At 43.9% G+C, this 59328-nt stretch overlaps 1 protein-coding gene across 1 annotated transcript; it reads left to right on the top strand.

The window, feature by feature from the left end:
* Nucleotides 1–27637: 27637 nt before the first annotated feature.
* MAP3K8 (mitogen-activated protein kinase kinase kinase 8) lies at nt 27638–53722 on the top strand. Its single transcript, XM_040248033.1, is given in 9 exon segments — nt 27638–27941; nt 32242–32603; nt 40736–40903; nt 43312–43573; nt 45066–45172; nt 50016–50168; nt 50902–51042; nt 51044–51149; nt 52594–53722. Coding segments are annotated over 8 exon segments (1407 nt in total). The 5' UTR covers nt 27638–27941; nt 32242–32264; the 3' UTR covers nt 52725–53722.
* The last annotated feature ends 5606 nt before the right edge of the window (nt 53723–59328 follow it).

The following is a 59328-nucleotide window of genomic DNA, read 5'->3' as shown; positions in this document are numbered from 1 at the left end:
CAAAGTTACATTCACGTCAATGAGTATTTTCTTGTTAATGACTGCTCTTTTGGAAAGTCCAGCACATGTACATTTTGGTCAATAAGTTGGTGATTCTGGTTAGCTGAGGTCAGTTCATTCAGGTTTCTCTATGTCTATCAATAATTTACCCTACATTGCTAAGGAATAGGTAGATGGGGGAGGGAAGGAATGGAAGGTTGGGACTGACAGATGTGAACTATTATATATAGAATGGATAAGCAACAAGGTCCCATTGTATGGCACAGGGAACCATATTCAATTCCTGTGGTTATTATAGTGGAAAAGAATATGAAAAAAAGAATATATATGTAAAACAATCATTTTGCTGAAATTGAAAACCAGCAGAAATTAACACAACATTATATATGTCAATTTAAAAAAGTTACTCCCATAGATTCTCCCAAACATGGATAAAAAGAGCCAAATTTTGAGGTATTACGAATATTTGTTACAGATGGCAGCCTTAATTTATTGACTTACAGAGTTTAGCTTCTATTGTGGATTGAATCGTGCCCATCCCATCTAAAGTTATCCTAACCCCCAGGAACTCAGAATGTGACCTTATTTAGTGATAGGGTTATTATAGGTGTAATCAGTTAAGATAAGGTCATAGTGAAGCAGGGGCAGGGAGTATAACTGGTGTCCTTATAAGAAGGCAGCCAGGTGAAGCCAGACACACAGAAAGCATGATGAGTGATGACAAGGTGGAGACTGGAGAGATGTAGCCAAAAGATGGCCGGCAAGCCACAGAATTCTCCTACAGGCTTCAGAAAGAACACAACCTTGCTAACACCTTGACTTTGGATTTCTATCCTTCAGAATGGTGAGACAATAAATTTCTATTATTTTAAACCACCTAAATGGTACTATCTGATGAGGAGGGAAATTAGGGGCTGAGGGGCATAGAAATCAGACACTTTTAGCATTTAGCTTTTTTAAAATTAATTCATGAGTTTGGTTGCCTCGGGTCTTAGTTGTGCCACGTGGGATCTCCGTTGCATCATGAGATTCTTCTGTTAACAGGGTACCGACTCTTAGTTGCTTTGAGACATGTTGGATCCTAGTTCCCTGACCAGGGATTGAACCTCCATCCCCTGCATTGCAAAGTGGATTCTTAACCACTGGACTCCCAAGGAAGTCCCAGCATTTAGTATTTTTTTTTAAACAAACAGGTATTATTTTTATCATTAAAAAGAAAAAGAAATCCTTTGCAGATGGAAAGCCAATAGAAAAAGAGTAAAGAAATTCTTAAATCGTGTCTACAGTTCATATGCCACACAATGCTTTTTACATGTTAAGCTTGTCTTTGATAAAATGTGAAAGTGTGTGATTTAAGCCTCCAGAGGGCATATATTCAGTGGTGCTCATGTAATTATTAACTCCACACTCTCACTCTAACAAGTATTCCAATTCAGAGGATAAATTATCTGGCTACCTTACTAATGGCCTTTCAGTTCGTGGTTTCCTGTTCAAGTCATCAAGAAGGATTTTCATGTTCAAAGCTGAGTATGTCGACTGAGAGCAGCTCAGCAAGCAGAAGTGCAAAAGAAAGCTTTACTAGCAGAGAAAAGCAAACTTACAACCACCGGGATCTTGAAAGGCATGAGCTATCACAGTCTTACAATTTCTGAGAAATTATGTTTTTTATCTATAAAATCATGAAAATGTTGCATTCTCTACAATAGAAAAATATTTTTCTCACTTCTGCTGCTGCTGCTAAGTTGTATGCTAAATTACAGTCAGCCTTCTATGTCCATGGGTTCCACATCTGCAGATTCAGCCAACCTCAGAAGGAAAACATTTGAAAAATAAGATTCCTGAAAATTCTAAAAAACCAAACTTGAATTTTCCCCACGAAGGCAACTATATAACATTTGCTTTGTATTAAGTATTATAAGAAATCTACACATGATTTAAAGCACAGTTGACTTGAACAACACGGGTTTAAACTGCATGAATCTACCTACATGTAAATTTTTTTCAATAACTATATTGGAACATTTTCTGGAGATTTGTGACAATTTCAAAAAACTTACAGATGAAATTCATAGCCTGGCCTGGAAATATATATAACCAAAAAGGTTATGCTATGAATGCATAAAATATATTCAGATATTAGTGTATGAGAATTTGCCTGTCAATGAAGGAGAAGCTAAAGATGCATGTTTGATCTCTGGGCCAGGAAGATTCCATGAAGAAGGAATGGCAACCCACTCTAGTATTCTGGCCTGTAAAATCTCATGGATAGGAGAGCCTGGCGGGGTACAGTCCATGGGGTTGCAAAGAGTAGGACACAACTGAGTAACTGAGCACGCATTCACAGTGTATCCTTACATAGGCATAAGATGAGTGATATTTACTATAAAATTAATAATGGGTTACTTTCCTTGTTGTTTTACAGCTTTGCTTTCAAAGAATTTCATTACTGTATAGTATTCCTCTTGTAATTGGAGAAGCTGTGTATCAGCTATCATCATAGGTACGTGGTTTTTTTTTTAAAATGCAGCAATACTTCCAATACAGTATTATGAATATGACTAACACTCTATGCCATAAAATTTTATAATGATTCATTCATTTTGTACATGAATTGTGGAGCAATCTTACCCATGACACAAGGCAACCATAAAGTTATCAATGCATGATTTGTTATAACTATAAATAAACTAATTTCCTTTTCACATTATCTTTTCATTTTTGATGGCTAATGTTAGTAATATGTATGACATCTACCATGTTTTATACCATCTAAGACAATATTGACATAGGTACTGACAAAATGACTCATAAACAGATGATGTATGGATAAATATAATACAGTACCTGTTTTTCCTTATGACTTCCTTAATAAAATTTTCTTTCCTCTAGCTTGTTTTATTGTAAGAATATACTGTATAAGGGTGGAAGAGGATGAGATGGTTAAATAGCATCGCCAACTCAATGGACATGAACTTGAGCAACCTCCAGGAGACAATGGAGGACAGGGAAGCCTGGCATGCTACAATCCACAAGATCGCAAAAAGTCAGACACGACTTAGTGACTGAACAACAACATACAGTATAATATATAAAACATACAAAATATGTGTTAATTGACTATCTATGCTATTGGTAAAGCTTCTGGTCAACAGTATGCTTTAGTAGTCAAGTTTTGGAGGAGTTCAGTTATCTGTGGATTTCCCACTGCATGGGAGTCAGCACCCCAAACCCCTACTTATGGGAGGATTTGTGTATGTTATATGCAAATACTATGCCATTTTATATAACAGACTTGAGCATCCGTGGATTTTGGAGTTTGCAGGGATCCTGGAACCAAGGCCACAAGGATACTGAGAGAGGTTGTAGTTTACTTTCCCTCTCAAATCATCTTTGAGGAAAATCAGCAATCCACAATTCTCATCCCCAATTGCCAGAGATTCCTGCCCTCCCATCTGTGAGGCCCAGGGGTGATACTGGAGACTGAAGCTCCTTTATCAAATGCTTCAGTATTCCATCAAAGGTGCAACTGCAAGCTTCACTGCCTTCTTGGCATCACAGCATGGAATCAGGAGAGATGGGAGGGGTGTTCAAGAGGGAGGGGACATGTGTGTACCTAATGCTGATTAATGTTGGTGCTTGTCAAAAAGCCATCACGATATTGTAATTTTAATCCTCCAATTTAAAAAATTCTTTTAATTCATATTCTCTTTTAGTTAATCCTTTTGAATAGATTGTAGAGACCAGACAATTAACGTCGACATGATGTTCTGTGAAACACAATCGATGAAATATGAAAATCGATCACCTGACAAGCCAGCTGTTAAGTATATTCAGTGTGCTCATTATATAAACTCCAGGCTGCAACAGAGGGCCTTTGGGGTAGTTACAGCCCAACTAAACCACTCACTAAAATCCAGTATCAGAATTTGTCAGGGTTTATAAGGGACACACATAATTGCCAAAGTGCTGTCTCATGGTTATATTGTGCAAGGAGATCCACCGTTCCTTTGCAGTTTCTGTAGAAATGATGACTAACTCCACAGTTCACGTGTACCTATGAGGTCATCATCTGTCAACATTTAAATTAATCGCCCAGGCTTTCCTTTTCAGGTCGGGAGCGCCCATTACCCCTTCCCTGAGTCTTGTCTGTCTCAGGTCGTTCAAGAATCCCAGCAACATGCTTCTGCCAGGGGTCAGTCTGGTCACGGGACACCACGAGAAATAAACACAGGAATCGCATCGTTTCTGGCAACGCAGGCCTTCTTTCCGCGGCTGCTGTTTCTAATACGGCCACACGGGGTCACTGTTGGGCCCTGGTGATTTCACAGTGCTTCGAGGACGGGTCCACGACGGGCCCCCGAAGTAGGATGTCTGCTGAGGGACGGTGAGTGGTTTAGTCGCCAAGTCGTGTTCGCGTCCGACTCTTGCGACCTCATGGACAGTAGCACGTCAGGCTCCTCTGTCCATGGGATTTTCCAGGCAAGAATATTGGCGTGAGTTGCCATTTCCGTCTCCAGGGGACCTTCCGGACCCAGGAATCGAACCTCGGTCTCCGACAAGTAAGCGGATTTCTGCTTTGCAAACGGATTCGTTACCGACTGACCTACGAGGGAAGCCCAGACTGAATGTCCCAGAAAAATAGCTTACCTTCACTGTGAGCTCACTATGGACCAGTAGTGTACGCTGTCTACTTGTATCACTTTATTTAAACCTCGCAACATGCCTGTGTTAAAAAAACAAAATGCCACCGAGTAAAACTGAAGATCTAATTGGTTTTATTCAGTGATTCGGAAGCAGGGCAGCACCTCACCTCGCATCTAAAAGGCACTCCAAGGGGTGGTACCAAATGGACGATTTCTATGAGAGAAGGATGGGGCAAGGGAACTATTAGTAAAAAGAAAGGAAAAGATTATTTGAGGCCCAGACACTTTTGGAGTGGGAGGGGAAAGGGAGTTTATCACACAGCTGGCCGCCTCCCCCTTTCAAGGTGGGGAGGGGAGTGGAAAGGGCTCATGTGACCCATGATGTCTTTGGTGCTGAGCAGAAAATTCCAGGCTGGTTGATTAAGATTACATTTCTAGGGGAGGTTAAAACTGCAAATAAGAGCGCCATTAAGTCTAGGCCTGATATCCTTCTGGGATGTGCTGCCCTTGTGGGCCTGTGGTTTTTCTCTGTAACACCTGTGAATTTTATCATTATTCTCATTTGATCTATGCAAAAACCGAGACGCAGGAAGGTTAAGGAGAATGACTAAGAATCCTTTGGCGAACCTAATCCAGATTTGACTGACTTTCTTAAGTCCAACTTTAAATACCATTCTTGCTTTTTGACCTTAGTAATTTCACTTTTAGCAGTCTATCCTAATTAGAGGTGGACATAAAGTTTTACATACAAAAATATTTGATGCCATATATAATGGTAAACTTCTTATACTTCTCCATCAGAGGACAGACAGACTGAAAACCACCATCACAGAAAACTAACCAATCTAATCATATGGACCGCAGCCTTGTCTAACTCAGTGAAACTATGAGCCATGCCGTGTAGGGCCACCCAAGATGGATGGGTCATGGTGGAGAGTTCTGACAAAATGTGGTCTACTGGAGCAGGGAATGACAAACCACTTCAGTATTCCTGGGTTGAGAATCCCATGAACAGTATGAAAAAGCAAAAAGATAGGACATTTGAACAATGAACTCCCCAGGTCAGTAGGTGCCCAATATGCTACTGGAGATCAGGGGAGAAATAACTCCAGAAAGAATGAAGAGATGGAGCCAAAGCAAAAACAACATCCAGTTGTAGATGTGACTGGTGATGGAAGTAAAGTCCGATGCTGTAAAGAGCAATACTGCATAGGAATCTGGAATGTTAGGTCCACGAATCAAGGCAAATTGGAAGTGGTCAAACAGGAGATGGCAAGAATGAGCATCAGCATTTTAGGAATCAGTGAACTAAATGGACTGGAATGGGTGAATTTAACTCAGATGACCATTATATCTACTACTGTGGGCAGGAATCCCTTAGAAGAAATGGGGTAGCCATCATGGTCAACAAAAGAGTCTGAAATGCAGTACTTGGATGTAGTCTCAAAAACGACAGAATGATCTCTGTTCGTTTCCAAGGCAAACCATTCAATATCATGGTAATCCAAGTCTAGGCCCCAACCAGTAACGCTGAAGAAGCTGAAGTTGAATGGTTCTATGAAGACCTGCAAGACCTTCTAGAATTAACACCTGAAAAGATGTCCATTATAGGGGACTAGAATGCAAAAGTAGGAAGTCAAGAAACACCTGGAGTAACAGGCAAATTTGGCCTTAGAGTACAAAATGAAGCAGGGCAAAGGCTAATAGAGTTCTGCCAAGAAAATGCACTGGTCATAGCAAACATCTTCTTCCAAAAACACAAGAGAGGACTCTACACATGGACATCACCAGATGGTCAACACCCAAAACAGATTGATTATATTCTTTGCAGCCAAAGATGGAGAAGCTCTATACAGTCAGCAAAAACAAGACCAGGAGCTGACTGTGGCTCAGATCATGAACTCCTTATTGCCAAATTCAGACTTAAATTGAAGAAAGTAGGGAAAACCACTAGACCATTCAGGTATGACTTAAATCGAAGTGAGATTTAGATTTAAATCAGTGGAAGTGAGAAATAGATTTAAGGGGTTAGATCTGATGGACAGAGTGCCTGATGAACTATGGACAGAGGTTCATGACATTGTACAGGAGACAGTGATCAAGACCATCCCCAAGAAAAAGAAATACAAAAATGCAAAATGGTTGTCTGAGGACGCCTTGCAAATAGCTGTGAAAAGAAGAGAAGTGAAAAGCAAAGGAGAAAAGGAAAGATATACCCATTTGAATGCAGAGTTCCAAAGAATAGCAAGGAGAGATAAGAAAGCCTTTCTCAGTGGTCAGTGCAAAGAAACAGAGGAAAACAATAGAATGGGAAAGACCAGCGATCTCTTCAAGAAAATTAGAGATACCAAAGGAACATTTCAGGCAAAGATGGGCTCAATAAAGGACAGAAATGGTATGGACCTAACAGAAGCGAAGATATTGAGAAGAGGTGGCAAGAATACACAGAAGAACTGTACAAAAAAGATCTTCATGACCCAGATAATCATTATGGTGTGATCACTCACCTACAGCCAGACATCCTGGAATGTGAAGTCAAGTGGGCCTTGGGAAACATCCCTAAGAACAAAGCTAGTGGAGGTGGTGGAATTCCAGTTGAGCTGTTTCAAATCCTGAAAGATGACGCTGTGAAAGTGCTGCACTCAATATGCCAGCAAATTTGGAAAATTCAGCAGTGGCCACAGGACTAGAAAAGGTCAATTTCCAATCCCAAAGAAAGCCAATGCCAAAGAATGCTCAAACTACCACACAATTGCACTCATCTCACATGCTAGCAAAGTAATGCTCAAAATTCTCCAAGCCAGGCTTCAACAGTACATGAACTGTGAACTTCCAGATGTTCAAGCTGGTTTTAGAAAAGGCAGAGGAACCAGAGATCAAATTGCCAACATTTGCTGGATCATCGAAAAAGCAAGAGAGTTCCAGAAAAATATCTATTTCTGCTTTCTTGACTATGCCAAAGCCTTTTACTGTGTGGATCACAATAAACTGTGGAAAATTCTGAAAGAGATGGGAATACCGGACCACCTGACCTGCCTCCTGAGAAATCTCTATGCAGGTCAGGAAGCAACAGTCAGAACTGGACATGGAACAACAGACTGGTTCCAAATAGGAAAAGGAGGACGTCAAGGCTGTATATTGTCACCCTGCTTATTTAACTTATATGCAGAGTACATCATGAGAAATGCTGGGCTGGAGGAAGCACAAGCTGGAATCAATATTGCAGGGAGAAATATCAGTAACCTCAGATATGCAGATGACACCACCCTTATGGCAGAAAGTGAGGAAGAACTAAAGAGCCTCTTGATGAAATTGAAAGAGGAAAGTAAAAAAGTTGGCTTAAAGCTCAACAGTCAGAAAACAAAGATTATGGCACCTGGTCCCATCAGTTCAGTTAGTTCAGTTCAGTTGCTCAGTCGTGTCTGACTCTCTGCGACCCCATGAATCACAGCATGCCAGGCCTCCCTGTCCATCACCAACTCCCAGAGTTCACTCAGACTCATGTCCATCGAGTCAGTGATGCCATCCAGGCATCTCATCCTTGGTCGTCCCCTTCTCCTCCTGCCCCCAACCCCTCCCAGCATCAGAGTGTTTTCCAATGAGTCAACTCTTCGCATGAAGTGGCCAAAGGACTGGAGTTTCAGCTTTAGCATCATTCCCTCCAAAGAAATCCCAGGGCTGATCTCCTTCAGAATGGACGGGTTGGATCTCCTTGCAGTCCAAGGGACTCTCAAGAGTCTTCTCCAACACCACAGTTCAAAAGCATCAATTCTTCTGGTCCCATCACTTCATGGCAAATAGATGGAGAAACATTGGAAAGAGTGGCAGACTTTATTTTTGGGGGCTCCAAAATCACTATAGATGGTGACTGCAGCCATGAAATAAAAAGACGCTTACTCCTTGGAAGAAAAGTTATGACCAACCTAGACAGCATATGAAAAAGCAGAGACATTACTTTGCCAACAAAGGTCTGTCTAGTCAAGGCTATGGTTTTTCCAGCAGTCATGTATGGATGTGAGAGTTGGACTAAAAAAAAAGCTGAGCTCCAAAGAATTGATGCTTTTGAGCTGTGGTGTTGGAGAAGACTCTTGAGAGTGACTTGGACTGCAAGGAGATCCAACCAGTCCATCCTAAAGGAGATTGGTCATGGGTGTTCATTGGCAGGACTGATATTGAAGCTGAAACTCCAATACTTTGGCCACCTGATGCGAACAGCTGACTCATTTGAAAAGAGCCTTATGCTGGGAAAGATTGAAGGCAGGAGGAGAAGGGGATGACAGAAGATGAGATGGTTGCATGGCATCACCGACTCAAAGGATGTGAGTTTGAGTAAGCTCTGGGAGTTGGTGATGCGCATGAAGTCCTGGTGTGTTGCAGTCCATGGGGTCACAAAGAGTCGGACACGACTAAGCAACTGAGCTGAACTGAACTGACAACGGTAGAAGGGCTTCCCTCATATCTCAGTTGGTAAAGAATCTGCCTGCAATGCAGGAGACCTCAGTTCGATTCCTGGATTGGGAAGATCCCCTGGAGAAGAGGAAGGCTACCCACTCCAGTATTCCGGCCTGGAGAATTCCATGAATGGTTAGTCCATGGAGTCACGAAGAGTTAGACACAACTGAGCGACTTTCACTTCCCTTCTCTTCACTTCATAATGATAGAAATATTGGAGATGAGCTAAAGGGCCACCAAGGAGGAACTAGTAAATTTATAATCTACCCACAGGTAAGAGTACTAATAGATTGTATCTATTAAGTGATTAATTATGAGTGAGTCACTGTTCTAAGCATTTTGTTTCTTAACTCAGTTAACCCTCACAAATGCTTAGGATATCCATATTATTATCATATTTCATCCAACAACAATAAAAGACATCATCATTATAGAACATTCCATTATTTTATACACCCTTAAGAAAAATACGCCAGTTAATTTAGGACACAATGCTTTAAAAAAGAAAATCATCATCAGACATACTAAATTATGGGGAAAATGTCCATTAGAATCGATAAAATAAGCTGTTATCATCCTTATTTAATGTGTGAGGAAGCTGAAGCATAGAGAGATTGAATAGTCCATTGTTATTCAGTCCCTAAGTCATGTCCAACTCTTTGCAACCCCATTGACTGCAGCATACCAGGCTTTCCTGTCCTTCACTGTCTCCCAGAGTTTGCTCTAATTCATGCCCACTGAGTTGGTGATGCTACCTAACCATCTCATCCTCTGCCACCCCCTTCTCCTTTTGCCTTCAATCTTTCCCAGCATCACGGTCTCAAAGTTAAAAACAAACAACAACAACAACAACAAGAAAACCAGGCTATGAGTGAAGGTGGAATAGTAATTAGGATAGCCAACATTCCCAGCTCAGTTGATATCTTTCTTTCTCAAGAAAAAAAATGTGGTATATAAACAGTATTTTTAAAAAACAACAAAAGACCCTTAAAAGAATACAAGTCAGGTGCCTCTGAACACAGAGGGCATTTGTACAGACCTCCAACCACAGGAAACATTTCTATTAGGACCACAAAAATCTCTATTTGGTGAGCTAAGCAGAGCTCTGAGATATAAAGTTACCTTAACTGAAAGCTTTTCCTATAGTCTTCATTTTCCCAGAGAGGCACTAGCAGCAATGGCAGATTTTCTCTTTCTCCTATAATTTTTTTTTTCTAAGAAGTTGCTCCTATTTGGGGAACATGAAGTTGTAACATTAGATTCAAATTCCTGTACAAACACTTATAATTGTGAGCATTGGCTTTGGGAACGTGTCAGCAATGTTCTTGCAGTTTTCACTTTGTATATTTCATCCTAAGTATGCTTTCTCTTTCAGGGAGGCCAGGATTTCTAAAGTTGGTTTGGGGGCTTCCCAGGTAGAGCAGACGTAAAGAATCTGCCTGCCGGTGCAGGAGACACAGGAGTCGCAAGTCTGATACCTGGGTTGGCAAGATTCCCAGTGGCAATGAACTCCAGTATTCTTGCCTAAAAAATTCCATGGACAGAGGAGTCTGGTGAGCTACAGTCCATGGGGTTGCAAACAGTTGGAAACAACTTGGCAATTGCATTTGGTGAGCTTACTAAAGTAGAGAGTTCCAGGTTATATCCCCAGACTTATTTAATCAATCTATCTGGGGTGGGATTCAGGAGTCTGCATTTTTTTTTTTTTTACAAGCTGTTAGTGTTTTGTTGTGGTTGTTCAATCACTCAGGTGTGTTCAACTCTTTGCGACCCCATGGATTGCAGCACACTAGAGTTCCCTGTCCTTCACCATCTCCTGGAGCTTGCTCAAACTCATGTCTATGGAGTTGGTGATGCCATCCAACCTCTGTCGTCCCCTTCTTCTCCTGCCCTCAATCTTTCCCAGCATCAGGGTCTTTTCCAGCAAGTCGCTCTTCACATCAGGTGGTCAAAGTAATGGAGTTTCAGCTTCAACATCAGTCTTTCCAGTGATTCTTTAGAGTTGATTTCCTTTAGGATTGACTGGTTGCTGTTAGTGTTAGGTATGCTCAAGCCTGAGAATCACTGCTGATCTAATCATTAAGTTGACCTGAGACAGACTGAATAGAGAAAAACAAACTGAATTTTTGTATGGAAGGGAGTTCATAAAAATAGGAGATTCAAAGAAGTGAATAAGCAGGCACCTTTTATACCTCTTAGACAAATAAACAGTAAATTCGTCAAGAATTGATAGCAGGAAGAAGTGTAGGCTTGGGGCAGTAAATTACTGAGGAAGCAACAAAGTTTGTTTACACAACCTTCTCAGCCTTGAATTCCCTATCTCTGATGATAAGGATGTCTTTCTACCCTCCTAGTACATGGAGGATCACTTCACTTGGAAGACTTATTTCCTGCTTTCAGGGGATGAAGGAGGGTCAGTGTCTCTTGCACCAGCTACTGCTCAAGGGGCTTTAATTCAGAATAATCTATATAGTAATGTGGTATATTTTGAGGTGGCATATTTTGTTCCCTTTTTTAAAAATGCATTTATGTATTTTATTTTTGGCAATGCTGAGTCTTCGTTGCTGCTTGGGGGCTTTCTCTAGTTGCAGCAAGTGAGGGCTACTCTTTGTCACCATACATGGGCTTCTCATTGAGGTGGCATCTCTTGTTGTGGAGCACGGGCTCTAGGCATGTGGGCTCAGTAGTTTTAGGCCACAGGACTTAGTTGTCCTGTTTCATGTGGAATCTTCCCAGACCAGGAATCGAACTTGTGTCCCTTGCATTGGCAGGAGGATTCTTAACCACTGGCCTACCAGGGAAGTCCTTTCCCCCTCTTAATAATAATAATAATGGCTATATTTGCTTACATTATTTTTTTTCACTTAGATTACAAAGAGTTCTACTGATTCACTTATAAGTGAGTTTGAATTGTCATTCTGTCTTTAATGATGAGGTCCATGACCTTGTGTTAGTCGATCAGACATGTCCAATTCTTTGGGACTCCATGGACTGTAGCCTGCTAGGCTCCTCTGTCCATGGGATTCTCCAGGCAAGAATATTGTAGTGGGTTGCCATTTCCTTCTCCAGGGAATTTTCCTGAGCCAGGGATGGAACTCAGGTCTCCTGCATTGCAGGTAGATTTTTTTTTTCCACCTGCACCACCAGGGAAGTCCCTTAGCTGCCAAAAAGTCCATGAACCCAGACACACAGTCACCAGTGCAGAAATATTCATTTTTATTCTTACCACATTAAATGCTAGCTCATATCTTATTTTATATATATATAAGAAAGGAGAAAGAAAGAGTCTTCAAAGAGAGAAGTGAGATTGCGGTAACACGTTTCTTTCCTCTGCAGGCTGGTGTGCCCTCTGGGAGCCATGTGTCACTGGCTGCCTTGTGCACCTCTCTGGAAATGTTGCAGCCAGCAAGCCACAGTGAGGATGCCTTTTTCTGGGCAGAACTGCCTGCCAGGGACTTCAAAGCAGAGGAAAGGAGCCCCGAGTTGGAGGGGATCAGTATCTGGGATCAGTGAGAGCCCATCCTTGGGCTGGAGCCCACATCTTCTCTCTGGGTCAGACCATTTCTGCTTGGTCTGTGGGAACCCAGCTGAGTTAGGAAAAGAGCAGCCTGCTTGAGAAGCCTCAGAGCTAAAGGCTCAAACACATTATTAGGCTTCTTCCTATCTCGGTGTTCTCCCCAAACCCCCCAAAAAGAGCATTCCAAGGAGATTTCTGAGACCTAAAAATACACCTTTCACTGGACCTTTCTGAGGAGACAGTTAAGATCTCCCTAACACCTCTGCAAACTGTGTAAAGCAGTCAGTGATTTCTTAGCTGGGTATTTCCTTTGAATACCCTGGGTATGTCCTGGCTCTTATCAATTTCAGATATTTTTCCAAGAACCCCAGGGAGATTTACAGAGGGATAATCCAGTTCACTGGTAAAAATGAAACCACTAGCACACAGCTGGTGATGCAGTCAATAAAGCAAGTTTAGAAAACAGGCACCAAAGAAAACCGGAAGGTTTGGTATCTTAAAGAGAAAAACCACAGTGATACAGCTTCAACCTGCTGCATTGGTTACGAGGTTTCTCCACGCACTTACCCAGGGTTTCTGTTACTAATCAGAGCCCTAATGAGTTGCAAGAAAAACCCAACCACCAGCAAGCTTGACTCTGTTTCCCCTGCGTTGAAGACATTAACTTGTATCACTCCATGTATGCTATTTTTCCCCTTATAATCTTGCCCAATTTTCTCCATTTAAACATTGGAATAAAAACCACCACTTACGATGCATGCTGGTTTCATAAACAAGGACACTAAAGTTCAGAGGATTAAGTACATTTTCCTGATCACACAGCTAGGGAAAGGCAAAAGAAAGAATAAATGAACGAATGAAAAAAGAAAAAAAAATCTGGATGTAATGTAACTAACACCAAAACCCTTGTTCTTTCTTTCACCCCAGACTTTGCATCAGAGGGGGGAAAAAAAAAGATATGAGTTACTGTGTGATTGGTTATATTTGATTACAGTGTATTTCTAAGAACAATATAGAGCAACATTTCTTTATATTAAGCTTCTCTAAAAGTAATTAAAAAGCAGAGACATTACTTTGCCAACAAAGGTCCGTCTAGTCAAAGCTATGGTTTATGCAGTAGTTATGTATGGATGTGAGAGTTGGACTATAAAGAAAGCTGAGCACCAAAGAATTGACACTTTTGAACTGCAGTGTTGGAGAAGACTCTTGAGAGTCCCTTGGACTACAAGGAGATCCAACCAGTCCATCCTAAAGGAAATCAGGCCTGAATATTCATTGGAAGGACTGATGCTAAAGCCGAAACTCCAATACTTTGGCCACCTGATGCGAAGAACTGACTCATTGGAAAGACTCTGATACTAGGAAAGATTGAAGGCAGGAGGAGAAGGGGGCAACAGAGGATGAGACGGTTGGATGGCATCACCGACTCAGTGGGCATGAGTTTGAGTAAACTGCGGGAGTTGGTGATGGACAGGGAGGCCTGACGTGCTGCAGTCCATGGGTCGCAAAGAGTCGGACACGATTGAGCGACTGAACTGAACTGAAAAGGAACTGTATGTTATAGTAATAATAGATGGGACTTATGGGTCACCAAAATTATAGATGAGGAAACAGTGGAAACAGTGTCAGACTTTATTTTTTGGGGGGCTCCAAAATCACTGCAGATGGTGACTGCAGCCATGAAATTAAAAGACGCCTACTTCTTGGAAGAAAAGTTATGACCAACCTAGACAGCATATTGAAAAGCAGAGACATTACTTTGCCAACAAAGGTCCGTCTAGTCAAGGCTATGGTTTTTCCAGTGGTCATGTATGGATGTGAGAGTTGGACCGTGAAGAAAAGTGAGTGCCAAAGAATTGATGCTTTTGACCTGTGGTGTTGGAGAAGACTCTTGAGAGTCCCTTGGACTGCAAGGAGATTCAACCAGTCCATTCTAAAGGAGATCAGCCTTGGATGTTCTTTGGAAGGAATGATGCTAAAACTGAAACTCCAGTACTTTGGCCGCCTCATGCGAAGAGTTGACTCATTGGAAAAGACTCTGATGCTGGGAGGGATTGAGGGCAGGAGGGGAAGGGGACAATAGAAGATGAGATGGCTGGATGGCATCACCGACTCAATGGACGCGAGTCTGAGTGAACTCTGGGAGTTGGTGATGGACAGGGAGGCCTGGCATGCTGCAATTCATGGGGTCACAAACAGTCGGACACGACTGAGTGACTGAACTGAACTGAACTGAAAGTTAGCCTGTAGACGAGGCTCTGCTCTTTGCTAGTAACATGGTTCTGAGTAAGCCACCCCTTGACATCATCCTCCTCATTTATAAAGTGAACGTGTTGAGTTAAACCACCTCTAAGACCATTGCTTACTTTGAGAATTGACCCACATCAGCTCAGAACAAAATTGAAAGGTGGAGTTAAGTGATACACAGCTACACCTACACAGAGACGTCTGACCTATATCATGCTGCTATCACCTCCATCACTATCTTTATGTGAGGGGCACATTCTCAGAAAGGTCTTCTCTGAGCTTTGCAAGATCTAGTTCATAAATATCTTTCACTTCCCTTTACTTCCTCCACCTTGTTCATTTCCGTCAGAGCGCTCGTCAAAAGTTGAACTATGATGTGTTAGTGTGTATTTGTCTGGGGTCTCGCTGTCCCCAGGTGACAGGCTCCCAGAAGGCCAGGGGGGTTGTCCACTGCTGTTTCCTAGCACCTCAAACTGTCCCTGCCATAGACCAGCCACTCAGGTGTTTGGTGAATAAACAAGTGAGCAAATTGCCTTTTAAATCATGTGGTGGTTATTCTCTGCTTCTCACTTGCAAAGCTGACTTTAGAAGCAATCCCCAGGGGCAAAAGACAAGGAAATCTTAATTTCTGTGCATTACAAAGAAAATCAGAATGCTGTTGATTACAATGTTGACAGTAGTTATTGGAGATCCGAGTGTTAGGACCGGAGGTAAATTTCATTATCTCTATTTTCCAGAATGTCTTTAGTGAACATACCTTGCTTTGCCATCAGATTTAAGTTTTCACAAAGCACAGAGTCTTGGTGTGATCTTTAATTTGGAGTTTTTCTAGGAGTAGTTAAAGCTACAACCTGGGCACCAGGTCAGGGGTGCTTACGGGATCCGTGTGGTGTATTGGAGCTTCTCCATCTTTAATTAGCTAAGAAGAGGCATCTTGGGGCTTCCCTGGTGGTCCAGTGGTTAAGGACACCAGTTTGATCCTTGATCTGGGAAGATCCCACATGGCTCAGTGCTACCGAGCCCATGTGCCGCAGTTACTGAACCCGTGCACCTAGAGTCTGTGCCCTGCAATCAGAGAAGCCACGGCATTGAGAAGCCTGTGAATATACTGGAGAAAGCCCGCACATAGCAAGGAAGACCCAGCACTGCCATAAGTAAATAATATTTAGAAAAAATAGAATAATAATAAGTATCTTACTCTTTCAGCCCTGCTTGGAGGTCTGTGCCCAGAATATGCTCGTGAATCTTTCATCTGGTGGGTGAAGCTAGAGGACCTGATTTTAGTTCAATTAGCCAGAACCACCCATAGTGGCAGGTTTCAAGCAACCAAGGAGGCAGGGGCTGGGGGGACTCAAGCTGGTGTGGCCTCTGAGAGCACGGCTGTAGGCAGAAGTAGGGAGGATTGGCCAGTGTCTTCCTGAACAATAAACAGCAGCAGATGGGCAATGCGGGTTGTCCCTGGAAGCTACTGCTCCCCATAAGTCTCTTGAATGAGTGACTTAGCTCTAATGGCTCCATGGTTTTGTGTTTTGTTTTTTTTTTTTTTCAGTTTGTTTAGACATTTAATTTTTAGATTATTAAAAAAAATTTTTTTTTAATCAAAGCACATATAATGCATAGCTTTGAATGTAGCAAATGTGAGTTAGAATTTTGGTTCTGGGTGTTATCTGACTAATCTCAGATAAGTTATTTATCTCTAAATTTCCTTGAATGTCGAACGAGCCTAATGACAGTCACTTTCAAGGCTGCTGTATGAATGATGATAATGGACAAATAGATGAAAGTATTGTGTTTTGTAAAGGTATTTTAGTATAATTTAAAGACATGTAATAATTGATTTTGCTTTTCTCCTAGTGTCAAAGCTATGGGTTGTTCATAACACTTGATGTTATTTTTTGTAAAAAAAGAAAGTGTAAAAAGTAAAATGAAAACCAAGTAGTTTTTCCCCCCTTCTATAAATAAAGAAACTGAAGCTCCATGAATGTATTAATTTGCATGTGGTCACATGGACAGAAAGTAAGGCAGAGGTTTGAGTGCAAACAACTTTTTACTTGCCCCATATTTTCATTCTCCTGAGCTTTCTGAATTCAGATCTCCCAGGACCAAGCCCCCTTAAGTGTGTGTGTGCTCAACTGTGTCTGACTCTTTGCAACCCCATAGTCTGTAGCCCGCCAGGCTTCTCCATGGAATTTTCCAGGCAAGACGACTAGAGCCGGTTTCCATTTCCTACTTCATGGGGTCTTCCAGACCCAGGGATCAAATCCATATCAAACGCCAATGTGTTTCCTGCATTGGCAAGTGGATTCTTTAATGCTGAGCTACCTGGCAAGCCAAAGCTCCCTTATACTGAATTCCTCAGGGGATTCCTAAGAGGCAGTGGGCAAAATTGATTGTAAACCCAGCCAGCATCAGCTTGAGAGTCAGATTATGAAGCAAAGTGTTTGCTGCTTGTGCCCCCAAGGGGCCATCCTAGGCTGTAGCCTGGCTCTCAGGACACACCCCTGATGCCCTTCCCCACTACCCATGGCTTTGCTGTTAGAACAAGGATGAAATTCCAGGGGTGACAGAGAGATGGTGGCCCGTGATCACCTTTCGCTGTCAGAGATTTTCTACTTCGGTAGAAATAAAAGATATTCTGATGGATTATTAATATTAGAAAAGGTGTGTAGAGCACAAAAACAAATAACCTAAAACGTGTCAAAAGTACCTAAAAAGGGTGTTAAAAGTGCATGGACACAGCTTTTGCTGGGCTGATAAATATTTAACAACCAGCCTTGTGAAAGCCCTGCCCTGGTTTGTAGTGTTTGCTGGTTTCTGTGGTGTAAAAATTCCCACGATGTCCTATTTTAAGCTGCTAACTCGAGGTCACCGAATGCAGAGTTGGAAAAAGACATATGGGCACCCATCACGGTGTCGTATTTCTACCACAGTTATGTAGTAGACATGAATGACCTCAAGAGCTGAGAAACAATTACATACAATAGAATAATCAAGACGTGGTAAGTTTTTATTATTTATCATGTTGTCTTTTATATAAATTTCATTTACTTATAATTTTATGTTTAGTCTTGACTGTACTTAACAATCAGGTCTCATGAATCATGAGGAGTTTATCGCCGGCTCCGTGAGCTGATAGAAATAGGCTCCGTTCCAGCATGTCTGTCGGCATCTGGACTAGGACTCCTGTTTTGGGGAGTCTTGGCCTAGGGGCGTTGCGCTGTGTGCGAGAGCTGGGTGGACAAGAGGGAGACACTGCCCATCCATCTGCCCTCAGCAACCAGGAGAAGTTCCCAGGATACTGTTAAGCCCAGCAGTGCCTCCAGGCACCCATCACCCCACCCAGGACCAGGGTGAGAGAGGCAGGAAGTCTCTCTGGGCTCCCATAGACCCCAAGAAGAATTAAAGCTGGCTTCCCTTTGTGCTTATGAGGCTGTGCTCAGTTGTATCTGACTTTTTTGTGACCCCATGGACTGTAGCCCGCCAGGCTCCTCTGTCCACAAAATTTTCCAGGTGAGAATACTGGAGTGGGTTGCATGCCCTCCTCCAGGGGATCTTCCCGACCCAGGGACTGAACTCAAGTCTCCTGCATCTCCAGCATTTGCAGGTGGATCCTTTACTGTGTCAACCTGGGAAACCCAGTTTCCCTTTAAGCATAAGCAAAACCAGTGTTCCATTTCTGAGGTTTCATGGGCTCGGCCCTCTTCCATATCTCTACCCACTAGGAGACAGATGAAATGCCTTTACAACCTCTCTTCCCATGATTAGAGACAAAAGATTATCAGTCTAAAGACCTGGAGGAGGTGTGTGGAGGTTAGTTGCTCCACGGCAAGTGGAATCTTCCTGGACCAAGGATAGAACCTGTGTCTTCTGCATTGACAGGCAGATTCTTGACCCCTGGACCACCAGGGAAGTCCTTGCGATTGTTTTTAGTGCTGTAACTGCAAAGGAAAACCCCAAATGTATTTAACTCACTTGGTTTAAAGCAATCACATGAGAATAAGCACCCAACACCCTTTAAGGGCTGTTGAAATAGCAATCCAGCCAATTTCCTAATGTGTATTGTGCAAAGAACACCATTCCAAAGGAAGTTAGTAACAATTGTTTTTGGAGAGGATGCTATTATAGTGATTTTTTTCTACCTCTGCATTTACACTTGCAGATCAGGCTGTATTTAATTTTTTAAAACAATTCCTTGCCTTGCTGGGGCAGTAAGTTGCCAATAGTCCCTCATATTGTGTTTGCAGGTGACATCTGGTCCTGGGATAAGGAGACTCTGGTTAACAAGGAGTCATGGGATATGCCTAGCAGAGAATGTCCACAAACCCACCAGGGACTGCTCCAATGTGTGGGCCCACACAGTTAGGGGGAGTCTCGTTGCTGAGTCCTCCTCCCCCCCCAAAATGTCAAAAGTGAAAGCAATTGCATCTGCCGGAGGAAAGAGCCCCAAATGGTTCCTTGGTGGGGGGCGCATCCTGAGCCGTGTGGTAATCTCGGAAGCCGGAGATTAAGAAATGCTGCACTGGGAGTTTCCATTCAGGAGGTGGAAGAGACAGGCACAGAGCAGAAGTTTCTGTTTTCAGAGTGGGGCACATTTGAGGAAGTCACAGCACAAAGCAATGAATGAAAAAAGAATACATTTCATATAAAACAGGTGCAATTTAGGTACTTTGAGAGTCTGGAGTTTGAGCTTTCTGCACATTAAGAGCAGAAGGTGTCTGGTTCACACCCAGGCCCGGTATACACAGGTTTATTTAGAGGTAAACACCAACCACAGCTGAGCGAGACCAGGAAGCAGCGGGTTTCTCACCCCAACCCCCACCGGAGGACTCCATCTCTGCCCCAGGCCCATGGCCTTCCTATCATTGCTGGTCCCACTTTGCACCGTGAGAGCAAAAGTTGGTGAGTACAGTGAGGTCCCCAAAGGGGTGTATGTCTCTGTGTATGTGTGTGTGTGTGTATGCACTCAGCTGTGTCCAACTTTTTGTGACCCCATGGACTGTAGCCCTCCAGGCTCCTCTGTCCATGGGATTTCCCAGGCAATAATACTGGAGTGGGTTGCCTTTTCCTTCTCTAGTCCCCAAAGTTGAGGAGAAGACAAAGGAAAGAGGTGGACAGAGAAAACTGTCCCCTTCATCCTGGTCTGTCCGCTGCCTTGAGTCCTAGGAGGGATCTGTAGGGGAAAGCCCTGCACAGTGATGTGGAGGAACATAGATACCCTTGTATTCCTTAAAGGCGCAATGGTCAAGAATCTTCCCTGCCCATGCCGGAGACTCACGAGATGTGTGTTCAGTCCCTGAGACAGGAAGATCCCCTGGAGTAGGAAACAGTGACCCTCTCCAGTATTCTTCCCTGGAAAGTTCCTGGAGAGAGGAGCTTGATGGGCTACAGTCCATGGGGTTGCAAAGTGTTGAATGCGACTGAGAGACTGGGCATGTACATATTCCTTAAGGCAAGGATCCCCAACCTCCAGGATCTAATGCCTGATGATCTGAGGTGGAGCTGAGGTCATAATAATAGAAAGAAAGTGAACAATAAATGGAATGGATTTGAATTACCCTGAAGCCATCCCCATTCCACCTCCACCGCCCACCACCCCTCACCGCCCACCCTCCCCCACACCCCACCCTCCCTAACCCCCCCACACCCCCATCCCCCCACGCCCCCACCCCCACCCTCCCCCACCCCCTCCACCTCCCCCACCCCCACCAGTCCATGGAAAAGTTGTCTTCCACAAAACCAGCTCCTGGTGCCAAAAAAGTTGGGGACTACAGCCTTAAGGCATTTGGGGGCCTCTGCAGTCCTCTCTGGGATGCTATAGGGTGACTGAGGAGTCAGAGCAGAGGGTACTGTTGCTCACTTGGTCCCCGCAGGTCTGATGGAATCCCTAATCCACCCCAAAATGCTGAGTGAGGCCAACAGGTCCATCTGCCAACAGCTGCACAGGGCCCAGCCTGGGCTGGAGGAAGCCTTTTGTGTGCCAGAGGAGCAAGGCCAAAGCCCATGGAGCATCAGCAGTGGAGGTGGGGCAAGGAGTGGGGCAGGCGGTCCAGAATCTTCCCTCCCGCCCCATCATGCTTCATCCTTCCGTCTGCTGTGTCTTTTTAGTGGTATCCAAGCTAAATGCTCTGACATTGCAGGCAAGTTTTCACATTACAGCCTCGATACTTAGAAAGACTTAATTTGAAAACATTCAATTATCATTAAAATTCACTTACGATAAGAAACCTACCTGTTGAAATGATAAAAAGACCTACTGGATTTTTAAACTGGAATTTCAACTGTTCAGAAAATTTTAAGATTATTATAATGGTTTTACATTTATTACTTATGTGTCTGCACACTTTCTCATCTGGAGGTTATTATCAGAAGTTTAAAGAGGTCATTATTCAAACCTCTTAATGGGTAAGAGGCTTTACGCATCACTTCTGCTTTACTGACTATGCCAAAGCCTTTTACTGTGTGGATCACAATAAACTGTGAAAAATTCTGAAAGAGATGGGAATACCACACCACTTGACCTGCCTCTTGAAAATCTGTATACAGGTCAAAAAGCAACAGTTAGAACCAGACATGGAACAACAGACTGGTTCCAAATTGGGAAAGGAGTACCTCAAGGCTGTATATTGTCACCCTGCTTATTTAACTTATATGCAGAGTACATCATGTGAAATGCTGGGCTGGATGAAGCACAAGCTGGAATCAAGATTGCCGAGAGAAATATCAATAACCTCGGATATGCAGATGACAACACCCTTATGTCAGAAAGCGAAGAGGAGCTGAGGAGCTTCTTGAGGAAAGCGAAAGAGGAGTGTGAAAAAGTTGGCTTAAAGCTCAACATTCAGAAAACGAAGATCATGGCATCTGGTCCCATCACTTCATGGGAAATAGATGGGGAAATAGTGGAAACAGTGTCAGACTTTATTTTTTTGGGCTCCAAAATCACTGCAGATGGTGATTGCAGCCATGAAATTAAAAGTTGCTTGCTCCTTGGAAGAAAAGCTATGACCAACCTGGACAGCACATTAAAAAGCAGAGACATTACTTTGCAGAGAAAGGTGTGTCTAGTCAAAGCTATGGTTTTTCCACTGGTCATGTATGGATGTGAGAGTTGGACTATAAAGACAAGCTGACCTCTGAAAAATTGATGCTTTTGAATTGTGGTGTTGGAGAAGACTCTTGAGAGCCCCTTGGACTGCAAAGAGATCCAACCAGTCCATCCTAAAGGAAATCAGGCCTGAATATTCATTGGAAGGACTGATGCTGAAGCTGAAGCTCCAATACTTTTGCCACTTGATGCTTCAAAGAACTGACTCATTGGAAAAGACCCTGATGCTGGGAAAGATCGAAGGTGGGAGGAGAAGGGGACGACAGAGGATGAGATGGTTGGATGGCATCACCGACTTGATGGACATGAGTTTGAGCAGGTTCCAGGAGTTGGTGATGGGCAGGGAAGCCTGGCATGCTGCAGTCCATGGGTCGCAAAGAGTTGGACACAACTGAGCAACTGAACTGAATAGGTAAATATGTATGTAAAAGTGTTAGTCACTCAGTCATGTCCAACTCATTACGATCTCATGGACTGTAGCCCACTAGGTCCTCTGTCCATGGAATTCTCCAGGCAAGAGTACTAGAGTGGGTTGCCATGCCTTTCTCCAGGGAATCTTCTCAACCCAGGGATGCAACCCAGGCCTCCCGCATCGTGGCCAGATTTTTTACCATTTGAACTATCCAGGATAGTGGGTAAATATGAATAGCTGCAACAAAAGCCAGATAGCAAAAAGTTATGCTGATGACTCAGGAAATCAGGCTCAAGTTCCACTTAACTTTAAAAACATCTTATTTAAAACTTTACTAAAATTCAAGATTTAATGATCTTCCTCAAACACTTGTATTTTATTATTATAATTTAAGAAAATGAAATATTGATACATTTTTCTTCAAGTCACATATTGTTGTTGCTTAGTCGCTCAATTGTATCTGACTCAGTGACTCCATAGACTGTAGCCCACCAGGCTCCTCTTTCCATGGGATTTCCCAGGCAAGAATACTGGAGTGGGTTGTCATTTCCTTCTCCAGGGGATCTTCCCAACCCAGGGATCAAACCTGTGTCTCCTGCATGACAGGTAGATTCTTTACCACTAAACCACCAGGGAAGCCCGAGTCACATATAGGTATCCTCCAATTTATTCCAGCTTATCCCAGTATTCTAGAAAAATACTATAATTTTTATGCATATGAAAAAGACTGGAAAGCAGTGTCCTGTATTCTGTTTATCAGTATAGATCTGGTTAGGGTTACACAGAGTGATGTACTGACTAACGCACCTACCACTGTTAATCACCTTGGTCCTGGGTGTAAATGAGCTCTGATTTCCTCACTACAAATAACAAGCCTATTACTGTCCCAATGCACCTGTGGAGAAGCCTCTTCAAGTAAACTGCAACCGTGCAGCTCAGTTTTCAAGTGCATTTTGCTGGCTGCAAACAGCCATCTCTGCTTTAATCAGCCCTCGTTTGCTGTGCATGTGCAGGCTCCCCACTGGGTGGCTTCTCCTCGGCAAGCTGAAACCTCACTTTTCCAGCACACTGAGCAGGATTGCATTTGCAAGCCTGTGTAACAAAGTCTTGACCGAGAAAAATGCAAGTAGTCTGCAAACTTTTTCTTTCCCTTCAATTGTCTTCTCTCTCCAGTAATCCGCGTCACCAGGGCCAATCTCTGTTAGACATTTAAAAGTTAGACATCTAAAGCCTCTTACTTCACCCCACCAGATGAAATCTGCTATTGCATAAGCTGTGAAGAACCAGAGAGAACCCCCCTGGAGCAGCCATTTCAGCAGCTCCCTAAAATGCAGCTATATTTGGAAGATCTCTGTGTAGGAAACAAGGCTAATACTTAGTTCCCAGAAGATTAGGTGTGGTTTTCATGAGCTCATCAAGGGGGCGGTTCCATGTTTCTATTTTTAAAATGTTTATAAAACTCATCCTTCCTTGGTGAAAGACAACAGATAAGAGGAGAGGTTTCTCACGTTACAGTTAGAGGCAACAACCCGGTCAATCTGGTTCCCAGAGAAAAGACTAAGTAGTAAATGCTTCAGTTTCAGCCGAGACTGGGATAATCTGCTCTTGAGTTCCGGCCAAATTCCACGGAGTCTGCGTCGAGGCTAGCCGGGCTTCTCCCAGCCTGGGCGCCGGCAGTCTCTGCAGAGTCAGAGCAACTGGGTCGGTCCAGGTAGCACGCCCTCCTCCAGGAGCAGAAAAAGCCTGGTCCCCTGGACCAGGTTAGGGGTGGGGGGTGCTTCAGCATTGAGACCACCTGGAAATGGCACGTGCCCATGTCATTCATGTCACAGCACCCGAGTGTTTAAAGTAATCTGGAGGATGACTTCGTCCCCTAACAGTCCTCACCATTTTACTAAAGTCTTGGGGCCCTATCAATCACCTTGTACCATTGTGGGAAACAGGAACATAGAGAAATGATGGGAGTTAAGAGGAGAGTGAAAACGTTGGTTTAAAGCTCAACATTCAGAAAACAAAGATCATGGCATCTGGTCCCATCACTTCATGGGAAATAGATGGGGAAACAGTGGAAACAGTGTCAGACTTTATTTTGGGGGGCTCCAAAATCACTGCAGATGGTGACTGCAGCCATGAAATTAAAAGACGCTTACTCCTTGGAAGAAAAGTTATGACCAACCTAGACAGCATATTAAAAAGCAGAGACATTACTTTGCCAACAAAGGTCCCTCTAGTCAAGGCTATGGTTTTTCCAGTAGTCATGTACAGATGTGAGAGTTGGACTGTGAAGAAGGCTGAGCGCCACAGAACTGATGCTTTTGAATTGTGGTGTTGGAGAAGACTCTTGAGAATCCCTTGGACTGCAAGGAGATCCAACCAGTCCATTCTGAAGGAGATCAGCCCTGGTGTTTCTTTGGAAGGGATGATGCTAAAGCTGAAACTCCAGTACTTTGGCCACCTCATGCAAAGAGTTGACTCATTGGAAAAGACTCTGATGCTGGGAGGGATTGGGGGCACGAGGAGAAGGGGACGACAGAGAATGAGATGGCTGGATGGCATCACTGACTCGATGGACGTAAATCTGAGTGAACTCCGGGAGTTGGTGATGGACAGGGAGGCCTGGCATGCTGTGATTCATGGGGTTGCAAAGAGTCGGACATGACTGAGTGACTGAACTGAACTGAACTGAACGTCCTACAGCGAGGGCCTTGCTCTTCATCTCAGCTAGCCTTCCCCCACTGGCAATTCTCAGATGACTTCTTTGAGTGGGAGTAACAGTTCACTTTCCATAGGAGAAATATGGAGAGTCTTAGAGCGGGTCCGATGCAGTCTTGAAAGACATTTGAATCTGGACTCCACAAGGCACATCCAAGGTCTGGGTGGCTAACAGGGAGAGAGGGTGTGTGCCTAACAGCAGCAGTCCGCAACCTTTTTGGCACCTGGGACTAGTTTTGTGGAAACAGTTTTGACCCTGATGATGGGAAAGATTGAAGGCATTAGAAGGGGACAGCAGAGGATGATATGGTTGGGTGGCATCACCAACTCAATGGACATGAGTTTGAGCAAGCTCCTGGAGATGGTGATGGGGAGGGAAGCCTGGCATGCTACAGTCTATAGGGTTGAAAAGAGTCGACTGGACTGAGCGACTGAACTGAACTGAGAAGTGGGTGGTGGTGGATGGTTTGGGGGTGATTCAAGCGCATTACATTTCTTGTGCATTTTATTTCTATCATTATGACATCAGCTCCACCTCAGATCATCAGGGATTACATCCTAGAGGTTGGGGACCCCTGCCTAACAGCATCTCCTTCAGCCTGTCTTGCAAAAGGTACCCAGCAAGACTCTGGCACTACTGGTGGGAGCGTGAGAGCAGGTGAAAGTGAAAGTGAAGTCGCTCAGTTGTGTCCGACTTTTGCAACCCGTGGACTGTAGCCCACCAAGCTCCTCCGTCCATGGGATTCTCCAGGCAAGAATACTGGAGTGGGTTGCCATTTCCTTCTCCAGGGGATCTTGCCGACCCAGGGATAGAACCCAGGTCTCCCACATTGCAGGCAGACATTTTAACCTCTGCACCACCCGGGATTCTTAAATACAAGAATCCAAGTACTAACATCAAAGATTTCAAGGGAGGAAAGGAAGCCAGGTTGAAAGAAGGGGGAGGAGGCGGGAGGGGGGGTGCGAAAGGGGTGGCCTTACAGACGTCTCCTGCCACCTACAGATGCCCGGGCGTTATGGGACTTTTCCCTGGGCCTCCAGAGAAGGGAGGACTGGAACTTGGCCCTACCAGAAATCAGACCAGACCAGAACCAGAATTCGAATTCTCTGCCAAGAGGAGGTGATCAGTCTCCAATCCTCAGCTCAGGCTGAGGGCCCTTTGACCAGATTCCTGCCTCCAGGACGTGGGGGACTAGAAAAATAGGGAAGGATAGGAAGGGTTAAGGGGATGAAAGAGAGGGAAGGGGAGATAGGTCAATAAAGTCTCATGTTCCTTACCGGTTGGGGCACTCTGGCCAGTTGTCTGCGTCAGGAGGAGACCAGGGTCAAAAGGGTCGCAGTTGCGGCCACTGGGTCTGGTCCATTGGCAGGCAAGCTGGGCCCTAAGTACCCTGAGTGGTCAGGATGTCAGTCTCAGCAAAGAAGAGTCCCCGCCAGAGTCGCTATTTGTTGCAGGAAGGTGGACTCCTTCCAGGGCCCGAAACTGGGCTCTTGTCTAACACTCAGAAATGAATTGTCCGAGGAGACACATGTGCTGACAAAGCAAGAGAGTTTATTGGGAAAGGGCACCCGGGTGGAGAGCAATAGGGTAAGGAAACCCAGGAGAACTGCTCAGTAGGTATTGGAAATGTGGATTTCGCTGCTGCTGCTGCTAAGTCGCTTCAGTCGTGTCCGACTCTGTGCGACCCCATAGACGGCAGCCCACCCGGCTCTCCCGTCCCTGGGATTCTCCAGGCAAGAATACTGGAGTGGGAGGGGCACTATTTCCCTAGAATCTTCTTCTGGCTTCCCTGGGAGTAAACGCTTTCCACTTCGGAAGGACAATCACTCTAGATGAACTTTGAGCTTCTGCCCCAGCAGGACAGACTCCCAGACTCGACGCTGAGGTTAGGAGGAAATCAGGGCAGACATACTTTGGGATCGGGCAGCACCACCAATAACCAGTTCCAATGAAGGTGGAAAGAGCGAAACCAGGTTTTGCTGGCGGCGATCCCGGCCCGGGTCCAGTGGTTCGCCCTTACCCCATACCAAACTCCCCGGGTTCGGGCTTACACTGCGGCCGCCTCTCGCGAGCTCTGGAACTTGAGTGGGTGCGGGGTGGAGGGGGGCGCGGACCACCCCGCTGTGCCTGTGACCGGAACCGAAATCTGAGCCCCAAGGGCCGGGGACACTGGAGTACTGCCGAGGGCGCCAGCACGTTAGGAACTACGGTCTTCCTTCGGAGACAGGGTGCCGAGTCGCGGTCGCCCTTGCCAACTCCGCATCCGGGTGCCCTCTAGCACCCTGGCTGCCGGGTAACCCGGCTCAGAGGGAACTCGTAGGTGTTTTCCCAGGCCTGGGGCCGGTGCCGCGCGGTAGTCCGGGTCCCCGGGAGGCGTGGCGAGGCCGATTCCGCTCAGGACGCGCCCCACCCCTGCCCCGCCCCTAGCTCCGCCCCGGGCCAGGAGGGCAAGTCGTGGAGGGGGGCCAGGACGGAATTTCCCAGCGCGGGGGCTCGGGCTGCCCCGCAAGCCGGCGGGCTCTTTCTGTTTACGGAGCGAAAGGGGAAATGGAAAAGGCGGGGAGGCGGCGGCTGGAGTCCGCTGCGCCGCCCCTCGGCCGGCTCAGACGCCGTGACTCAGGGGCCGACGAGGGCGGCCCGGGAGCGCGAGCTCCTCCGGGCTCATTTGGCAACTCGGACCTGGACTGCGCGCTACGCTCCGGGGCCGGTCGCCCTGGCTCCCTCTTCTGCTGTCGCCGGGCCTGGGGACCCCGGAGCGCTCGGCTCCCGGGGCCTGCCCACCAGCCGCGACCAGAGCCGTCGGGGGACCGCGGCGGGAGCGCTCCGCCCGCGGGACCGCGCGGAGGCCGCAGGTAACGCAGACTTTGGGGGATCGGGGATATCCTTAGATCGCAGCCCTGCTGGGTGCCCCGGCGGTTCCCACCCTGAGATCCGGGTAGCCCCGGCATCAGGGTGTGGGGGTGCGGGGTGTATTCCGGGGCTCCAGGAGGTAGGATCTGCCCGCTTCCAGCTGCGGCGCTCCCGTGCTGCGCGCGGGTAGTCGCTGCAGCCGGCACAGCTGGAAAGCACCTTGCGCAAGGGTCTCTCGGGGCGCCGCCCCCGACTCCTCCCCCTTCCTCCTGCTTCCCGGATCCCGAGCGCGCGAGCAGAGTAGGTCCCGGCGATGCACCCGGAGGCTGGGACCCCCTGTCACCGCGCCTCCCGCCGCGTGCGCCACCTGCACAGCTGCTCTCTTCCTGCCCAGACCCGGTGAGTGCACCCCGGAGGCGGGGGCCTCCCGCTGCCCCTCGCCCTAACGAGGGGTGCTCTTTAACTTGCAAGCCCTTTAAGCTCCCTTCGCTTTAGGGAAAGAGACGGGAGGAAGGGAGTAGGGGTGGGGGCTGGCGGGACCGAGAGACATGGAAGAGCTGAAACTTAAGTTTCATGCTTGTTCCGTGGACCGTCTTCTGTGACTAATAGGGTGATTATAGCAGAAGGCGAATGCTGGGCTTTTGGCTTAAGAAAGAATGTTCAGGGGGAAAATGTTATTTCACAGATGTTTCCCCGTGGAAATTCAGTATTCAGGATTCCGAAGTTTAAAAGGAAGAACGGCATACAGATTTTCCCAAAAGTTAACTGTCTTTACGTGAAACACTGAAATGTCTGTTTCACTTTGGGAAAGACATATTTTGGCCCAGAATAAAGGACTGCTCTTGATAAAAACAGGGAAAGAAGCGCTAGTTCTGTTGGCTTCTGTATCTGTGGCCTGAGTTGTAGGTACTTGCCAAGTAGAAGGTAATCTGAATCGGCAAACGCCCCCAGATCTGATGGGTGGAGGTTTGTGTGCCGTGTTTCTGACTGAGGTCTTCTGTAAGAAAAATTGGAGAGTTGAGGCACATAGAGATTTTGAAGTGGCTGTACTTCTAATACAGTGAGAATGGCTTCATTCTGGGGCTTTTTGAGAACAAAAATATCATTAGAGAAAGTCTTACTGGATGTGTGCCCCGAGGGGCAATGTAATATTTTGGCAGAAAAATGTTTTAAATGGGAAGTACCACGAGGTATAATCATCCTTTTGTTAAGTAGGAACTTAGGCCAGTCGTGTTGGCCATTTTCACTCACACTTGCCAGGAAACCCTCAGCTTTTGTTTGTGTAGATGGAAGAAGCCAGGAGTATGCATTGATTGTATTGCCAGTGTCAGAAATAATTCAGAGCTGATAATTTTGACTGTGGTGGTGGTTTAGTCACCCAATCGTGTCTGATCCTTGTGACCCCATGGACTATATCCTGCAAGCTCCTCTGCCCATGGGATTTTAGACATGGACAAATGGGCAGAATTTTGACTATATCTGCCCATTTGTCCATGTCTAAAATTAGTATACTCCCCAATTGCAGTAACAACTAGTGATTTAATGAAGATTTTTTTTTTTTTTGTAAACTGTGTGGAGAAGGGTCCTGTGGCTAACGTGGAATACCTTCACCATTCACACTTTTTCTAGATGGTTACTGATGGTGAATAAGAAATTGTTAGCATTTTGTCTGTCTAGTTAAGGCCTGAAAGTGCTGAGGCTTTTGCCCAGACCTTTAGTGGATGGGCTGGTCATCAGGGTTGCCTCGGGAGCACACAGATTTGCTTGAGAGGAGGGTGGCGTTGCTAAGGAATTAGTGGCACAGAAGACACACTCCTCCACCTCGCTGTCCTCCTTCTGTGCCTTCCCTCCCTCCTCTAGCTTCCAGTTTACGGGTGTGTGCGTTTCCACCTCTTAGGTTTTACATATAAGTGCTCCAGACTTTCTGGAGAATATAAGAACCAAAACCTGCCTTTCCACTCTCTGGATCAGCTGACTTGTAAACTGTATGTACCTTTTTCTCTCTTTCTTTAGCCCTGTTACCCCTGGGAACTTTATTTTCTCTCTGGCCAGCCTTTTGAGAAGTAAACCTAGCAGCTTTGGAAGTTTTTAGCCAGTGGGATCCTAAATTGGGCTGTTTTTGTTTTAATTCCGTTTTTTTTTTTTTCCCTGTAAATTTTGCAAGTAGAAACTGCAACTAAACAGCCTCATGAAACCCAAGTTGAACGTTCCTCCATTAACCTAAGAAATTCCTTTCAGAATTCAACAGACTCCAAGAGCTTAAATCAGTCTTCCTCAAAGACCCGCTAGGTCTCAGAGAGGGGGGCTTCCTTTGCTCTCTAGATGCAACTAACAGCCATCAAAACATTTCATAGGTTTCTATTTTTTTCTTTGTCTCTTATTTTAGAAACAATCTTTAAAACCTTGCTGCAAAGAAGTGGGGGAATAGGTAGCCACATCCCATTTGCAGATAAGAAAGCTGCTCTGTTGAGGTATCTGCAAAGCCAGGAATCAGACTCGGTCCTTTGCTTTCATGCACATCACAGCAGCTGCAAAAGACACAGTTGGTTCACTGTGTACCAAACTCTGCACCTAGCACCTTGTGCTCTTGAGCTCCTTTGATCCTCACAACCACCTATGAAGGACTTGCTGTTATTACTTGCATTTTACAGATGGTGAACGTTGATGTGCAGTGGGGTTAACGAGGGCTTCGCAGGTGGCTCCGTGGGTAAAGTACTTGCCCAAGATCGGCAGACAGAAAAGGAGAGGCTAGAGATTGGATCCCCTGCAGTCTGAGTCTAGGTGGCGTGTCAGACTGCAGGATCTTACCTTCTTATCCCAGACACTGTTTGTAGAGCAGAAATTGATCCCCCAGTAACTTAATAATGGCACAAAATTGCATGGTTCATTTCTCAAGTGAAATTCACCAAGAGGTCTGTGTCTGGGTCTGTGGACAGGTAGCCCTGAGGTGGAATATTTCCCTAGGTTTGGTGTGTGTGCTCCGGGTTGATGGGAGCCTGTGGCTTTTATTTATCCCTATGTGCATTGAAGGTTTATGCTTTTAAGAACCTGAAACATCTCTCAGAGAGAGGCTGCTTCCAGGAGTGCAGTAGTTTAAGTAGATATACATACCTTTCTATTTTCTTAGGTCCCTTAAGCCCTTTTATCTTTAACCCTTTGGGATGGGATTGTTCCAAAATCCTGGGTTACAGCCTCACTGTTTACCCTTCATTTCTCTTCATTTTCTCATTTACAGATCCCCAAGTATGGCTCCTGATGTGTGTAAAAAACTGAAGTACAGTTTTGGCTAAGCAGACTTAGTTGACCTTGTCTGTGTCTTGCTTATGATAGATTTGGTTGCCCTGGCCTCTTACCACAACTTCTAGAGAGTCATTGTTCTAGATGTTAAATGAACCCTCTTGAGTCTGTGAGATGCATGCTTTGTCCCGTTAAAGAGTTCTGGTCACAGGAGGGGACAGCTGATTACAGGTTAAAAGAATCTTCTCCTTTCTCATAGCCATCCTCAGCAGAAGGAGGATTAGAGGTTTGCTGTCTTCCTTCTAAGTGAGCCGTTTAATTTATTTGCATCAGAATTATTCCTGAAACTTGATTTACCATCACCAAATTTGCTTAGATTAAAATCCATTTGAGATGCTTCTGGCTTCAAAACCTGAATTTGATTTGCAAAGCTAGCTCCTGAATTTGGTAAAGGAATTTCTTTTTTTTTTTTTAAGTGTATTTCTATTTTTATTTTATGTATTTATTTATCTTTGGCTATACCATCTGGCTTGAAGCATCTTCATTCCCCGACCTGGGATTGAACCCGGGATCCTGTGGTGAAAGGGCTGAGTCCTAACCACTGGACTGTCAGGGAATTCCAAGAGAGTTTCTTTTCTTTTTAAATTCACCCAAGGCCTAAAAGTCACAGAGATCATGCAGAAAGGGTTGCCCCTTTTGGGAGAGCAGCAGGTTGAAAACTGTCAAGAACCAGGTGCTTCAGCTCCTGCTCCTCAAATTCACACTTGGGTTTAGTGAACATTTATTTTCAGAGGCTACAGCTGATGCCAGCAATTCAGTGAGTAAGTGGGTAGCTAGTGAGTTCACTGGATCTCAGGTTTCCTCTCTGTAAAGTCAGCGCCAGATTAAAGGTTATCTCAGGTCCCTTCTTCACTGTCTCTGCACTTGACCTCACACACCCTGTGGCTGAAGCCGTTATTTTATGAACAAAAGCACATAGAAGCCTGTACCCAGTCAATCTTGTCAGTTTCCTATTGATCGCAAATACAAACACAGTAAAGTAAGTAGTCGCGCTTTCTTCTGCAGACTCTTTGGAGGGCCCAACAGTGATGGAGTTCATGAGCACCGGGAGTGACAACAAAGAAGAACTCGATTTATTAATGAAACATTTGAATGTGTCCGATGTGATAGACATTATGGAAAATCTTTATGCAAGTGAAGAGCCAGCGGTTTATGAACCCAGTCTGCTGACCATGTGTCAGGACAGCAACCACAACGAGGAGGAGCGGTCTGAGTCTCTGCTGCTCAGTGGGCAGGAGGGGCCCTGGTTGTCCTCAGTCAGATATGGGACCGTGGAAGACTTGCTTGCTTTTGCAAACCACATATCCAACACTGCGAAGCGTTTATACAGATGCCGACCTCAAGAATCTGGAATTTTGTTAAATATGGTACGTTTTTTCCCTCATCAGTTGAGTGCTGTGTGTTCACTTTCCTACTCCTGCTACATTTAACGCTGAGTGGGATTTGAATGTTGTTCAGACTGGCTGCCAGGTACCGTTTTTAAAAATGGAATATCTGTAATAATGACCTCCATGTGAAAGATGCAAAAAATACAGCCTTCATTAAAAGTTCCGTTTAAAGAATCTTATCCATTATTTTAGAAGTAGTTCTACAGATAGGTAATTAAGAAGAATGAATTTTAATTTCATGATTCACTAAAGAGCTCACTTGTCAATTAAGTCAAAGAGAAAGGCTTTGAGACTCATGTGAGAGGGAAATAAAGACTTTGTCTTTATATATATATAATATAGTATAGTTTATAATTTTATATAAGTTACAGTGTACAGTATAATGATTCACAATTTTTGAAGGTTATACTCCATGTATAATATTTTAAAATATTGGCTATATTTCCTATGTTACACAGTATATCCTTATAGGTTATTTTACACATAATAGTTTGTACCTCTCAATCCTCTACCCTCTTCCTTTCCCTCTGCCCCACTGTTAACCATTAGTTTATTTTCTATGAGTCTGTTTCTTTTTTTAATATTTATTAATTTGTTTTATTTTTTAGATTCCACATATAAGTGATATCATACAGTGTTTGTGTTTGTCTGCCTTAATTTCACTTAGCATAATACCCTCCAAGTCCATCCATGTTGCAAATGGCAAAATTCCATTCTTTTTTATGACTGAGTAGTATTCCAGTGTGTGTGTACCACATCTTCTTTATCCATTCATGTGTTGACAGATGGTTAGATTGCTTCCATTTCTTGGCAGTTGAAAGTAATGCCGCTGAGAATACTGGGATGCATGTGTCTGACTGAATTACTGTTTGCATTTTTTCAGATATATACCCAAGAGTAGAATTGCTTGGGAATATGGTGGTTCTCTTTTGAGGGTTTTGAGAAACCTCCATCCTGTTTTCCATAGTGGCTGCACCAGCCTGCGTTCCCACCAGCAGTGTAGGAGGATTCCCTTATCTTCACATCCTCAGCAGCATTTGCCGCGTATGCTCTTTTCAATGATAACCATTCTTACAGGTGTGAGGTGATATCTCATTGTAGTCTTGATCTGCATTTCCCAATGATTAGAGATGTTGAGCATTTTTCCTGTGCTTATTGGCCATTTACATATCCTCTTGGGGGAAATGTCAGTTAAGGTCTTCTGCCCATTTTTTAATCGGGTTGTTATTTTTTTGATGTTGAAGAACTGTAGGATCTATTTGTATATTTTGAATATTCACCCTTTCCTTATTGGTAGTATCATTTGAAGATATTTTCTCCTGTTCAGTAGGTTGTCTGTGTTTTGTCCTTGGTTTCCTTTGCTGTGCAAAAGTTTTTAGGTTTAATTAGGCCCCATTTGTTTATTCTTGCTTTTATTTCCTTTGCTTTAGGAGACAGATCCAAAAAAATATTGCTATAATTTATGTCAAAGAATGCTCTGTTTAATTAACAATTTTGAAGGCTGAATTTTTGTGCTCCTCTTTTGTTACATCTTGAAACATCATAGTATTAATGCTGGGTAAATTCAGTTCTTGTAGAAATGTAGTTTGTGGGCAGTAAGTAGTTATCCAGAGATGCTCTCTCTTTAATTGGTGAGGTATGAATAACAAGGGATATATTTGTTTAGTTATCCTAAGTATGCAAATAATCCAAAATATTGTGACAACACTTAGTTGCCACAATAGAAGATCAGGTGATGTATTGGGGTGTGGTTAGTCTCTTAGTGTGTCAAAGGTGAATGTAGGTGCTGGCTAAAGGTGATCTAATTTTTGGAAAAGAACAATTCTCAAAGGAGTGGGTGGGAACTTGCAAAACATGCTTACTGATGATGAAAGCACCTCAGTTTCCTTTGGTGCATATAAATGGAGAGATAGTTAATATGTGGAGGGTGGTGCTGAACAAGTAGAGTCTGTACCAAGTATTTAATTATTATTTTGTGTACCGCATTTGTTCAGTTCAAAACAACACAGTGATTTAGGTCAGCTATGTAGTGAATTGTTTTGTTAGAAGCCAGCTGTGTTCACCTATAGCTCAATTGCCAGCAAGATTGCAAAATCACGTTTTACAAAAAAAGGTAAATGTTACGTTTTGCATTGTGTATGACTTGCTTTGATCTGGATATGCCAAACTGTATTTGATACTTTGTCTTGAGAAGAGTGCTTCTTTTCATACATGGGAAGTCATAATTTGAACTAGGGGTCATACCTGTTTGTCTTAGCTAAAATATAGCTGGAGAACTCTGGTTCAAAATAACATATATGTCTATGATCAGAAACATAATGGTTTATGTGTTTCTTTTTTGCATACACACTTGTTAAAATGACTATATTAAAGGAAACCATACAGAATAAACACATTGTTTTTGCTTGTAAATATGTAGAGACTTCCCTTCTTTCCCTTGGCCAATCAGACTGATGAGAGATGGGCCACAGAATTGGGAATGTGCAGAAGGGAATTCGGGGAAATGCTGTTTCTCTGCTTTGCAAGATGATGGCTAATCATCTAGTGAACACGTTGGTTCCAAGTATACCTTCATATGGACCACATGCTCTCCTTCCAGGATTTGTCCATTCGTTTGCTAGACAGAGCTCAAACATCTACAGGGCATGAGGTGCTTTTTCAGGTGCTAGAAATACAGTCTGTGTTTCCTGGTCGCTTTCTGTGTGCTGAAGGAGGCAAGTAAACATGTAGTTATAATGCAGTGTAATATTTCTCAATACAGCTATACCCTGATCAGGTGAATGGTTAGGCAAGATACCTCACATAACCATGAGGATTGATAGGAGGAAGGGAGAATATCAGAGAGGCCTCCAAGAGGAATTAAAAAATAAATTTTTTTCCCCCTTGTTTTTGGCCACACCACGCAGCTTGCAGGATCTTAGTTCCCCAACCAGGGATTGAACCCCAGGCCCTGGTGAAGTGGAACTGCTGAGTCCTAACCACTGCCTTGCCAGGGGAATTCCCCCCAAGAGGAAGTGATGTTTTAATTACCGAGTTGGAATCAGCCAGATGAAGGGGATGGAGAGCAGAGAATGTTCCAGGTGGTGAGATTGGAGGCATAGATACATGATGTGTTGCTGGCAACTAACAATCACAGCACCATGGAATTAGACAGGGTGGAGGGCCCAGGAATTACAAAAATAAACTGAAGCACAGGCATGTGAAATGGTGGTCTGCATGTGTGTGCAGGTAGCTGCTATTTTCCTAAAAGTAATATTTATAGAGATTCCTCCAACATCCACAGGACCTGGGGAAGAAACGTGAGGACTCTAAGCCAGGGATTGCTTTGTATGAGATGCTACAAGTTACCTATAATCTAGACCAACTCTCACCCACATCTGGGGATTAACAGCCTAAAATGAGTTCTCAACACTCAACTCTTGGGTGATTATTGGGAAGCTGAAGATCCCCAAGGAGCTCACTCAGAGGTGTGGGTGTGTGATGCTGAGTGCTGCTCCTCAGGGCTGAGTCACAGATTCCCGGGTTCTCAGTCTTAAAAAACCTTAAAGATACTTGAATCAAGCTGTCTCTCGGAGGCTTGGCTCACTCCATTCATCATCTCCAATAATTGCTGGGGCATTTTCGCCTTTGCTTGGAAACCTGTGACAAAGCATGCATCATATTCTGGGGCGTATATGGTCATACCAGGCCAACTGATTGCAGAGAAGTCCTTCCTTAGATGGCACAAACATTTATCTGTGAGCCCCCTTAGTCCTAGCCCTACTTCTTGGCCATAAAAATGGGATGAATCTCATAGGTATATGATGAGTAGTGGTGAAGAGAGCAGGCGCTTGAGTTAAAGTGCCTGGCATGTATCTCAGCTCTGAAATGGACTAGGTGACACCAAGCCAGCTACTGCAACCTCTGCAGCCTCCATTTACTCATTTGTAAAATCGGTAAATGGCCACATTCACTCCACATGGTTGTTTGGGACAAATGATTGCAAGTGACCTGTGTGCACATTGTGAGTGTTGAAAGGACACAGGCCATTGTGGTTGTCACTCTCCTTCCTTACGACAGTCCTTCCAGTGTTTACAGAACTGCGCGTCTTCCCTCTTCTTCCCTCGTCCCGCACGTCTTCCCTCTTCTTTCCCCATCACCCCTGGGTGTGCCTACCCCTTCCTGTGCTCTGTGCTGTTAACTTTCTTCCTCCTTGGGCCTCAGGCCCCAGCCAGTGCCCATCTTACAGCCCAGAACTTGAACCTGGCTGTCCCTTTGCTGTGGGACCAGCAGGGGAGCACAGAGCCAGCTTGGCCTTTGTTCTAGATCCCTTATCTCTCTTCATGTAGCCCAAGGTCCCATCCATTTTCTAGCTACCACATCACCCTTATGGAATCATTCTCACTGACTTACCTACTCAAATTCTGTTTCTGGGCTGCTGATGTGTCATGCCAGTGGCAGTGATCGGCATGAATAAATGGACAGCGTAGGGGCTTCCCAGGTGATGCAATGGTAAAGAATTCGCCTGTCAATGCAGGAGACACAGGAGATGTGGGTTCGATCCCTGGGTCAGCAAGTGAAGGAAATAGCAAACCACTCCAGTATTCTTCCCTGGAGAACCTCATGGACAGAGGAGCCTGGCGGGTGACAGTCCATATGGGGTTGCAAAAAGTTGAACATGACTGAGCCACTGAGAGCGCGCAAACGCACACGCACGGACAGCTTGCCTCCAATGTCTGCGCTTGAATGTGGCTTTAGTACATGGAAGAGTTGACAGAGATAATGGACAACAGAGATTTCCAGAAGATTATTTACTTGGGCTGCTAGAAAGAAGAAGAAGGGGGAAAATATTTCAAACCCAGATAGGGAAGGTCTAGGGCTTGGGAAGATCCCAGGACTTTGCAGAACCACACACTGGCCAACACTTGTGTATCACCCTGCACATTCAGGGTGTGTCATCAGAGGTGGCATGGAGAACTCTCAGGGCTTTCAGAGAAGAATGTGGGGAATGGTAAACTGGGGTGAAGGAACTGCAGTATTTGATCTAAAGAGGAGAAGGCCAAGCCATCTCAGTGAACTATAAATTAGGCATTTGGTCACTGGGTTCAACTTTAATTACAACCTCTGGAAAACTGAAGGCGCTTATCTAAAGAATAAGAGCTGTGGCTTGAGGTCAGACAGACCTGCTTCTGTCACTGCCTACTGAGTTCCTTAACCTCTTCAAGTCAGTTTCTTCATCTCTAATTGGAGATAAAGAGAGTCCTTACATCACAGACTTGTGCAAAACTGATGTGTTAGTGTGTGAAGTACTCAGCACAGTGCCTGGCCCAGAGCTAGCACTCAGCAGATGGCTAGTATTATTACTCATCCTCTTAGCTAAGTGGACACTGGGCCAGAGTGGGTTAAAGCAGATTTGAGTTGAATAAAAGTAAAACTTTCAAGTGAAATCAAAGACAAATATCCCATGATGTCATGTATATGTGGAATCTAAAAACATGATACAAAGGAACTTATTTACAAGATAGAAACAGACTCACAGATGTCGAAAATAAACATGGTTACCAAAGGAGAAAGGTGAGGGGAAAGGGAGAAATTAGGAGTTTGGGGTTAGCATGTACAAACTGCTACATATAAAATAGATAAACAACAAGGACCCGCCATATAGCACAGGGAATTCTACTCAGTATCTTGTAATAACTTATAATGGAAGAGAACCTCAAAAAGAATATATATGTGTTTATGTAACTGAATCGCCATCCTGAACCCTTGAAACTAACACAACATTATAAATCAACGATACTTCAGTGATTAAAAAAGAAAAACCAAACCTAAAAAAAAGTAAGATGTTTTTTTTTCGAAGGCTGCTTAAACCCTGAAGTGAGCCCTGGAGAATCAAGAGCAATTGTATCTGTAAATATTTAATAACAAAGAAGAGGCAGTAAAACCAGTGCAGCCGAGTGCCGAGAGCACAGCTCTGTCTTGAGGACTAAACCCACTGTGTCCCCAGCCTCCTGTAGAAGGGGCCTCCAGGAATGAGGTGACGCTTCTTGAAATGAGGTCATATTTCAAACTTGGCAAGACCGTGGTCTCCACTTAGTTATGGTCCCCCTCGGGTCTTGCACAGCGGCCATGCTTAGTAAATGCTGAAGTTTTGAGTGTCAGTAACTTCACATTTCTAAGTATTAGCATCTTTCTCTGTTTCATCCCCTGACTAATAGTGCACACGTCTGTGGGGCGTAGCTACGATTAGCAATAATGGGTCCTGAATGAATAACCCTTACCGTCACCAGAGTTGTTCCCAGAGCAGGGTCAAGTAAGCAGCCCAGTGGGTCTGGAGATGAATCGCTATCTTCTCGCCCACGTGATCCACATTCCCCTGCAGCCTCTTCCGTTCTTGAAATAACTTTGTGTTACTTTAATAGTCTCATAATTCCCGAAGTCATAATATTACTAATGACTTGTAGGTAAAACCTGTATATTTGGGATTCTAGCCCTTGAAAAAAACCACACACCATTTTTTTTAAAAAAGGAATGTGCTCCAGGTCACCTCTCTCGTGAACTTATTAACTTGTTTTCATTTTATTTATTATTATTTCTCCCTTTAATTTTTCACTCTTTAAAAATTGAGATAGACTTTCTATGCAGTAGAATACACAGAGGGCTTCCCTGGTGGCTCAGATGGTAAAGAATCTGCTTGCAATGAAGGAGACACAGGTTTAATCCCTGGGTCAGGAAGACCCCCTGCAGAAGGAAATGGCCACCCACTCCAGTATTCTAGCGTGGAGAATTTCATGGACAATGGAGCATGGCAAGCTATAGTCCATGGGGTCACAAAGAGTCAGATATGACTGAGTGACTAACACACACGCACAGAATACAAAGATCTTTAATATCCAGTTTGATGAGTTTTGACATGGGTACATACCCTTATAACCCATACTGCTATTGAGATATCTGTCCCTTAATTTTTTAGTTATTATTTTTATTTATTTATTTGAGTTGATTTACAGTGTTGATTCATTTCAGGTATGCAGCCAAGTGTTTCAGTTATGCTGTATATTCTTTTTTAGATTCTTTTCCCTTGTAGATTATTGCAAAATATTGAGTGGAGTTTCCTTTGCTATGCAGTAGCTCCCTGTTGGTTATCTATTTTATATATAGGAATGTGTGTATGTTAATCCCAAACTCCTAATTTATCCTCTCCCATTTCCCCTTTGGTAACCATAAGTTTGTTTTCTGCTTTGTATATAAGTTCATTTGTATCTTTTTTTTTTAAGTTTCTACATGTAAATGATATCATGTGGTATTTGTCTTTCTCTGTTTGACTTCACTTTGTATCATCTCTAGGTCTGTCTGTGTTGCTGCAAATGGCATTGCTTCATTCTTTTCCCTGGCTGAGTAGTATTCCATTGCATATATATGGACAACATCTTCTTTATCCATCTTAGGTTGTGGCTCTCAGTTTTTGAGTCAGCTATCTTGTTCAAAGTGTCTGCTGGCACTCGGAGCTCAGGGACTGTCTGTCTCTTGTTCTTGCCTCCTCAGCACCAAACATAGAACCTGGCACATATCCTGCCCTCAGTAAACATTAAATGAGTGAGTAGATGAGAGATAATTCTGCCCTTGCTTTATTTATGTCAGCTTACAGCTTTGGCAAGACACATTGGTTCCCAGAATCCTCTGTGATCATCAGTTCTTTTCCGCACTCTCTCTATGTGCATCATCTCTGAGTAATGGTTATGCAGACTAACAGGTTAGCACATTTTAATTGGAAACCAGTCAGCTTGCGTGTACAGTTTACATTTCTGCAATCTTTATTTTCAGCCCTTTGGTCACAACAATCAGGGTGCCTTAGATAAACCATTTTTAAAGTTCTCTTTCGCAATGAATTACTCACATGCAGATAGAAATATGATCAGGTCTGGCCAGTGACGTGTTTCTGTTACATGCTTTCTCTGTCTTGCTGAAGCTCTAAATATAGCCTCTGTACACTGTTAGGATTACATACAGTGACATTCATTTTTAACACTGCGTGTAAGAATGTGTTCTAACATAACCAGTTCCTGAAGGGTGGGTCTTGGAAGAGAACCTTGCTGAAATTCTCACCCTCCTGCATGTTTGCTTTGTTGTAGGTAATCACTCCTCAGAATGGACGCTACCAAATAGACTCTGATGTTCTGCTCATCCCTTGGAAGCTGACCTACAGGAACATTGGCTCCGATTTCATTCCTCGGGGGGCATTTGGGAAAGTGTACTTAGCACAAGATATAAAGACTAAGAAAAGGATGGCCTGTAAATTGGTATGTACTGCATAACCAGACACGGTGCCCTGAGTGTTGGCGTTGGGGCTTTTGTGTGTTTCTTTACTCAGAGCTGGCTACCCTTTGACTGCCTCTTGTTTGAGGGTGCTCAGTCCAACAAAGCATCTGTGTTTTATAGATAGACTTCCTACCTGGGGTCATTCAACCCCCAAGTCTACTTACGTACAATAGCTGAGTTTAGTCAGTTTGCGCTGATAAAAAAGAAGGTACTAGCTTACTTAGTGCCAGCTTGGATGCCTGCATCGTTCTTGTGGTAGGATCGGGGAGGGAAGCTCTCCTGCAAGAGCAAATTTATTTGCTGCTGTTTTTAATCTCACCCACAGAGGAGGGGACTAGGCAGGGAAGTAGATGCTGTTCGGAAAGCCACAAGACTTCTCAGAACTACAGAATAAAGGGCTGAACTTATTTATTTATTTTTAAAATATTTATTTATTTATTTTGGCTGCACTGGGTCTTAGTTGTGGCATGTGGGATCTTCGCTTTGGCATGAGGACTCTTAGTTGCAGCATCCTGGATCTAGTCCCCGACCAGGAATTGAACCTGGGCCCCCTGCATTGGGAGCATGGAGTCTTAGCTACTGAACCACCAGGGAAGTCCCCAAAGGCTAAGTTTAAATAGACCAGTATTGAAGACACCCTATCTCTTCTTATTAAACATTAAGCACCTGCTGAGGTGCCCTTACTTTGGAATACTGGCCTGATTTACCAAAGTGAGCAGGCACACACCCTATGACCCAGCAATTCTGCTCCTGCAGGTGCCTAACCAGTAGGCATGCCTCCACAATCCCCAGAAGCCATATGCTGGAGTGTCCGTAGCAGCACTGTTTGCAATATCCCCAAACTGGAAAGTTTGCAGATATTGAAATGTGGTATATTTATACAATGCAATCTGTCCAGCAAAGAGAAGAAACGACTTAACAACTGCAATGATGTAGATAAATCTATATTAGGTGAAGCTAGAACAGCTGGACACAAAACAGGATCTGTTCTATGAGATTCCACTTATACTGAGTTGGCCAAAACATTTGTTCAGGTTTTCCCATTACATCGTATGAAAAAACCTGAAGGAACGTTTTGGCCAACCCTATATAAAGGCCCAAACAGACCTGTTGGAAATCCCGTCTGTGGGTGTCCCTGGGGAGTGGTGACAGGTAGGGGTCATCGGGGTTTCAGGGATGCTGGTGAAGTTCTGTTTCCTGATCTACATGGTGGTTACATGGGTGTGTTCAGTTGAAAATTCATTGAGTGTGATAATCTGTTTTGCATTTTTGTGTATGTCTGTTACACTTTAAAGTTTTTTAAGGGCAATGAAACAGACTCACTTTTGATTTAACAAAAAACAAAATAGAAAATAATGACACTATCATCTCAGTCACTCTTTTCGTCATGAGGGCCTCGTTTGTGCCTCCATAAAGGTTGACCCAGAGCATCTGTTATTAAAAGAGAAAAAGGCAGTAATATAGTAGTTATTTGAAGGTTGCATCTAGAAAGAGATATGTCCAAGTTAAAAAAAAAAATCTGGAGACATCTTTTAAAGCTCTTAGAGCCAGAAAGTGTTCTGTTTTTCAGTTTTATCACAAAAGACATGGCAAATAGATTTATGGGTTATTTTCCTTGCAGTCCTTATATTTAATTTTTAAGCCGTGTGTTTTCTTAAAAAAGAGAAACATGTAAGATGATTAACAACCCCAAACAGTTCATAAGGATGCAGGCTAAAGAATGAGACCCCTTTCCTTGCAGCAGTTACCATTAATGGGTTCTTGTATGTCCTTCCAGAAAATTTCTATGGACATGTGTCTGTATAGTGGAATATGTTTTTACAAATGGGAACATAATATATGCATTTCTGCATCTTGCCTACTTCAATCTAACAGTTTATTTTGGAGGCATTCCGGTCATGTAAGAGTTACTTCTTTCTTTATTAATGACTATTGATTTTCCGTAGAATAGACGGTCAGTGCTTATTTAAATGCATTGATAGAATGTGATCTGTGAGACTAGAGACAGTATTTTATGACAAGGAAGACTGAAAATAATGACCCAAAATCTAGGTATCATAGAAATTCCATATATAACAGATGGGAAATTACCTTCTGTGGGTCAGTCACGAACAATTCTTTCATTGGGTGTCTCTACTCTAAATGAAAGTACCATTTTATTATTTTGTCTTTTATTTTCTTATTTTGAATTTTTTCACCTTATGCAGACATTAATGTAAAGGCAGATCCCAAGTAAACATTATCTTTACTCAGGAGTACCATTTCATAATACATCAGAGTATCCTTGAGGGCATTTGTTTGCCTTCTGGTTTGTAAGTTGACCTATATTGTGTATATTTTTCATTATCCTGGGGTTGTTGAGGATATTCCTTGTGCTTTTGTGTTCTAGATCCCAGTAGACCAATTTAAGCCATCTGACGTGGAAATCCAGGCTTGCTTCCGGCACGAGAACATTGCTGAGTTATATGGTGCCGTTCTATGGGGTGAAACTGTTCATCTCTTCATGGAAGCAGGCGAAGGAGGGTCTGTCCTGGAGAAACTGGAGAGCTGTGGACCCATGAGAGAATTTGAGATAATTTGGGTGACAAAACATGTTCTCAAGGGACTTGATTTTCTGCACTCAAAGAAAGTGATCCACCATGACATTAAACGTGAGTTATCTTTGGATGTGTCCCTTTTTGGCTTAAACAGACTAGCTGGACTTTAGGCAGATGGGCTCTTCTGTTCAATATAAAGGTCCTTGATGGCATGAGGTCAGGAATAACCCCTGGAGAAGGAAATGGCAACCCACTGTAGTATTCTTACCTGGAATATTTCATGGACAGAGGAGCCTGGCAATCCATGGGATTGCAAAGAGTTGTACACAACTGAGCAACTAAGCATGAGCATGACTGCTTTCTAAGAGTAAGAGACTGTGGGGAAATACATAGGAGAGGTCCACTCTGAATCCTTAATATCTAAGCATAAATTGGGCTAGCAAAACTAGTACTGAGAAAAGTTGGGAATTTTACTTTTTAGTTTCAGAAAGTGGCTTGATAATAGTACACAGTATATAAAATATAAAAAATATTTTCCACCTTTATTGAGAAATAATTGACAATATAACATAATAATCACTGATAATATAACAGATGTACAATGTAGTAATCTGATACATGTATATATTGCAAAATGATTATCATGATAAGGTTAGTTAACACATCATCCATCTCATGTATTTTTAATTTTTTTGTGTGGTGAGAACTTTTAAAATCTGCAACTTACAAAAATACCATACAGTATTGAAAAATACCCTGATTCTGGGAAGGATTGAAGGCAAAAGGGGAAGGGGGTGGCAGAGAATTAAGTGGTTAGATAGCATCATTGACTCAGTGGACATGAATTTGAACAAATTCCAGGAGATAGTGGAGGACAGAGAAGCTTGGAGAGCTGCAGTCCATGGGGTCACAAAGAATCAGACACCACTTAGCGACTGAACAGCAGTTGTTAACTATAGTCACCATGCTATACATGACTTCTGGACATGCAGTCCCAGAAGTTTTTTATCTCATTACTGGAAGTTTGTACCTTTTTTACCACCATCCCAAATTCTCTTTACCCCCACCCCTGGCAACCAGTCTATTCTGTGTTTCTATGTTTGCTTGCTTTTTTCTCTGTTAGACTCCTCATACAAGTTAGATTGTATGATATTTGTCTTTCTCTGTCTGATTTATTTAGCCATCAAGGTTCATCCATGTTGTCAGAAATAGCAGGATATCCTTCTTTTTTATGGCTGTATAATATCCCATTATATTAATATGTATCAGACAACTTATATGTGTATAAGTATATCACCAAATTTGCATATGTATAAATCTTCTTTATCCAGTTCATCCATTGATAGATGCTTGGCTTGTTTCCATGTCTTGGCTATTGTCATTTGACAATTATTAATGACTGCCTTCATTTGTATCCACTTTGACTGAATTCTTGACAAATCTGAAGTGATTTTTACCTAAACTCGCACCCACGTTCACCTTTCCCTCATTTCAATAAAGGAAGCATTTCAATGTATCGTTGTTTGCAACCCAATTTAAATAATGTTTCCATTTTGCTTATGGATAGATACACAATTTTTTACTAAAATTTCTCCTCTCTTTATAGCTAGCAACATTGTTTTCATGTCCACAAAAGCTGTTTTGGTGGATTTTGGTCTAAGTGTCCAAATGACTGAAGAGATCTATTTTCCTAAGGACCTCCGTGGAACAGAGGTAATTATGTTCATCTGAAAACGGGCAATAGCTTTTTTTTTTTTAGTATTTATTTATGTTTGGTTGTCCTGGGGTCTTAATTGTGGCATTTGGGGTCTTTCCTTGTGATGCATGGGCTTCTCTCTAGTTGTTGTGCTCAGACTCCAGAGCCAGGGGGCTCAGTACTTGTGGCACATGGCTTAGTTGCCCTGAGGCATGTGTGATCTTAGTTTCCTGACCAGGGATCAAACCCACATTCCCTGCATTGCATGGCTGATTCTCAACCGCTGGACCACCAGCACAGTCTGGCAATATGTTCTATCATTACTGCAGAAAGGACAAAGAAGGGGAAGAAATCCATTACATTAAATCATTATCATGGGAACATTTTTAATGAGCATTCACTCTGTTTCGCGTGCTCATTTTAACACTTTATTTGGATTATATTATTTTATCCTCTGGAGAAGGCATTGGCACCCCACTCCAGTACTCTTGCCTGGAAAATCCCTCGGACAGCAGAGCCTGGTAGGCTGCAGTCCATAGGGTCGCTAAGAGTCAGACACGACTGAGTGACTTCACTTTCACTTTTCACTTTCACGCATTGGAGAAGGAAATGGCAACCCACTCCAGTGTTCTTGCCTGGAGAATCCCAGGGATGGGGAGCCTGGTGGGCTTCCGTCTATGGGGTCACACAGAGTCGGACACGACTGAAGTGACTTAGCAGCAGCAGCAGCAGCATTTTATCCTCACAATACTATTATCATAGGGAAATACTATTATTACCATTTTAAAATAAAAATAAGCTTGAAGAGGTTAAGATAAAGTGCCCAAAGTTATTCAGCTACTGATAGATCAGGGAATCGAATCTAGTTTTTTCTGAGTCTATAGTCTGAGGTTTAACTGCTGTGTAACTAGTATGTACATTTTCAGTATAACAGTATTACTGCTTTGGTTCAGTTATAGCCATAATCGTCATGATCATTAAAAACAATATTTATTGAGATCTGATGTTTTAGGCCTCTCTTTAATCCCTGGACTCTTAACTCTCATTTATTGGAGCACGAATGAATCTTATTTGAAGGTATAAGCTTACTATAATATTCAACTTATTTGTGAAACAAAAACAACAAAAACAAAACTTCTGAATCTAAATGAGGTTCAGAGAAACGCATTCATGAGCTTTCAAATAATATATTTAGCATTCACATTATTAGGCTGCATAGTTGATTCATGTAGTGAGTGACTGTTGGACATCTGAGTGTTCAGGCTGCTGTGTATGCAAGGGATGGAACCCAAGACAAAGCCAACAAGGACTCCATTCTGGAGTTAGGACCTGTTTTAAGTTTACCTGGATTATTAATAAATGACCAGCTGTTTAGTTCACAGTCAGTTATGATGGGTGTGGGGTTGGTTGCATCTGGGAAGGTACATGGGGGTAGAATCTGCCTTCCTGGCCCATCTCCATGACGATGAGGTGTTTAGCTATCAGAGTCCCTCAGCCCCATGCCCTTCTCTGTTGAAAGTGCCCTCAGGAAGTGAAGAGGGGGCAGTTGCTGAATCTTTGCCTCCAGATTACCAGGTCAGTCCTGGTGTTAATCAAAAGATAAACTTTATTTTAGCTAGTAAATGTATTGCATTGCACTCAGCTGCAGTGCAAGAGTTTCCCCAGTGGGTCAGCGGTAAAGAATCTGCCTGCAATGCAGGAGACACAGATGTGGATTCGATCCCTGGTTGGGAAGATCCCCTGGAGGAGGAAATGGCAACCCATTCCAGTATTCTTGCCTGAAAAATCCCATGGACAGAGGAGCATGGTGGGCTATAGTCCAAAGTGTTGCGAAGAGTCAGACACGACTAAGTGACAGAGTACACGTATGCACACAGTTGCAAAAAGAATTGTCTGCATTTTAGGCTGGGATTTTGTAAGCCTTTTTTTAATCTTTTTTTTCCCCCTCAAAGTTTAACCTTTTTAATTTGTATTGGGGCATAGCCAATTAATAAATGCAGTGGTAGTTTCAGGTAAATATGAAGGGACTCAGCCATACATACACATGTATCCATTCTCCCCTAAACCCTCCTCCCATCCATGCTGTGTAAGCCTTTTCTTAACTCTCTTAAAGCAGACTTTCTTGGGCAGCAGAAGAGATCTTTGGTTTTGCTTTTATTAGTGAACTTATTCTGGAAAATACTTGGGAGAGGATCCTGGAGAGTTGTTTTCGAGCAAAATAATATTCAGAAAACTGTAGACCTTTTGTTCTAAGCATATTTTAGTCTCCAGATCTTGGGAATACTTCCCCAAAGCACAAAATCTAATAAGGCTTAACACTTCTGACATGATTTCTTTGGAAAGACTTCAGCATGTTTTGGCAGTTGTCAGACATTGAGATATGTGACACCCTACCCCTTTTCCTGGAGCCAGTTTGAGAAACAAACTATTTATGGTATTAAAGATGGAAAATACCTTTCTCTTCCCGGCAGGATGATCAAATTGGACATTTTGCAATAACTGGAGAAAGACATCTCCTTTCTGGGATTTTCTATCAGAAGAGTGTGTGTTTGAGTACGAGATAGCAACACAGTGTCTATCCCTGAATAGGAGTTTGGATTGAAGTATTTTCACCAAATGTTAATTGCTTTCTATGAAGTGATAAATTGGCCTTGGCGTTCCTAGCTGTAAAAACTCTTCTGATCCACCCGCGTTTGTTTACTGTATGTCTGGCACTTGTGATTGTAGTGTGGTAGGAAGTGTGCTGATGAGTTGAGGTGTAGAGGTCACTTCTCAGAAAGCTTGTTTTGACCCCTCATCCTTAAAGAGCAAGAAGGCATCATTAACCAGGGTCAGCTGTGCAGATTCACCTTCCATTAGCACTTGATCATTTGGTTTGATCAGATGACTTCTGAACCCTCCAGCCAAGCTTCCAAATACAGATGCTGGTCACCCACGGCCTTCCTATTCAGGGCATGATCTTGTAACCTTGCCATGCAATGCACATACAGGGTTAATCCAGCCTGTCTTTAAACTATTGTTTTGGAATTCCCTGGTACAGAGAAAGAAGAAATAATGAATGTGAAAAAGTAATTAGAGTTCCCTTGATAGCCTTGTTCCTTTTGTAAAGTTCTTATATAAGGTCACATGTCATCATCAAGTACGTGGGGACATACAAACACATATACACACACACACAGAGTCTCCTTCCCTTTGTAATAAATGTGTTGGGAAGTAAAGGCCTTGACACCCCCACCCCCTACCCCCACCCTGCCGGGTCCATGCCTAAGGGTGTTCAACCCCCAGAGAGCCTGGCTTGGGTTCCCCCCAGGCCTGTTTCAGGAAGTGCCCTTGACCCCATGCCCTGCTACTGTGGCTCCCTAGAGCTTAAGGAGTCAGGAACTGGGAGCCATGGGGCTCTGGGCAAAGGATCTGCCGCCACCACATGCCACCCCACAACCCCTCCAGGGCCCCAAGCGAGCACACAGCTGCCACTGGTGACACCAGAAGTAGCACTTTGCCTAATCCTTGCTTAGGAGAGTCACCTGGGGTTGGGGGAGGGGAGGCAGGCAGCTCTGTTAACAGTTGTCCTGACCACCGAGTGTGTTGCTCAACTTTGCAATTTTATTTAGTAAGAAAGTCCAAGGAGAGAGAGAGAGAAAGGAACCAAGCCCAGGCAGCCCGGAAGTGTGTTGTAGGAAGTACTTGAGGCAAGTGAGGTGGGGAAACTGGGCAATTTCCCCAGTTTTTGTAAGCCAGTTCTTTCTTTATTTACTCTGAAATGTATTCTGGGAATACTCACCCCCTTCTCCATGTTCATGGCAGCATCCAAAGTTGTTAAAGCTAAATATTGACAGTGAGGGTAGGAACTGCACTCTGCCTGTACCAGCCATAAAGACAGGTCACTGATGTTTGCTCTTTTTCTCTTTTAGAAACACACACTGCTTAGGGAAACCATTTCTAAAACGAGCCCTCCTTTTCCAGCATTGGCTCATAAAACCAACTTACACAATGTGAACATGGCCTGCCTTTAATATTTAGTCACTGGGCTCCCTGGTGGGTAGAAATAAGAAGTGGTTCATAGAAATGACCCATTAGGATCACTTTTCCAATGTTACACATTATTTGTTTTTGGCTGCTCTGGGTCTTTGTTGCTGCAGAGGGGCTTTCTCTGGTTCCAGTGCACGGGCTTCTCACTGCAGTGACTTCTCTCTTATTATGGAACACAGGCTCTAGTGCATGGGCTTTTCAGTAGTTGCAGCACTTACAGCGCACAGACCCAGTTGCTCTGAAGCATGTGGAATCTTCCCGGACTGGGGATCAAACCCGTGTCCCTTGCATTGGCTGGCAGATTCTTATCCACTGTACCACCAGGGAAGTCCTCCTGTGTTACACTTTAAATTCTTCTCTTCTGTGTAGTTGGTGTTGATACTCTGGGACCTCTGCTGCTTTTGATGACTGAAGATAATTATCAGTTTGGCGTTTTAATGCCAAACATGAAATGAGGATGTGTATTTTAGTGTCCATTGAAATACGAAAGGAATTGGTGTTTTAGTAGGAACAGGAAACATCGATCCTTGCTTTGCAGAACTTTGAGTGGGAGTGCCAGATGTGTTCTCAGCCGTGGATGGCTTCCTGCCTGGTCTGCCTTGTGTTCAGTCTGTGGGGAGAGGTGCTGTGAGGCTGCAGGGGAAAGCTGCCTGAGTCTGCATGGGTCAGGGCTACCCCTTTGCTGAAGGGAACACAGCAGTGACATGCTGTTCTCAAGGGATGGAGTGTGCAGTGGATAGTGAGGGCATGTGCCAGCTTCCAGAACTGGGTTAGGGAAACGGTGCCTAGACCCATGAGGGGGTCAGACTGACCTTCCTGCTTCTCTTTCAGATTTACATGAGTCCGGAGGTGATCCTCTGCAGGGGCCATTCGACCAAAGCAGACATCTACAGCCTGGGGGCCACTCTCATCCACATGCAGACGGGCACCCCGCCCTGGGTGAAGCGTTACCCGCGCTCCGCCTACCCCTCCTACCTGTATATAGTAAGTGGGGGCAGCGGGGGGAGTGTGGGGTTGGAGCATCTCACTTCTCAGGAGAGTTGCTCTCTCTCTGATAGCACACACATCTGATGGGATGATGGTGAAGTATGACCATCATCCTCTATGGTAACACTAGTATATGCTCAGTATGCTAACCATGGTATGCTGACCATATACTAGGCTTAGTATAACCCTAACTCTCCCACATGGAGGGATCACCCTAGGGAAACCCATCCAGCTGTGCCCAGGCAGAAATTGTATGCTATGCTGTTATACACGATACCACTGAAAAGCATCAGAGTAGCATAAATCATTGAACTGAGGAAGTTGTATCTGTTCTTTGAATACTTTCCAAAAAGACGGAATTAGATTCTAGATCCCCAGGGCAGCCAGGCACATAGTGAAACACGCAGTGCCCCACCCCCGCCGCCCCTGCCACTCACCCCCCTCCTTTGACTATAGAGAAATTGAGAGGCAGGCGCTTCCCAGTTTCTGCACAGGGACCTTTGGGCATTGCTCCTATGGAAAGCTGTGTATTCAGACCTCGAGTGTTTATCTCTGACTGCATTTAACCAAAAGATGGGTTTCACTCAGTGTCCTTAGGAAATGTTACTGAAGGGTATGAGCTGTATTCACCTCAAAACAAAAGACTTTCCCGGTCTTATAACTAGAATACCTGTCCTGTCGAGGGTATATTTTCATGCCATTGATGCTAAGAGAGCTGGTTTGTTCACAGATCCACAAGCAGGCGCCTCCTTTGGAAGATATCGCTGAAGACTGCAGTCCTGGTATGAGAGAGCTGATCGAGGCTGCCCTGGAGAGGAACCCCAATCACCGGCCTAGGGCAGCAGACCTACTGAAACACGAGGCACTGAACCCCCCCCAGGGAGGATCAACCCCGCTGTCAGAGTTTGGACTCTGCCCTCTTTGAGCGGAAGCGGCTGCTGAGCCGGAAGGAGTTGGAGCTTCCTGAGAACATTGCTGGTATGGACACCCTGCAGTGTGCGGTGCCCTGGCTTCCCTTCTTTTTCTGTCTCCATCCACCTTCTAATCGAACTCATGAACACACCTGGAAAAACAAATAGAATTAGCAGGTGCAAGCTAGTATATGTAGGATGGGTAACAACAAGGTCCTACTGTATAGCACAGGAATATCCTGTGATAAAGCATAATGGAAAAGAATATGAAAAAGTATATATATATATAATATTTTTCATATTCTTATATATAGATATAACTGAGTTACTTTTCTGTACAGCAGAAATTAATATAACATTGTCAATCAACTTGACTTAAGTAAAATTTAAAAAAAAATACTGAAGTGACTTCCTGCATGCTATAAGTTGTTGGAGAGATTTTAGCAAGAATGTTAGCAAAAGCATATACACACAAAAAAGAAAAAATTAGCTGGGAATTCCTTGGCAGTCCAGTGGTCAAGATTCCATGCTTCTGCTGCAGGGGACATGAATTTGATTCCTGATGAGGGAACTAGGATCTTGCAAGCCATGGGGTGTAGCCAAAAAAAAAAGAGTCACAATTTTTAAAAAAATCGGCTAATTTACCAGCAAGCCTAACTGGTTTCCAGTGCAGATGGAGGTAATGCTGTCTTTGAGAATTACCTCTGCCTTGCTTTTGTTTGCAACAGAAGAGTGTTTGCTTTTAAAAATAGATCAAGCATGACAGTTTTGCTGTTGGCAAAGAGTGGGACTCTGTATAATGCAGTTATGGTAAACTATGCCAGCTGTTGGTTGAAAACATCACAGCACTGATAAAACATTGAATTTGAAGGCAACCTGCATTTCTGTCTTCCTCTGCTCAAAAATCTCTCTTCCAGCTGTGAAACCTTCCCATTTAGGAAAAACGATACACATTCCAGAAACATTGGATATGCGTGGAGAAGGGTTTCTATTTTTATTATGAAATCTGTGATGTTCTAACTCTATCTGGGTCCAAACCCAGATGTCAAGCCTGGAATGCTTGTTTGCATTTCTCAGCTTCTTCTGTGACTTTCCTGTATTTGAAAAGAATCATCTGGGATGTTGGAAAATGGGCCAGGATGTCCAACTAATTTATTGTGGTTGTTGACTCTTTTTTGAATTACTTTGTCTGTGCTGTATCCCATAAACTAGCCCATCATGTTTAATTCTACAGCTTTAAAAAAAAATTTTGGCTACACCCTGAGGCATGTGGGATCTTAGTTCCCCAACCAGGGATCAAATCCACAGCCCCTGCACTGGCAGGCAGAGTCTCAACCACTGGACCACCGAGGAAGCCCCCAATTCTATGGCTTTTTAATAATAATTCAACAGAGTTTGAATGCTGTTTCATTAGGCCCAAAGTGTGTTGTTTTTGTTGAGGGAACAGGCATCTATTATTGAACATGTCCCCTGATCACATTTTATTTTTTTATTTATGTTCCCTTTTTCAGACTCTTCGTGTACTGGGAGCACTGAGGAATCGGAGATGCTGAAGAGGCAGCGTTCTCTCTACATAGACCTTGGGGCCCTTGCTGGCTATTTCAACCTTGTTCGGGGTCCGCCAACCCTAGAGTATGGCTGATGGCTGGTGGTGTTTGCCTTGAATTAGGACTCAACATTCATAGATCTCTGGGAAGCTGATTCTGCTGACTGCACAGATCTCTGTCGAGGGAATTGTACTTTTATTGGCTGGGACTCCTCCGACTCATGAATGTGACTCCATGTGGCTCCTGTGTGTTGATATGTGAAGCTACCCTTGGCCAGCTCGGCTGGAAAGTTCTCATTTCTCAGGTGGTATGCCTGACTCTAAGGAAGCTGAGAGTTCATGGAAGGATCATTTCTCAGTGACTGATTCCATTCACTGTGCACTTTGGTCAAAATTTTAGGAATACCAATCACAAGAATAATGTATTAGCCTACAATGACTGTTCTTGGCTCTATTAATAATTTAACTAAAGGAACTTCTTTTAACTCAGTGTATATATGGTATATATTGGTATATATTGTATGATAACTCTTCAAGCCTTTGTCTGTAAATGCTGATAGAAATGAAAATCTTTATATTTGGGGTAAATAGAACAACTTGAATATTATAGCGATAAGCTGAACTAGTGTCTTAAAAATGGCTAACCAATGAATTGGGAGCCATGTGACAGCTGCCACTAGTGAGGTTTGGTTCAGTTCCTATGGAAACATTTTGTACTGTACATGCTATGCTTCAGACATTTGAAACATGATGTTTTGAATGTGGATAAAACTGTGTTAAATCACATAATGTCTGTACATCCCAAAGGATGAGAATGTGACCTTTAAGAAAAATGGAACATTTATAAATTCTTAATGATGCTACTTTTATAATTCTTACTTCTCTATTTTCTTGAAAGCATTTGTATATTAAAATAGCATACTGTGTATGTTTTGTATCAAATGCCTTCATGAATCTTTCATACATATATATTTTTAACACTGTAATGTATGTATTCCTCCTTCAAGTATGTTTTACATCATGCGAATGAAAATGATACTTTTATCCAACATGACCCATCAAGTCAGCTGAATAAATTCAGTATTTTGTCTGAAGTCTTGTAAAGAGTGTGATTCTCAACTGGCCCAGGGATGGGTTTTAGGGGTTGGAATAGAACTTGGAGGAGAACGTGTGCCATGAGGAAGCCAAAAGTGCCCGAGAGCTTTGTGAGCTTTGTATGGGTATGTGTGCACCTCTGCTGTTGCTGCTGTGTGAAGCCATGGTTGTCATCTGGATTGTCATCTTGATTGTGTATTTTCAGTACATCGTGGTTGGGAAATAATTCTCATTGTGGTTGGGAAATAATTCTCAGCTGCTGGTTTAGGCTAAGTGTGGTTCGATTTTGCATCTTATTTTTATTCATTTATACCACCTCTGAATACCTGCTTGCATTCTCCATACCAATTATTGTCAAGTTCATAACCAACTTGTCTTTGTAGAAGGTAGATTTCAATCATGTCTACAAACTCTAATGAACACTGCTGAATGGGGGTCTGAACCATCTTTCACTGAGTGAATAGTGTTAAACACTTGTACCAGTGTTATATAAACATGCCCTCCCTGTAATTTGCAACACTGCACTTGTGAAAGAGGCACTGTTACCTCTGCTTTGTTTTTGTTTTTTGAGAAGAAGAAACTGAAGCAGAGTGAGGTTAGCTAACTTAATGCTGAAGATCTCAAAGCCCACCAGGAAAGAGATGGGAGGTATTTGCATGTGCGCCTTTCTGGATCCCATGCTTAATCTCCTCCTCAGATTGTTCTTGTGATAATGATAGACCAACAGAAGTGACAGAAAACTCAGTGTCCCTAAGATTCTGGTCTCCGAGTAAGGGCAGAGGTAGATTTACCACAAAGTTGATGTAGCTTTGGCCTCAGGGCTCCTTGCTTGTGGGGACCCCTCTGGGGCTCTATGCCAACTTCTGTACCCTCCCAGGCTGGGTACCCTCCAGGTGTGTTGGACTTCCATACAGCTGTCTAGGTGCACAATGTTCTTTTTTATTTGGTTGCACTGCATTTGGTTAGCTGCAACGTGTGGGATCTAGTTCCCTGACCAAGAACTGAACCTGGTCCCCCTGCACTGGGAGCCCTGAGTCTTAGCCACTGGACCCCCAGGCAAGTCTCAAAGGTGCATAACTTTTGATGATTTTCATGAAAAACCTAAACGGCCCATGTGAATTGAGGTCCAGTTAACAAATTCCACTTGGGGAAGAATATTTCTTTTAAGTAAACTGGAGCTCTCATGGAAAGATCTGGGGATATCTGTCTGCCAAGAGGTGATCAAGGGTAGTGGGGCTGAGAAGGTGGTCAGAAGAGCACCCAGGGGAGTTCAGGGCTGGGACATGAGCACTGAGGACTTACCAGGCCCAGAAAGCCATGAGCTGTGGCTGAGATGGGCCACCAGACAGAACATCAGCTTCAGAGAAGCCAGGCAGCCCCAAGAAGGTTCTGAGGGAATCCACTGCTCACCTCCTTCCTGGAAGATGGGCAGTGGGGCTGTCAGACCCTAGGGTAATGAAGACAGAATGATCATATCCTGAAACCAACACCTGTCCACCCGGGTACTTTCTACTTCAGGCAGCAGGGCTGATTGTGTGGGGTAATTGGAATGCGTTACGCGAAGATTCGGACACGACTGAGGGACTTCCCTTTCACTTTTCACTTCCATGCATTAGAGAAGGAAATGGCAACCCACTCCAGTGTTCTTGCCTGGAGAATCCCAGGGATGGGGGAGCCTGGTGGGCTGCCGCCTAAGGGGTCACCCAGAGTTGGACACGACTGAAGTGACTTAGCAGCAGCATGGAAGATGGATGGGACCTTTCCATCTGAGCCTTGGAGAAGGTCTTATCTAAGCTGCTCTTAGACTGGTATATAGACCTGTTTGGGGAGGTCACATGGGCAACGCTGGAACCTGATCCTCTGATGATCACAACACCCTTGTGTCTGCCTTGAGGTCTGAAAATAACTTGAAACAGATCATGAAGACTGCCCACCCAGAATTGCTGGACCTAATGGGGGCTTGCTGAGACTCAGAAAAACAGCTTCCATCTAGGGGGTCAAACCAACACATCTACACCCCTGGTGCTAGTTCTACCGGATGTATGCCATGTCATGATGCAGCAAGACCTGAAAGCAGTGGGCTGATTTCTATCAGCCGCTGAGTTCCTCCACTATCTGACATACCGAAGTCAATTGATCTTTCACTGATAGTGCTTTTCCATGGCGTAACTCAATGTAAAAGCAATGTTTTCTAGAGGGCCTGGGGGATTTTTTTATTTTCTGTAGATCTGCAGCATGATTGGAAACAAAGATTGTTTGATGTCAGCATCCAGGGCCAGCCCTAGGGGCAGCCGGAAAGAAATGTGCTGCCCAGCAGGCTGGCAGTTGAATCAAAGCCTTAAGGGGACTTTCTCTGGGCAAAGAACCAGGCTGGCCCCTGCAAGGAGACACAAATAGGAGAAGGTTCCAGCCCCCCAGACCAATCCAGTCCCTGCTGAAAGGAAGTATATCCCATTTTGGAATTGTTAGGAGTTTCTTTGTTTTAATGTATGACTTTCTGTTTCCCCAAATACTTTTTTGACCAAGACTAACCTTTTGCCTGGGAGCTAGATTTTTAATGTTGATTTAATCTCAAGTGCACAAGAAAGTGATCATTGCAGTAACAGGGTTTCAAAACTTTTCTTTGAGCCAGAGATGAGGATGCAAAGTGGCTGCACACAGAGCACTTTTGTCCCAGATTTCACATGCCCCTGCTGTGACTTTTGTTTTGCTTCCCCCAAACAAAAGGGAGGGCAGACGGGTGGCAGTGTCATGAGGAGGGGACATCGCGCAATCATGGGTCCCAGTGAAGAAGCTATGGGAAATCTGCTTTGTCTCACTCCAAAGTCAAAATGAGAGACGATGGGGGGAAACGATAGTTAGGGAATTTGGGACAGACATGTGCACACTGCTATATTTTAAATGGATAATTGGGGCTTCCCTGGAGGTCCAGTGGTAAAGAATCCACCTGTCTATGCAAGAGACATGGGTTTGATCCCTGATTTGGGAAGATAGCACGTGCCATGGAGCAACAAAGTTCATGTGCCAAAACCACTGTGCTTGTGCTCTAGAGCCCAGGAGCTGCCGCCACTGAAGCCCGCACGTCCTAGAGCCTGTGCTCTACAACAAGAGAAGCTGCCGCAAAGAAAGGCCCACACACTGCAACCAGAGAGTAGCCTTCACTCACTGTGACTAGAGAAAAGCCCTCCCAGCAATGAAGACCCAGAGCAGCCAAAAATAAGTAAATAAAATGGAAAACCAACAAGGATCTACTGTATAGCACAGGGAACTCTGCTCCTTGTTACATGGCAGCCTGGATAGGAGGGGAGTTTGGGGGAGAACATATACACGTTTGGCTGAGTCCCTTTGCTGTCCGCCTGAAACTACCACAACATTGTTAATCAGCTATACTCCTATAAAAAAACAAAAATTAAAAACAAAACAAAGTGAGATCACATATGAGGACAGAGCATGTCTTTCACTTATGATCAGTGCTGGGGTAAGTTCTAAGCACTTCACCTTCAGACATCTGTTTCATCAGAAACTGCAGAGATAGAAGTGATAAAGGCGAGCTTATCTGGGTGTCCAGAGCACTAAAGCTGATTTCATGAGATCCTGTTAATTCTGGTGACTGTACAAGTGAAGTGAACTGGAAATACAAACAGCAAGGAATCAGCTGGAGGGCAGAATATTCTTCTCATCAGAGCCCTCTGTCCACACAGAGGTGCCCTGAGTTGCCTTGGTAATCGTATTATCCTTGGAATAACTCTGAAAATCAGAAGAGCTGGGCAATTGCTCTACAAATGCTGACTATCATTCTTATTTCCTTTAATAAACTCATGCTAAATTTCCTCTCTATGAAGCTTAGAGTACTTCAGGTCTCTTTTTCCTACACAGATGTAGAACTCCAGGAGTAGGAATCATTTTGCATTTCATCGGAACATGTCTCCTTAGTGGTCCAACTAAGCTCCAACTGACTTGGTTCTTCTGAGCCTAACATTCTTGCGAGGCATCCAAGGGATGAAAAGGAAGAACAACAATCTCAGGAACAAGAGAACAGTGCACCCAAGGGGTGGGGCTGATTTCTAGGTCAACGTGGCTTCTCATGAAAGCACGTGGGTGGACTCCGGGGACCACGAACCCACAGGCAGTAAGGATAAAGGAGAGGTTATAGAATGACAAGGGCTGGTGTCAACTTTGGGCCTCAGCAGAGCCTCCCCACTCTCTGCCTGGGTATTTCTTCTGCTTGGAAATTCAGGTCTTGCCAAAGCTTTGCTTCCAAAAGATGAGAAGGCTGGGTGGGGCCTCAGGGGCCCAGGCGACGCCCTGGATCTCTCACAACTTCCCTGTGTGGACTTATCTGTGAGTCCTCTCCAGAGCCCATGAGCAAGAAAGCCCCAATTGTTTCTATCTTAATTAAACTACACAGGAAAGAGAGAGCACAAACAGGGTAATTAATTCAGATTTTGTTTCTGAAACCCCAAGTTCCTTTTGTCCCCTGGCCAGCAGACAAGAATGAACAGAAAGATTTTAGCAAATAACCTTCTTCATTCTCCACTGTGGCCCTCCCCGGGCCCCAGCCAGCTCTCCAGAAACAGCTGCTGCTCCTAGAGATATTCTGGGCACACACACACCTATGCTTAGCTAGCACCCTTCCTTGGAAAACAGCAACAACGAAATATATAATGTGTACATAATTTTACATCTTGGTTTTTGACAGAATTATTTCCCAGCAGTGACAGAAGGAAGAATTTAAATAAGAGCAATCATATTTAACAAGTGTCTTGCATTTGTCTTAGACAAAACTTTCCCCAGCTGTTTCTGCCTGGTGGAGGGAGACTTCAACCTGCCCCACCCCAGGGCCCTTCCCAATGCTTTTCTTTCATTTGGAAATAGAGGGGTGGAGCCAGAGGGCTGGGACCAGAGGACCTCTCTATTCACTCCCAGCTTTTGCTATCTTTTAAATTCCCTGAATATTCATTGAAGGGACTATTGCTGAAATGTCAATACTTTGGCCGCCTGATGCAAAGAGCTGACTCATCGGGAAAAACCTGATGTTGGGAAAGACTGAAGCAAAAGGAAAAGGGGGTGACAGAGGATGAAATTGTTAGATAGCATTACCCACTCAGTGGACATGAATTTTAGACAATCTGGGAGAGAATGGAGGACAGGGAAGCCTGGAGTGCTGCAGTCCATGCATGGGTGGGAAAGAGTCTGACATGACTTCACGACTCTAAGTAGCAACAATAACAACAAAGATTCATTGAACAGGAAAGGAAATTGAACAGACCACGTTTACGGAGCTGCCAAAGGTCTGAATTGAATTGTTCGCAGGGCAAGATGGGAACCAAGGCTGCTGACTTCTAACATGAAGTTCTTGCCTTCAGACCACAGGGCTGTCTTGAGGGCCTGGGGAATCCCAGAGCAGAAGTGAGACAGCACTTTACACACACATTAGCTCTGGGCTGTGCTGAATGGACAGGGCTAGACTGGACCCATCAATCAAGTTCTCTTCTACGGGTACAAAGAGGCTGGATCTTGTCTCCAGCTGAGGTCATGAGATGCCACTCATGAGAACAGGCTCTGGGGCAAAGGACACAGAAAGGAGGGACTCTAGACATGGAGA

Source organism: Oryx dammah, unplaced genomic scaffold (genome assembly GCF_014754425.2).
Source record: "Oryx dammah isolate SB20612 unplaced genomic scaffold, SCBI_Odam_1.1 HiC_scaffold_10, whole genome shotgun sequence".
In the NCBI taxonomy this organism is placed as follows: Eukaryota; Metazoa; Chordata; class Mammalia; order Artiodactyla; family Bovidae; genus Oryx; species Oryx dammah.
Note: the sequence above shows the minus strand (reverse complement) of the source record. Positions and strands in the feature narration are given on the sequence as shown.